At 31.3% G+C, this 71145-nt stretch overlaps 4 protein-coding genes and 1 long non-coding RNA gene across 10 annotated transcripts; 1 reads left to right on the forward strand and 4 right to left on the reverse strand.

Annotated features, from left to right (window-relative positions):
• Positions 1–9083: 9083 nt before the first annotated feature.
• Positions 9084–11806, reverse strand: LOC131652759 (RING-H2 finger protein ATL46-like). The gene has a single exon (XM_058922714.1). The coding sequence runs from the start codon at positions 11232–11234 to the stop codon at positions 10038–10040; it is 1197 nt and encodes a 398-aa protein (XP_058778697.1). The 5' UTR covers positions 11235–11806; the 3' UTR covers positions 9084–10037.
• Positions 11807–24746: 12940 nt separating this feature from the next.
• LOC131647266 (WAT1-related protein At3g28050-like) lies at positions 24747–28548 on the forward strand. The gene is made up of 8 exons (XM_058917177.1): positions 24747–24960; positions 25361–25599; positions 25722–25787; positions 26323–26436; positions 26526–26757; positions 27178–27336; positions 27489–27640; positions 28214–28548. Exons 2-8 carry the CDS (start codon positions 25406–25408, stop codon positions 28392–28394), a joined length of 1098 nt encoding a protein of 365 aa, XP_058773160.1. The 5' UTR covers positions 24747–24960; positions 25361–25405; the 3' UTR covers positions 28395–28548.
• Positions 28549–31281: 2733 nt separating this feature from the next.
• On the reverse strand, positions 31282–33295 carry LOC131647267 (F-box/LRR-repeat protein 13-like). 2 transcript variants are annotated; one of them, XM_058917178.1, is made up of 3 exons: positions 32348–33295; positions 32068–32228; positions 31282–31642 (listed from the first exon to the last, which is right to left on the reverse strand). In XM_058917178.1, exons 1-3 carry the CDS (start codon positions 33287–33289, stop codon positions 31576–31578), a joined length of 1170 nt encoding a protein of 389 aa, XP_058773161.1. In that variant the 5' UTR covers positions 33290–33295; the 3' UTR covers positions 31282–31575. The 2 variants fall into 2 exon arrangements, with proteins under 2 accessions (XP_058773161.1, XP_058773162.1); XM_058917179.1 differs by lacking the exon at positions 32068–32228.
• A 5698-nt stretch (positions 33296–38993) lies between these two features.
• LOC131647268 (F-box/LRR-repeat protein 13-like) lies at positions 38994–41228 on the reverse strand. Its single transcript, XM_058917180.1, has 3 exons — positions 40151–41228; positions 39870–40030; positions 38994–39437 (listed from the first exon to the last, which is right to left on the reverse strand). Exons 1-3 carry the CDS (start codon positions 41084–41086, stop codon positions 39371–39373), a joined length of 1164 nt encoding a protein of 387 aa, XP_058773163.1. The 5' UTR covers positions 41087–41228; the 3' UTR covers positions 38994–39370.
• A 4762-nt stretch (positions 41229–45990) lies between these two features.
• Positions 45991–47922, reverse strand: LOC131647269 (uncharacterized). Of its 5 annotated transcripts, none has more exons than XR_009297767.1 (5): positions 47707–47922; positions 47036–47602; positions 46905–46934; positions 46523–46771; positions 45991–46381 (listed from the first exon to the last, which is right to left on the reverse strand). It is a non-coding gene; the product is annotated as an uncharacterized LOC131647269 (long non-coding RNA). The 5 variants fall into 5 exon arrangements; XR_009297766.1 differs by having other exon boundaries at positions 47036–47153; positions 47437–47922; XR_009297764.1 differs by having other exon boundaries at positions 46523–46639; positions 46723–46771; positions 47036–47922.
• Between the last annotated feature and the right edge of the window lie 23223 nt (positions 47923–71145).

A 71145-nucleotide genomic window follows, 5' to 3' on the forward strand; every position in this document is an offset into this window, starting at 1 on the left:
TTATCTTAAATTGGAAAAATTGGGTCTAGCGACACTAAAACAATAGGAGTTGTCTGGTTTTTATACTAGAAGCGTAATCAATTTTAATCATGTGTTGATCATCTTGTTTCACACATAACTTGAGTTTCGTAAGTCTGTTTGAGGTGTTGTCAGTTGCATTAGAAAGAGGATTCAAAGATATTTTGGACTAGATAGTTTCATAATTTTATCATAAATCTATAAGTTTTGGTGCTATTTTAAATTCACACGAAATATTTCGCCCGGTGCGACTACTCGTTCTTGTTGTTTGATTAAACTGAACCAATTGGGAATATTAAGTCCAAAATTAAAAATCATAATCTTATAAGAGACTCTCTAAGATTTCTGAAACATATTTATTTATTTGCTTTAGACTCTGCTTGATATTTTAAATAATTATTCGAATCCTCTGTCCAATTTGTTGAGTTTTGGGAAATTTTGAGTCCATTGAGTTTTTGGGCAATTTTGAGTCCAGTGAACTTTTGAGTGTTTGACATAATTAAGTTATTTTGATTGTGTTAGAATTATTTTAGAGTTTTCATATTTATATTTAAGGTGTTTTAGAGTTATTTTAATCATGGCAGAGTTGTCAATAGACTTGTTAGAGTTATCAGTAGAGTTGTTAGAATTGCCAAGAGAGTTGTTAAAATTGTTAGAGTTGTCAGAGTTGTTTAAAGTTAAATTTCATGAGCTTTTGAATTAAAATTTAAAGTATTTGACTCTTTAGAACTTTTTTGAGTTATATTATTACTTGAGTCAGGCCGCCAGCCAATAAAGTTCAATTTGAGTTATCATCAATCATGCAAGCGTTGTCAATTGAGTACTTTAGAGTACTTAGAGTAATTTGAGTACTTTAGATTTGTGGAGATTGTTATTGATTTGTTTAGAGTTTTCCTTAAGTACTCTGTTGAGTTAAAGACAAAGATTGTCACCCTTTTAACGAGTTGTGAGCAAATATAAATAATTATTACTATGTTGATGTGTTTTTTTTTTTGAGTTGATGAATAATTTGAGTTACTAAATAATAATGTTTTTTGCTCTGTTGTTATTATTAATATAAGTATTGAGATGTAATTTTGAGATGAGTAATTCATAGAGGAATTACAGTGTTAGCCTTACATTGACGAATTTTGGGTTCAGAGGGGAATTTTGATGAATACGAGATACGAGCATTATTTGTTGACTATGAGTTGTGAATAATAATTGTTAATGATTTTGAGTGTGAATGTTGTTGCCATGTTCATGCATTCATGTAAATCGGAGATAGGTAAACGAGGTCAAGTGTTAGAGAGAACCAATAACCGTCTCATTGTTCAGGGAGAATATTTTCTATAGAGAAATATGAGACGTGAATAACTCAGTAAAATAATTGATATCCAAAAATATGGTACCACATGCATTCACGAAGGAGGAGTACATTGTATTATACATTTGCATTGTGATTGTTGTTATTGTTGAATATGATTGCATGAGAATGATAAGTTATTTGAAAATTATCCTTGTTGTTTAATACACCAATAACATCTATGAAGTTATTCTCACCCCTTTTCTATTGTTGTGTGGTTTGTCGTGTCTATATTGCAGATACCAGGTAGGGAGAAGTAGCTACTATGTTAAGGAAAGGTGCTTATTGCCTTCTTCTTTATTTATTTTTCTGAGTTTTGCTTATTTCTACGGAGTCGCTCTGATATGTAACACTGGGATGAGATCGTTTGAATTTTTGTTTTGTTTCCTGAGATTTGTGGGACTAATTTTCTTATGTTTGAATTGAATTACTTTATTTTGAGATATTGAGTTAATCATGTTTTGAGATTATCCGCTGCTTATTTTTAAAAATGTTTTTGAGAAGCATGTTTGTTTGAAAGAGACGTGTCACACCCTTGTTGTTTAAATATGTATTATTTGCATGATTTTAAGTAAATAAGCGTCATGGAATTTTAGGGTGTTACACTTCACATTCTGATAATCTTTCTATTTTCTTTTTTCGCTTCCAAAATCGAACCCCTCATTGTTACTTCTAATTCGCGCAATTGTACACCTTGTTAAATTGTAATTCTCATGAAGACGATCTTTTAAATGTTACTTCGACACTATTGGTACACTTAACGAGTGGTCATCCGATATGTATGATGAGTTTGTGTTTCACAAAGCCCGCTATATACATACAACAAAGAGATCATCATGGTTTACAGAACTTCCATTTTAAAGCCATATGTTACCACAATGAGTCGACAAAACTCTATTATTTCAGATAAAAGTTTTTGAAATCGCTATAATATCTAACATAGTGGATGAAAGACTCATCTTATAAACCATAACTCTAGCACAAAGTTGAGGTGGCTAATGTATGATGGTTAAGAAAAGATAGATAATCACAATGTTGTGACAAGCGAGCCACATCAAAAACTTAATTTTTTTCTATGAGGTAGAGTTTTGAAATCTATTTGCAAGTTAGCGTTATCATTAACGCATCCATATTTTTTTAGAGGAGTCAAAAGTAGTCATTCTTAGTAGAGTAAGTGTCACTGGAATGTGTTAGGGCGATTCAGGATGTCAACACGAGGAAACATTTTAACTTGAGGCATTTACTTTAGGAACAACATATCTTGTGAGAGACACACCACATACTCTCCTAAAACTTTAAGGTGATAGGTGTGTGGATTCTCCCACTTATAAATGCTCAAGTCTCCAATTTTTTAACCAATTTGGGACTTCTCCACACTAATCACACTTGTAATTCTTTTTCAACACTCTCCCTCAAGTGTGAGTCTATCCACAATGCTCCCCCTCGAGAGGAAGCTCTTTTATCCACATACACTTGTACCGCCGTCGACACTTTTTAACGGGAAACGTCCTACGGGTATTTCGATACAAGTAAGTTTGTCCCTTCATTCGAACCAAAGGCTCGGATACCATTTGTTAGGGCAATTCGGGGGTCAACACAAGAGAGCATTTATAACTTGGGGCATTTTCTTTAGGAGCAACATACATTGTGAGAGACACATCACATCCTCACCTAAAATCTTAAGGTGATAGTTGTGTGGGTTCTCTCACTCATAAATATTTAAGTCTCCACATTCCTAACCAATGTGGAATTTCCCTACACTACTCACACTGATAATTCTTTTTCAACATAATGGTCAGACCAAACAAAAATAAAATATCTTTTGTGTTGAAGTTGAATCAAAGATTCTTGTTAGTGAGCCCTATAAGAATATTAAGAGAGAATTTAGTGTATATATGATTTATGTGGGGTGACATATTTAGTAGAATTCATTCACCGTTAGAGAAATGTCATGAATATGAACAAAAAAGAAAAGAGTTGTGAAAGGATCAAGTGATGTCCGGAGCTAGAAGGAAGATGGACATCACTAAATTAGTTATAAAATAAAAAATAATTTAATTGGATATATAGTTGTGATTGATTGACAATGTAAAATTATTTTATACTATCAGTGCATCACCCATTTTCTCTAACAATTAACCCCTAATAAATTCATTAAAAACAAATTGACATTTCTTTTCATTTAACTCTATAAAAATCTATTTTGTTGAAAGATAGTTTTATAAAAATAACATTAAATATGATTAAAAATATAATTGTTTTTATATAATTTAAAAGAGAAAAAAAGAAATGCAGGGTAAAATATTTTTACACTATCAACAAATAAGAGACGCGCATCACAATAAATTCTAATTTTATTTTTAAAATATAGATATAACTTGACAAATATAAGATTTTTTATTGATTTTATGTATAAAATTGTTTTACAAAAATAACGTGACAAATGTAAGAATTTAAAATATTAATCAATAATAATAGTAACACACGCGCTGGTAGAGCCTGTGCCTTAAATTCATAACCAAAACTCGTTGACAATCTCCAACAATGACAGTAGCCTGCACAGTTGTACTATGACCACAAAGCTTTGGGCCAACCAACAACAAATACAAACCCATGCCATCCACCATCATATTATATAAAAAAGGAATTTGATATTTATTCTATACGACTGTCCAAAACAATATTAAAAAGAATTATTTTAAATTTTAAAATATGGAATACATGATTATTAAAATAATATTTTATATTAATATCTTAAAGTATATCTTTAAAATTAAAACATTATTTCATATATTTTCCTATTGATTTATTTAGTACAATGATAATGATATCAATGCTTATTAATATTCAAAATATAAATTCATTTCAATTATAAACATAGTTGTTGGAAATGTACAAGGTATCTTAAAGTATACCTTGTGCATGTTCAATACTTGATTTAGAACGAATTATAAGTGCTAGTAAGTTACTATTAAGAGAAAAAAAAAGGAAATGTACTTAATATTTTTACACTGTCAATCAATCACAATCATCTATTCAATTAAAACACAATTTTAATTTAAAAAGACTAATATGATATGACAAATGTAAGAATTTTAATTGAATGTATGTGTAAAATTTGTTTGCACTGTCAATGCAATACCTTTAAACTCTACTATTAATTAGATAAACATAAATAAATATAGATGATTTATTTAATGACAACATTTCTAAAACCATTTTTAAATTTTCGTTTTTAAAATGACCTAATTTCTTAGTTTTTTTAGGAAAATTTAAGAGATTGACTATTTTCTTTATTGATATTAAACATATTAAATAAGATCAACTATTTTTTATATTATAATATAGTTCAACATTGTTTATATTTCATTTTAGAAGAAGTATTGTATTCCTTCTTTCTTTTTTAATTATTTTTCTAGGTTAGTATTGTATTCCTTCTTTCTTTTTTAATTATTTTTCTAGGTTATAGTGTTGATGACTTGATATTCAATTTAATTCAATTAATACACATTGAGATTGAAGACATTATGATTTCATAAATGAGAGTACTAAACTCTTGGATTCTTTTTCTTTGTATATTATTTTTGTCTCTACTCATATGGAAGTTTGTACTAACATGCTATCAATAGATTCCAATACCTAACCACCTCTTCACAAGTTAAATTTAAGCTAAAAGAACAATGATGCCACCACAACATGCAACCAAAACATAAAAGTGCATTACTTATTATTATAATTACAAATGGAATAAATCCCATGTTCTTTGAGTTGATCCAAACTTGCTTCTGTGTTGTTTTTTTATAACCTTTTTTTATGTATCCTTTCCTTGTGTTATTGATAATACCTTTCTTTTTAAGGTTTGATTTTTTACTATTCTTTGATAGATAAACGACCCTTAAGTACTATTTTAAAACCTCTTCATTCGTTTCATATTAAATTTCGCTAAAAGAATTGCACAATATTTTAAAATAGAACTTAGTAAATTACTATTTAGTGTAGTAATCTCTATGACTATAGCAATGCTTTCATTGTGTCATTGAAAGTGAACTTATAGAATAATAACAAATATATTTAAAGTGTGAAAAAAACAAATATTTTTAAACTTTTATTAAATTACACTTTAAATATATTTGTTATTATTCTGTTTTATTCAAAATTAACTTTTAAAATTTAATGTCTAAAACCGATTTTTTAGTCCCCTATTTTATCATTTTTGAAATTTTATTAATCTCTCGCCATTTTTTACAATGTGGCATTAAGAAATATTCTTTTTGCTAAATTGAATTTCTCTAGCTATGAGATCTCAAAACTTCATATAGAGTATTAGAGATACATTGTAGAGTGATGGAAGGTTGTGCCACATCACTATTGAATTTTAATGTTGATGTTGCTTTATAAAAAATGATTAGGGATAAAAAAAACTCTCAAATGATATAAAATAAGAGAATAAAAATTTAATTTAAAATTAACAACAATTAACAATCGATCTTTGTCGCATGGAGTTAACTCCATGAATCAATTTTTGTTATAATATTCTATTTGAAATCATATTTTTTTCAAATCGTTAATCTTGAAATCTTTCTTAATAACTTTTCTTATATTTTTTCTAGGTCTTCCTCTCTCTCTAGTTGTTTGACTTCTATTTACCTTATTTACTCTCCTTACTGCAGAATTTACAGGTCTTCTCTCTACATGTTCAAACCACCTAAGTTTGTTTTTCATCATATTCTCTATTATATGTGATTCTCCAACACTCCCTCTATTATTTTCATTTACAATCCTATCTTTTCAGTCTTACCACACATCCAATGCAACATCTTCATCTCTACTACACTTACTTTATTTGCGTGTTTATTCTTAAATGTCTAACATTTTGTCTCGTACAACATCGCAGGTCTTACTGAAGTTTGATAAAAAAAAATCCTCCAGCTTTAGTGGTACTTTTGCGTCACATAAAATCTTGAAACCCTCCTCCATTTCAATCATCTATCTTGAATTTAATTGTTTACACCCCCTTTCTATTTCTCTATCACTTTGTATTACACACCCAAGATATTTAAATTATGTGACTTGAATGATGATATGGTCTCCAACTTTCACATCTATTTTAGAAACAATTCTTCTTTTGTTACATTCTATATACTTCAGGCGAAAACCATGTGTTTCTAAAACTCGTCTTCAACGTCTCATTTAAATCCCCATTTGCCTTTCCAAGTAGGACTACGTCATTTGTAAAAAGAGTGCATCTCAGTGTAAGCTCTTGGATGTGTTCTGTGAGTACATCCAAAATTAAAATAAAAAGGTAGGGACTTATTGTTGTACCTTGATGCAAACCTATTGTAATGGGGAAACCATTTGTCTCTCCATCTTGTATTTGAACACTAGTCGATACCTCTTCACACATATTTTGGATAGCTCAAATATATGAAATCCCACCCCTTTTCTACTCTAGGACTTTCCACAAAATCTCTTTATGCATTCTATCACACTCCTTTTCCAAGTCAATAAAAATTAAGTGCAAGTCTTGTTGATCCATTTGATACTACTCCATCACATGTTTTAGAAAATTGATCACTTCTGTAGTCAACCCTCCAAACATAAAACCAAATTGAATCTCAGTGACTTGAGTCTTTTTTTTAAACTTCATTCAATCAGTCTTTCCTATCACTTCATAATATGACTCATAAGTTTAATTTATTTATAATTTGCACAATTTTGTATATCACTCATATTCTTATAGACTTGAACTAAATTGTTTCCTCTCCAATAATTTGACATTTTATTTAACCGTTTCATTAAAGAGTTTACTGAGCCACTCGATACCTCTCTCCAAGAATTTTTCATGCTTCAATAGGTATATTGTTTGGCACAGCCGCATTATTGTTACTCATCGTTTTCAAAGCTTCCTTTATCTCTTGTTTTTTAATCTGACAATAGTAATTATAGTTTTGGTCCTTTTCTCTAATGTCGAGTCTGCTAGAGTCTGGTGAGATATCATATTCTTCATTGAAAAAATTGTAGAAATACGTCTTCCATATATCCTTTATATTTTTTTCCTACACCAAAACTTTTCCTTCTTCGTCTTTAGTACATTTCACTTTATCCAAATCTCTTGTCTTTATTTCTCTTTCCTCAGTAAGCATATATATATATAGATTTTTCTCCCTCCTTAATTCCTAAAGATTGGCATAATCCGTCAAAATCTTGGATTCTTGCTTCACTTACCATCTTTTTAGTCTCGTTCTTAACTTTCTTATACTTTTCCCAAATCTCGGTATTTTACAACTAGAACATTCTTTAAAACAATTTTTTTACTTTAACTTTACTTTGAACACTTTCATTCCACCACCATGATTCTTTACCCCTAGGTTCAAAACCTCTTGGTTCTCTCAACTTCTCTTTAGCCATTTTTCTAATCTCTCGAGTTATCTTATACCACATATCATTTGCACTTCCTTGTGGTTGTCCAAATCCTTCCTCCAAGACCTTGTGTTAGAAACTTTCTTGTCTTTCATTACTCTTCAAATGTCACCACTTAATTTGTGACATTCCCGTGTTACTTCTTTCTACTCTCCTCTTTATTATTGCATCCATAAGCAATACTCTATATTGGATAGTCAAGCTCTCTCCCAGAATAAATTTACAATCATAATAAGTATTCCTATTTCACTTCCTAATAAGAAAGAAAATTATTTGAGAAGATGTCACCCCAATTTTATATGTGATTAAATGTTCATCTCTTTTCCTAAACTAGGTATTTACTATACTAAGATCTAAAGCTGACAAATTCTAAGATGGATTTACCTCTGCATTCACCTCTCTTAGACCATACCCTCCACGCACGCTCTCAAAATATCTTCCTATGCTCCATACACGTCCATTTAAATCTTCTCTCCTTAGAGATATCCTAAAGTAAGCCTTCTAAGTCCTTCCAAAATTTTAATATTAAAAGTGACTTGTTCCACTAAAAATTTCAAGACTATGATTTGAGTTTCTACTCCTTTCACATCCATAATATCCTTCTTCCACTCCTAACCCACAATAATCTCCACTTCTTTTTCAATTTAACTTTTTCAACACACCTAAGCTTAAATTTCAAGTTGTCTAATTCTTTTACTTTTTTACCTGTCCACTTCATTAAATTCAATTTAAATTTTAATCAAGAGTTTGCACGTTAGTCATACCATCCCAAATTTTCCTTGCATAAATTCAGTTTTGGTGTTTAGATACGCAATTTCCTTACATAGTTTGCAAGTTAAGTAATCTCAAAAGTGAAAAATCTTAGATCATTTTCCTATAGGGACTAATTGATACTACCTCCGTTCCTTTTTATAAGAGACAAGTCACTTTTTAGGTTCATTGAATAACCAATGTATTTGGTCTGTTTATAGACCAGATACATTGATTATTCAATGAACCTAAAAACTGAATTGTCTCTTATAAAAAGGAACAGAGGTAGTATTAATTATGATCAACATTAAAGAAAATTTGTCTTTAATTTCAACATGGACAGATAAAAGTGGCCCCATAAAAAAGCATCTACAACCAATTTTTTGAATCAAAATTCATCAAAAAAGAAAATTAGATTCTTCTATCACACCAACTTTATGGGTCCCACCATCACTTCCCAACTGTCCAAAAACTAAAAGTATCATTAAGCATAAAAAAGATTTGTATTCACACTCTCCTAGAAAGTATGTGGAATAATTAAGAAAAGAGATCAAACAAAATCAAAAGCTTTATAAAGCAAATGTAATTGTCACTCACAATGATCTAGTAAACAACTTGACATAGTGATGGTGAGTTAACATTGACATAGAAAGAGACAAGTCTTGCTTTGAATCAGTTTAGGCTCCAAGCCTTATTCAACCTTGGATCTCTCCATTATAATCTTTGCTTTTTGCGCATGTTTGGATTTGCGGTGAGATTGACAGAATCACAATGAATCGGGATTGACAGAGTCACAATTAAACACATTAATTTAAACTATGCGTGATTGGAAAACTTAAAAATCATAGTCAGAAGCTACACATACCAATTATTCAAAATGAATCACGGTAGCAAACTCTGTGATTGGAAAACTTGAAAATCATAGTGGGACAGAAGCTATCCATACCGACTTATCAAAATCAAAGGACCTTAAACGTGCAACAGCAATGGCCCAACGTGTTACCAAACATAGGCTACATATATATTTGGATTGACATTGAAACTCGCATAATCAAAATGAGTCACCGTGATTTTGGCATAAGCTTCGCAAAACCATCGTGGCTTTGTGATTTGGCCAAATTCACTTTTAATCCAAAACAATCACGTACTTTGAATCAAGATTCAACATAATCCAATCGTGATTCAATATAAGATTCATGTCCAAATAGATACACACTAAAGATTCATATTGACTAGATTCAATTTTGTATCGAATTAATAATCGACTCGCATATATGGTAAGATCATATCAACATTTACAACCACAAATCCAATTTCATCATACAATTAAGTCAAAAGATTTTTTCCAAGAAAGAAAGGAACTGTATTTCTTATATTTTTCTCTCTAACAATACATCAAAATATCATGTCACAATCTCAAAATTAGCACACCGAATCAATGGATTGAAATGAATATTCAAGTGAATGAAGAAACAAAGTTAATATAAGATACCTTTCATTACTTTCATACACCATCTGTTTCCCTCATTCCATGATGCTGCAAATCTTTGTTAAGATAAGATGGCAATGCCATACCATTATGAGCTTCTAAAGAACTTGAAGAAAATTTCCCCTTCCTTGGCCACAACCAAATCTTCGAAATCGAAAAACTTTCACCTTTACTAACATTACTAATCTTCTTTCCTTCCAAATCACTTTCCACACAAAGATTCTCACCATTCTCGATTCCTTTGTTCATTCTTCTATCTTGATGAACTTTACTTTCGTGGTTTAATGCATCCAAAGTTACCCTTAACTCAGAATTTCCAACCACATATTGATAAGATCCCATTGAGTAACATCTTCTTGCATCCAATTTACTACTACTCGTTTCACCGACTTCTTCGTTCTCTCGACCCACTTCCACATTCATCTTCTTGAATTTCCCGAGCCGAACTGGCAAAACCCCTTTATCAACAACATCTTCAACAACAATTTCCTTTTGTCTATTACCAAATCTGTTTTCTCCGTTACAAGGACAACCATCGTCTTCTCTAAGATCATCGAAATCGAACATCGGGTTTTCAATAGAAAACCCATTAGTTTGAAGTGTTCCTCTACAAAGAGGACAAGTTGAATTCGAAAGCAACCAAGTATCTATACAACTTATATGAAAAGCATGGCTACACATAGGCAACAATCTCAGCTTATCTTTCTCCGAAAACTCGCACAAACAAACAGCACAATCAAAAGGCTCATTCAAACCAACAATTTCCTTGAATTGAAAAACAGGAAGTGCATCAATGAAAGCTTGATCTAAACCAGAATCATGAAGATGGAAAAGCTGTTGAAGCTGTCTTTGAAGTGCATCAGAAGTTGAAATCTCGTTATGGTGTTGTTGTCTATTAGATTGATTAGAAGAGGATGAAGATGGATGCTTTATGAGAAATCTAACAAGTAAATGAAGTAAACCAGATATGAAAAAAAGAACAGCAAGAACAACTATGATGAAAAGAACAGCTGGACTAATCTTAGTACTAGAAGATGAAGAAGATGTTGGTGGTGTTATTGTTGAAGAACTTGGTGAAGATTGTGTTGGTAATGATGGTGGTGGTGGTGGTGGTGGTAAAGGTGGTGGAAAATTCATAAAGTATTCATCTTTTTGATGAATCCTTAAATGGGTATGTTCAAATAACAATTTAGGATACATAGTTTCTGACATCAATCTAGTAACAAAACATAAGAAAATATTCTCCTCCAACCAAACAAGATCCTAGTCACATCTATGTTACAAGAACCAAAGTCCTAAAAATCTAAACTTTATACAAATTTCAAACAAGTAAAACAAAGTACAGGACTAGGATGTTTACTTCTAACATATCTATTGGCTTAAAAAATCACTTCAAATGAAAATAGTGATGGAAGTGGAAAAGAAAGTTTTTTTTTTCTTTTTTCTTATTTGGGTTTTTGGGAAAGTAACTTGAAGTTAACAACTCACTTAAGTGGAACACCATTTAAGGTGGTTTTTTCTCATGTTGTTCTTCAAGTTTTGAAACTAAGAAACAATGGTTTTTTTTTTTCTTCTTCAAAAAAAGGTTTGAACTTTGGGGAGAGAGAGAGAGAGAGATTGGAAAGTGAAGAGTGAAATGTATTGTGTTGGAAGTGTGTGATGGATCCAAAATTGTGAGAAGGAAAGAATCCAAAAACTGTGAAAGTAGGAAGGAAGCAGTTCCCAAAGTGAGAGGTAAGGGATGACAAAAAGAAACAAAAACAGTTTCAATCTAATCTCACTCTCTATACGAGAGTGGTAACCACGCATGTGTTTATTTATTTTTATTATTATTAATATTATTAAATTTTAATTTTTATATTTAAATTTATTGATAAATAATAAATTTACTTTGGAAATTTCTTTGTCCACCTCTTCCTATTAGGGATGATCATGGACGGTTTTTATCCATAACCAATCCATATCCATATATTATCCATTTGGTATAACCGGATTTTAAAACCAATTTTCATAACCGGATTTATTTTTTCAAAACCGGTTATAAACCGGTTATATCCATGACCAAATTTTATAACCGATTTTAAATTTAAAAATTTCATTTTTAAAATTTAATTTTAAATTAAGTTATTAAAATAATATTTTTTTTGGAAAATCGACTTTTCATATTTTTTAAAGACACGATTTTTCAAAAAAACTCGAATTTTTCGTTTTTTCAAAATACTCGATTTTTTGTTTTTACGAAAAAAAATCGATTTTTTCGTGTTTCCGAAAAAAACTCAATTTTTTTGTGTTTCCGAAAAAACTAGATTATTTTTTATTTTTCAAAAAAACTCGATTATTTCGTTTTTTCAAAAAAAACCCGATTTTTCATTTTTTCAGAAAAAACTCGTTCTTTCATATTTCTGAAAAACTCAATTATTCGTGTTTCCGAAAACTCAATTATTCGTGTTTCCGAAAACTCAATTTTTCATTTTTTTCGAAAAATACTCGATTTTTTTCGTATTTCCAAACAACTCGATTTTTTCGTATTTCCGAAAAACTCGATTTTTCAAAAAAACTCGATTTTTTTCGTATTTCCGAAAAACTCGTTTTTTTGGTATTTTCAGAAAATTCGATTTTTCCAAACTTTCGAAAAACTCGATTTTTCACTTTTATGTTTTTTTTTCTTTCTGCAAAATATTTTAAAAATTTATATTTTTTTGTGATTTAAAAATAATAGACCAATTAAATTTTTATGTTGGATATGGATATCCAAAATATGGATTTGGTTAAAACCATATTAATAATATATCCAAAATATGGATTTGGTTAAAACCATATTGATAATTAACCGGTTTTTAATAACCGGATATGGATATGGATATGGATAAATCCAATAACCGGTTTATTTGAACATCCCTACTTCCTATGGGGTCACCCCCAGCGAAGACTCCAATTTACTCCTGTTTCGGAGATGCATCTCCGAAGTATTTTTTTTCTAAATTTTTCAAATTTCGGAAGTACATTTCCGAAAATACCAAATAGGGGTGTTTTCAGAGATACACTTTCGAAAACACCTTTTTTATATATTTTTTCAGACTTCGGAGATGTATCTCCGAAAAATGGGATTTTGATTAATTCGGAGATGCATCTCCGAAAAAACCTCCCAAAATTAAAAATTTTGAGATATTAATTAATTCACATATCATAAATTTGATATAATATAATTTATGAGTTATGAATAATAATAATTATATATTTTGCTATAATTTGGGAGTTATGAATAATAATAATTATATATTTCTATTTTGATTCATATTTTAAAATTTATCATTTAGTTTTGCTAAATTGATATTAAATTTATATAAATCCGTTAATGATATATTATTGGCTAAGACATGTACTAAAAGCAAGAAAACATGTCTTTTTAATATTAAAGAGTTTTGTTTTATTATATCCTTAAATTGTATATTCGTATAAGTTAGATGATGCTATTTAATGCAATTGATTCATATTAATATCAATTAACTAAATTCTAATATTATTTACTATATTCGAGTTAAGATTGTGGAGTTAAGAAATATTTTGTTATAAACAAAATTTTTTGGATTATATAATATATTGATATTGATATGTTCCTTTTTAATTTGCTTGAAATATATTTTAATGTGGGGGCATATAATAATATATTATATTAGAAGAATTTAATTTGATGTGTGCATATAAGTATGAATAAAATGATTTGAGATATTTCATTTTAGTATAAAATATTATTATTTTATTAGTAACAAATTAAGTAATTATCGAAAATAGGCATATGATATGAATGAGAGAAATACGTGAAATAGAAATTTGGTTATTTAAAAATAATTTTAACTTATTTATTTAATGAAAAAAAGATTTTCATTTAGTTTAAAAATACTTTGTTTAACGAAATTAAAAAAAGATTTTACCTTATTTAAAAATATTTAACAAAAATGCCAATAATATAATTTTTCATTTAGTTTAAAAAAATGTAAAAAAGATTTTGTCTAAATTTTATTTAATGAATAAATTTTATATTTAATTTTATATAATTCAAAATTTAATTATGAAATTAGAATGTTTTTAATTTATATAAGTTAGTAAAATAATTTTTAACTTTAAAATTGTTTAGGAAATTTTGATTTGATTTTAATGATTCACATTATTTTATTGATTCATCTTGATTTTATACTCTATTAATTGTATTGATTCACCTTGATTTTAATTTTTTAATAATTACTGTATTTTTTCGGAAGTGTATATCCGAAACATTCCAAGACCAAAAATTGTAATATTTCAGATATGCATCACTGAAGACACCCCTCAAGGGGTGTTTTCGGAAGTGCATCTCCGAAAACACCTTTTTTTTCGTGTTTTCGGAAGTACATTTCCGAAATCACCTTTTTTCTCATAAAATAATAAGTGATTTCGGAAATGCATTTCCGAAACAGGAGACATTTTGGGAATTTCGCCAGAGGTGATCAAGAAAGTAGGGAGGTGGGTAAAGAAATTTGCTTTACTTTTATATATTTTTTAATTTTAATTTTTTTAATTAAAATTAATTTTTAATTAATGTAAAGGCTTAAATACACTTTTGGTCTCTGTAAGTTAGCGAGTTTTTTATTTTTGTTCCTGTAATTTTTTTTGCTTGAGTCCTTACATCTTACTTTTTGCTTGAGAATTAGTCCCTAAAGCCAAAATGCGTAGAAAAATTTGAAGGTTTATTGCAGATTTTGATTTTAGGGACTAAAACGAACACGAAAGTGAAATACAGGGATTCAGGCAAAAAAAAAAAAAACTTAGAGAGACAGAAATAAAAAATTTGCTAATTTAGAAAGATCAAAAGTACATTTAAGCCTAATATAAAACTAAAATATATTAGATTTGAATTTATTCTATTGATTTTTTTAGTCTTAAACTTATTAAAATATATTACATTTGAATTTATTCTATTGATTTTTTTTAGTCTTAAACTTATTTTGATGTGTGTTACTTTTGACAATATATATGACATCAACTTGTGTTTTTAAGTGAAAACAATATCGTCTTACAAATTGATTTTATTGGATTTGAATTAGTCACAATCACTTTTTTTTAACAAGGTATTAGAGATATGAATAATTTCTAATCACCTCCTTGTTTCCTTTCATTTTTTTTCATTTCATTATATTTTTTTCCTTCTGATCACCAACCCTTTATCGACTTCCACAATAATAATTTAGTTTGTAATATTATATATTTGTTGAAGTTTGTCATTAAACTTAATTATTTTGACAATATGGTTATTTAATTCCTATTTACGCATTCATGATTTACTTTAATGTTTTATATTCAATGGTAGTTATCGTTTTTCTCTATAATATAGTAGTTAAACATCTTTCATTTTTTATGTGCTTCTACCCATCTATAGCTTATTAATTTTCATTCTTTATATACATACTCAATGATAATTAACATTTGATGTAGAAAAACTGATTGCGTATATTAAAGAAGAAATCGCGCGTCAAAAAGGTTTGGCATGACTTGTGTAAATTTGACATTCGATGTCATAATAACTATTATTATACTTTTTGAGATAGAGAATTGGCCCACGAGTCCAACTCACGAATTTGCTGTGAGTTATGGGCTTAAAAAGCCATCCGAGTTTGTTTCAAGCCCAAAAACAATATTTTACTATTTTATGCAATTTTTTGTTTTAATTATTTATTTCAGTTTTCGATTAAAATTTCATTAGGGTTTATTTTCTTCTGTATTTAAACATCTTTGGCATGGCTGCTGGATTATCTTTGATATAATAAAATTTAGCATTTTCTTTATCTAGAGGATTTCGGCATTTATTTGACAGATTTTGTGCTTGCAATCATGTATTCTCATTCTAGGTTTAGTGCTTGCTAATCTATAGTGTTTCGGATTACGTCAATATTTTATATTCTCTATATGCTTCCATCATAGGATGATTAAACTTTGTCAGCCAAATTATGACTTTTGAAGACGTTTATTGACTCTATTGGAATGTGAGTCGAGGAGACATCATGAGATTTTTAAAGAGCCGAAAATAGGTCAAAAACTTCTTTGAGTTAGACATCTCTCTCACTACTACTATAAACATTAACTTTTGTTTTTAGTTTTGATGTGATTTCGACTTGTATTTTTTTTTTAATTTTCTTTAATGAGTTCATTGTATTTTCTTTTTCTTTGGATTGTATAATTATTTTTGAAGTTGGAAATGTTAATCCATATTTTAACTTGAAATATGGTGTTAGATTTATTTGTTATATATGGTTACTAATTAGTTAGTTTTATTACAAGTTAGTAAAAATTTGTTAGTTGGTTTGATCACTATATAAAGTGTATCATGTATCCATTGTAATGAAGATCTTATCATTTAAATCAATATTAGAGGATCCTTTCATCTCTTAATTTATTTTTCTCTTCTCATGGGCCCAACTATGCTACTCAACATGGTACTACGAGTCAATCGATTTGGACCACCCATTATTTATATGTGTTTTAAGCCAATAGTGTTTGGCACAATGAGGTGTATTAAAAAAATCAAGTCTCACATATTGATATTTCAGGTTATCCATTATTTGTTTCACACACCAAGGTTAATATTATTGGGCGTGAGGGGTGTATTAAGAAAAACTCAAGTCCCACATTGGTTAAAGATAAAGCCCAAAAAGAGTTTATATTTAGTTACACCCCTCACTTTACAAGTCAGCTTTGTAAGGACAGATATGTCAAACTCTAGTTTAGGAATGGCAAATGAGCATGTTTGTTCCGTTTAGACCCGCCTTGTAAGTTGGATCGGGCATAATTGAGGGTGCGGACTTAAAATCTCGGTCTCCCTCACACTAAAGGTGAGGGCGGGACGAGCCTACTGACTTTATATTTTTTAAGCTTAAAAATACAAAAAAATTATGTTAATGCACGTGCCCACAAAAGCCCACATAAAAAACGAGGTGAGGTGTAGCTGACACATTAGAGAGTCAGGGCCTAAACCCTTTCCATGTCCCGCACTAAAGTGCTGGTAAAACGAGCATGCCCAACGGACCGAACTCATTTTGCACCCATATTCTAATTATATGGAATAAATCGAAAAAATTCAAATCTCGCATTGATTAAAAATAAGTCCCACAAAGTTTATATAGAGTGAGACACCTTACCTTACAAGTCAGTTTTGTAAGTTATGTCAAACTTTAAATATAATCATGATATTAGAGTCTACTTTAAGACCTGTTGGACTACCTGTTATCTGATTTTCACTATAAACTCACCCTCTATTTATTTTCACGCCCCAAATGTCCAATCTAGACGTGAGATAGGCTCTGTTTGGTAAAACTAGCTGGTAGCTGATAGCTGGTGACTGGTAGCTGGTAGCTGGTGACTGATAGTTGGTAGCTGGTGACTGATAGCTGATAAGGTAATTTGAGTGTTTGATAAATTAGATGTTATATTAAGCTGATAAATACAAAATGACACAAAAGGACATTCTTATTAAGAAATTTGTGATTTATTTATCTTATTATATTATTATTATTAAATTAATTTATATTTGATAAAAATAAATATATTAATACAAACTTACAAAGCAATTTTAATATATGTAAAAAATTTAAAAAAAATCAAAATATTTTAAATTTTTATATAAATATATAAATAAATTTAACGAAATACATGAAATTTGAATTCAGTTAAATTAATCAAAAGTAATGATAAAAATAAGTTTATTATTTAATATTATACCATTAAAATATAACAAAAATTTTAATTTTCTTCATCTTGGTTAATCTCATTGATTCTTCGATTACATTTCACTAACTTGAGAATTATCAACACTATTTCAAAATTTATTGTATACTTTAGATGTTATTAAAAATATTAAAGATTAAAAAAAACATTAAACATTGAATCATAATATATATCAATGGGTAAAAATAGATTTTTGTTAAAATAATATGGGTATAAATGGAAGGAAAAGTCACAAGCTAAAAGCTATAAGCTCAAAAGCTACTTCAAATAGCTTTTCAAAAAAAAAAAAGACAAAAGCTAGTAAAAAAGCTAAAAGTTAAAAACTAAAAACAGTTACAAATAGAGCTTTTTTATTTATATGAGCTGAAAAGCTAAAAGCTAAAAGCTCTTTTTATGGTCTTACCAAACAGACTCATAGTGTGATAAAAATTTCACACAAAATAATATATGATCTGAACATTAGTTTATAAGTTGGGTCAATCCTCACATTATAGATCAACTTTATAAAATTGAGATCAACCATGTTTCTTTAACGATAAGTTATCTCGTCAAAGTTTTATTCAATCTATTACAATATAAAAATATAAAAATGTTGATTTTGAAAATAAAAATTGAACAAATATAATATGTTATAAATTATATGTTTAAATACTATTTTAATTAATATATCAAAAACATTATAAATTTCTTTAACAGCTTTTTAAAGTTTTATAAATATAATAGAATGATATTTTAAAATAAATAACTTTTTATTCTATTTAAAGATAAAAAAACTAAAATGAAGAAAATTTACCAAGAGTATTTGAATAGTCAAATAAAACAAAAATTAGAAATAAATGAATTTTAACTTTTCTACAAATTTTCAATTAAATGTCACGAAATTGAATTCAAAATATGCACCGATACCACTTGAGGTTAACCAATGAATGATCAAAAGGTTTTGAATTGGTGGTACTTTTATTAATGATATTTTCTGTAGTAGGTTACACGTTATGTAGCTGTAAACCCAAATTTAAGGACTGTTGCATATCAATTATTAATGCCAACCGTATTAATATTAACCTATTAGTCAAAAAAGAAAGAGAAAACAAAAGAAAAAAAAGATACATTTTTTAAGAGCCTTAGGTCAAGTTTGGTAGGAAGTACTAGTTCTAGTATACAAACGTGTATTACTATGCTTTTCTCTAACTAAGGGTTAGAATCAAAATCTTTTATTAGATTTATTAAATGCTTCTATTTAGGATGTTACTTACAAAAATGGATTATTTTTTTAACTTAGGAATTAAGTGTGGGAAAAAGTTTTGAATACAATTAGAATTAGAACAAAATTTCTTTTTTGGACCAAACAAGTACTACAAATTTAGATGTTTGGTTATTGTCATTAGTAAATAGAAGGAAAATGCTCAATTGAAGGTTTTATGCATTGCATATGGTCCACTAAAGCCTTTTTAAGTCTCTCTCCTATATAAGTGATTTCTTTAAGCAAGTACTAACCTCCATTGAGGTCATTGTCTATGTACAATGGAGTGAACAATTAAAGTAAGGCAACTAGATATTTAATTTCTTCTTTTTCATTCATTACTTGTAAGATACTTCCTACTTAAATATAAAACTTTAGACTAATTACTACCATAAATTATATATTATTTTAGTAAAATAATATATTTAATTTGTCAATTCACACATTTAGTTCTAATTGGCCAATCACATTTTATATGTCATTTTTTATTTTATTAAATCAAATTAAAAATATTTAAAAACCTAATTAAAACAAATAAAACTAGCTTCTTTCTTACTAAATTCAAAAATACAATTTTGTTTATCATTTGCTACATCACTCCCTTCATCAATTTCAAATGGATGAAGCCTCTTGATTATTATCCAAGTCTCACATGGTCTTTAATATCATCGTTGATTCTCGACACCAGAATCTAGATAAGATTATCAAGTTTGTTCGATGAAAGTCTCTCTTTTTTCATGTTGTCGTCTTTCTTGAAAGGAATGTGCAAAACCACATTTGATTTTTCTTCTTTTTCATATAATAACAAAATTATCGGGACAAAATCTTATTACAATGACTACAAAACTTATCTTCAAATATGCATGAAATTTTTGAATTGAAATCTCATAATTATACGAAAGGTTGTGGAACATGTATAACTTCAACTAGTACAAATTTGAAATCTCAAGTAAAATACTATTGGAACTTTGAAACTTTACCCAGCTTCAGGCTTTAAATCTTTCATATAATAATTTCTTTTGTTGATTCCACCTTCATAGAGTCAATTGAATAGTCACAAGTACATATGAATATTCATTATTTCCTTGTTTTCTTTTACTTCCTTTTATGAATCAAAAATCTTCTTATATAACATATAAAATAAATTGTATTATTAAAGTTGAACAACAATTGTTTGCAAAAAGGATAAGATTCATATCTAGTTAAAAAAGTGGGGATAGAAAGGCATACTATGTGATGATGCTTATGAGAAATGAAAACAAATAAAGGTCAATGTTCCAGCGAAATTTTCAATAGATTTGCTTAGACAAATTAATTTAAGGTTTATTAAAACTTTAAATATTTTAATTTAATTTAATAAGTATAATAAAAAAAATAACATGTAAAATGTGATTGATAACGGGCACTATTCACATTAGCTAACAAAAGTCACATATTAAAAAATAACACATCAACACGTTGAGTATGTTGAAGGTAACTAACAATGTGTTAGAAGAGTTTAAAGAATGACAGAAGTTGGATTTACATTAATTGAATCGGTTGGCACTAATAAGTCAAGGAAAAGAAATGGATTTTAAAGTAGTTGATAATGGGATTATGAGGTTTCGGGATAAGATTTCTGTGCCAGATATATTAGTGTAGCGGAGAAAAATTGATACCAAAGCCATTAGATTGACTTGACTCATTATTTTAGTGAAAATCGCCGTCGCGCTTTATTGTTTCTAAAGGAATTGGGAAAAGAACGAAGTAAAACTCAAAGAAGTTTTTAAATCAAAACTAATTAAACAAAGCATAGATCTTAGGTACGGGGGTTGATTATGCAAGAGGAAGGTGTTAGCATAATCTGTGTAAAAGAAATTGTGTGCAAAATAAAGTTTGTTTTTTTTATTTTTAAATTATGCTCGGTAAGACTTAACATCTTGTGCCTACATACCTCCTAAGTACAATGAAAAATTCAGAGCATTTGCAGTTCCACTAAAAAGGGAAACACAAGTTAGTTTAAAATTGAGTAGACACTTTATCATCATAGGAGAGAAAACTCAGCTAATCATTCTTGAACATGAGAACAAATGGATTCTTTGAATCACAAATGAAAGAAGGGCTCCAACTTGGATAAATTAACAAGTATGCCACTAACTCTTTCAAGTGGAAAAAAATCAATCATTTCAATCAGTATCAAGATAGTAAGGGATTACATCTCCACCATAATGATCTTTCATGTCTAAACTTTAAAAGGGATCTTTAGAAGAAAAGTCACCATGGGTAAAAGTTTCAAAAGAAAGTTTTATCAAACGAGAGTTTAAAAGTTTGCAAACATAAGAAGATTTTGAAAGAGAGGGAGAAGTTTTGAAAATTTGAGAAAGGGGAGGAGATGAACGGACTATCCTAAAGCATAAAGTAAAAGTTAAGGTAAATAAAGATCTAACCAAGAAGAAGCCAACACTTGACATAAAGAAGTCAATGTAGAATTCTCATCCTTTGAATTAACCAACCAAGCAAGCATAATACCAAGTACCAGATAAAATAAACCTCAGATGAATTATGAATCAAGCAAAGTCTTTGTTATCTCAACTCTTCAATGAACCACATGAACTTTCTTGAGTTCAACATAACATCTTCATATGAATAATTTGCAAACCAAAGCCTTAGAAATGAACCACAAGAACTTAAGACAACAATTGGCCAGAGTAACAGCTGTATAGAGAAGAATTCTCAATTACAATGCCTTGGAGTAAACCCCAAAGACTTCAGACAAAGTATGAAATTCAAGATAACCTGCACACAAAGAAAATCAAACCAATGCCTTGGATTAAACTCCAAGAACTCCAGAATATCAGCAGAATAAAGTCAAAGTACAAGATCTTAGTCCAATAGTTCATCCTCCTAGCATAGGGTATAGTAATCAAAGTCCAAGTCCTCATTAAGTTTTTTATAGTTTAGCCTTTTATTAATATTTTAAGGACAAAATAAAAGTCCAAATGGACAAAGGAAAAATACAAGAAAAAGTAAATATGAGAATGGATGCTAAAGATGTAAAATAAAGCATAAAAATAAAGCAAAGCAACGGAGGAAACAAAAAGTAAAAATTAGAAGTTAGTGATTAGAAGTTGATTATTGAAGTGAATGATCAATAATTGTTGAATAATGAACTTAGGTAAAGTTAATGAAAACTCATTAGAGGAATGATAATATCAAAGCCACCTAGCAACAAGTTTCATAGGAATTGAACCAATTGTTAAATAATCAACCATCCTTGGGCTTTCAAACATAGGTTTGGGCCACGAATGATCATTTTACGACATGGGACAAATTTAGCGCTATGTTAAGCAATCGCCAGGTAACTTATATAGAAGTCACCCTACAGCAAGGCCGACCGATAACAATTTATGTGTTTAATAACAAGTTAGAGAAATGATATATGAGATCATTCTCTTACAACTTGAAACACATGTAAAATAACAAACAAAAACAACATCAACCATAGAGTTTGGAGGGCTGAATTACTACTTTTTATCTTGTAAACTATATTTGCAAAGGTTAATTTTTCATTATCTTAATTTCTTTGAAATTAGGGGCAAACGTACCCATAGTGAGGCCAATTAGGGAATTGCCTAAACAAATTCTTATCTCTCTCTCTCTCTCTCTCTCTCTCTCTCTCTCTCTCTCTCTCTCTCTCTCTCTCTCTCTCTCTCTCTCTCTCTCTCTCTCTCTCTCTTTCTCTCTTATATTTACGTGTAAATTATTAAACAGTTGGTTTTTTGATTGATACATAGAGATTATTTCTTTGTCTAATACTTCAAACAATTTTGTTGAGTTGATCACAATCTATGTGATTGTAATTGGTTTCTCATATCAACAAAATTCAAAGAAAAACATGGTTTGAATCGATTGCACATAAAGTGTTTGACAAATTGCTTGAGTCAATTTTTGTGTATTATTTGATTAGAAATAGGTTACTACTGTGTGATTTATATTCAAACGCAAATTGTTAAAAATATATTGGTTGTCTTTCTCATCTTACGTACTCGTTCTATCGGTTAACGCATATTCGATCTTTTCGTTAATAGTTTGTGATAAACGATAATCGATTCAAGATTGTTTCTACACTCCATAGATAAATCATTTTTAAAATATAATTTTATTAAGAAACTTTAATTTGCGATCTATTCACCCCTCTCTAGATCGTAGTCTATCGTCTAACATGATAGACACAATTGCTCTAAAATACAATAGTGTATGTTTGATTTCAAAAATTTGAACGTAGAATTATTAAAAAGTAGTTTCTAGAAGTGTAGCGTTATTTTAAATGAGTGGAATTTCAATCATTGAACTAAAACGAGTATGATAGATGTGTTTGGTCCAATCAAAAAATATGATAATGCACTTTTGAAAACATCATAAGCATTTATATTATTCATAAAAGGGACACACCCATATTTTTTAAATTAAAATCATCTTGTTTAATACAAAACAAAAGGTTTTTTTGTGACTTTTCTTTTAACTATTGTCGCGGTCTCAATTGTCGTTAATTCTCACAACAATGAGATCTACCTATAGACTATACAATGTTAACCATCAACAACGATTATCTCCACAGAACTTGACACATATCCTCTTCAGTGGTGATTGACTTCAATATTCTAGTTTGCTTCCACGCATCTTCAATGTTTAAACGACTCAAATCACCCATCACACTGATAACTGCCTTTGAACCCCATAAACGCCTCTGTCGAGAGTCTCTGGTCAACTCATATAGTGTCGTCAAAACATCACTAGTTTGGCTAAATCGTGGACTAAAAACACACTAAGTCCCCAATATCTAATGATTTGTGCAAATTTTTTCGAAATTCTAGACATGTTTTGAGGAGAGAGTGATCTTAATCTTGTGGATTTGTTCCCGAGACTCTTTCAAATCAAGTCTAGTAAATTTAGTCGAACCATCTTGGTTAACGTGACTAGTGTATCCAAGATTGGTCACTTCATGCTTAGTTATTTTCATATGTGTTTATTATGATTCTCTATCGAATCTTTCAGCTAAAATTTTCACACTAATAACATTCCATCCAATTTCATTACTCACCTTCCTTTTTTTTCTATTGAATTGGGACGGAATAACATTTTTTATTACATTCCATCTTAAAATATCTAAATAATAAAATGAAATATTTATCATACTCCATTATTCTATTTCACTCGACTCATGTGATTTTGATATATCAAAACATAGCCTTAATAAGGTCGAAGTGAGTTTAGGATGAGAGTTTGACACCTCTATTAGGAAAATCCTAAAGTCCCACATTAATTGGAGATAGAATATTTAAAAAGTTTATATAGAGTGGCACTCCTCACCTTACCAATCGATTTTGTAAGGATGAGTTAGGTCAAACTCTAATAAGATATCAAAGTACATCGATCAGACCATGGGCCGCCCACCGTTAATATTCACACACCAAGTCCAAAAAAAATGCTGAACGTGAGAGACTGTATTAGTAAGATCCTAAAGTCTCACATTAATTAGAGATAGAGCAATGATATTTTTTATATAGAGTGACACTCATTACCTTATCAACTAATTTTGTAAGGATAAGTTAAGTCAAACTCTAATAACTTTATTGTTAAAATAAAACAAAACAGTAAAATTAAAATCGCCCCGATCTTATTGGTTTAGATTATTTGCATTTGAGATGTGAAATATTACTCACCAATCTTATTCCATTATGATATGAGCAGCACACAAGTGTGAAACCTTTCACCTCCACAAACTCAATGCCGCCACCTCACCAATTTTTCTCCTCACTCTTCCACCTTCACTTCGTCCGTTTGAACCAGTCACCGCAACCAGCTTGAAAAAAATGAGATTTCAACAACAACAATCTCACCGATCGTATCCTGCGAAATTGAACCAATCGCATTGTTGCTTTGCCATCACATTCATTACTAATGGTAAGTTATGGTAATTTAATTACTATCGTTTTTTATCTTCATCAAATAAATTAATATCAATTCTTTTTTTTGCCACCTTCAATTGAATAATGTATAATGGTTTTAAATTAGAGTAGTACAACTAGAAATAATTAAATTTACATTTAACAGTCAAAATAATATTTATTTATTTTAAAATCAAGTTCCTATAAATACAAATAATATTTTATGTTCTAACCAAATTAGGATATTGACGGTGAAAAAATAATTTCTATGAAAAGATTTTTATGAAAAGTTTTTTATCATTATTATTATGCAGCACATGTTTTATATAATATGATATCAATTAGATTAAAAGTTTCAATTTCAATTTTGGGAATTTGGTCAAAATCTAAACCTCATCCTCGTTAACATCTCACAGAAATTCTGAATTTCTACACGGTTTGTGATAGAAATCACAATAAAGATGAGAAAAAGATGGTCTTTTTACATGGATTTTCTACCAGTTATTGTGATTATAAGCTTTGAATGTGTTGACATGGCTTTACTCGCTTTATTCAAAGCAGCAACACTTCAAGGGATGAACAATCATGTCTTTATTGCCTATGCTTATGTTGTTGGTACTTGTGTTCTCTTACCTGTCACTCTTTTCACCAGAAGGTTCAATGAAATTAATATGTCACTGTGATTTCGTCAATTTGACTGTCATTTGAAACACACACTTGTCTCATATTTCATTTGACTAATTACTTCATGTGTTTTCTTCTCATGTCCTTTTGCAGAGCAAGAGTGGTTCCTCCACTTACTTTCTCCATAATATGGAAAAGTATGCTTCTTGGAGCATTAGGGTAATGTCAAACTGACCTTATACTTCACTACAATATTTGATTATAATGTTGTTGTGATATGAATCGATATTTACTGCAATATTTTTGGAGACATTGTGTAGGTTAATTACTGTTCAACTATGACAAAATAATTAGTGATCCTATATAACCACGTTTTAACAGTGATAAAATTTTTATAAGACCCTATTTAAATACAGTTTAACCGTGACAGATTTTAGGTCCTGTGCGGTAGCCCGTATTGCACGGCGGCCTCAGAAACGACCATGATAATTATGAATACATATCAATTGATAATTATGAATTTTAGTTTACTAGTAATTTTTTCTCCGGTTGGCATAATCTTTTATCTTTTGGTGAAATTTTACTTACCTTTGAGTTGATTTTCAGATTAACAAGATTCCTTTCTTTTTTGAAAACTGAAGGGTTAAGTTAAGGCCAAAAAGTATTATTAGTTTTGGTTAAAGTGGTCTGATTAATTTTATGCTTGTGATGACTTGTGTTTGATGTTTTGGAATTGTATGGTGCTGTTATGCAGAAGTGGATCTCAAATTCTGGGTTATATTGGTATTAATTATAGTTCTCCAACACTTTCTTCAGCAATTGCTAATCTGGTACCTGCTTTCACTTTCATGCTGGCTGTCACTTTCAGGTTTGATCATTAATATATTAAAATTTTTCAGATTCTTACTTTGTCTATTGCCCACTTATTTTGTTTCCTCTTATCATTTTGCAATTAAGGATGGAAAAGTTAGCTTTGAAGAGTAGAAGTAGTAATGCTAAAGTAGTGGGAAGCATAATATCAATAGCAGGTGCTTTTGTATTGACTTTTTACAAAGGAAAATCCATCTTGAATTCCTCACCACTTCATCAACCAATTGGCTTTCTCAACTCAGTGGATTCAAGTTGGGCCATTGCTGGCATTATTCTAACAGTTGACTACTTTCTGCTTTCACTATGGTATATATTACAGGTAGGATTTTGCAAAATGAGAGATCAATAATTGACTACTATTTGTCCGTGAAGCCTTTACACAAACATAAACACCAGACACCACACTAACATGTAAATATATCGATAATGGTTTGAAAGAAATGGAAGTGATTGACTGCAACTACACGTGTCATTGAAAGACACCAACACATGTCAGACACCAAATATGTTTTTAATATGAAGTGTTGGTTATTTATTAGAATGTGTGACAATTGACTTTTTAAATTTTCTCATTGGCCTAAACACATGTTGTTAGTATTACTCTTCTCTAAATTATGCTTACTCGTTTTTCTGAAAATGCATTTCCTTTACAAAGAAATATTTCTTCATTTCTTGTTATTTAATGAGAGCTTCAAATATTTAGCTTTAACAAGTTTCCGTTCCTATATCTATTTGACAGGTACATATCTTGAAAGAGTTCCCAGATGAACTAACTTTAGTCTTGTTATATTCAACAACTGCAACCATCATATCAATAGTTGTAGCTTTGTTATCAGTTCCAAATGCAAGTGCTTGGAAAATAGGACTAAATCTCTCACTCATCTCCATTGTTTCTTCTGTAAGATACACTGCAAACTACTGCTACACTTTGACCAAAAATTTGATTTGTGTTATTTTGACACCCATATTTGATATCAACTTAGATCATAACTAAAAAAAATTTACTCCTCTCAAGCTTGTGCAGTTTATCGATGACATTTTTTTTCCCAGGGAATATTTGGAAAGTTAGTAGGCAATCTAATTTACGCCTGGTCAGTTCACTTAAAGGGGGCTGTCTATGTAACATCATTCATGCCACTCCAAATTGCTATTTCTGTTATCTTGGGAGTTATATTCCTTGGTGATACACTTCATATTGGAAGGTATGGTCATTTCTCTATTCTTTCTTAAAACATGGGGAACAAATATATTAGGTTCCCACCAAATAGGATTGTTCATGGTTCGGTTTAAGAAGAATTATCAAATCAAACTTAAATGAACTATTACTCAATTGGTATAAGGTTTATGTACTAGTTCTGAGGTTCTGAACCTAACCGAACCAAAAATACATTTCAAAAAACCGGAACTGATTTTTTGTGAAACTGTACCAAATTGTTTTATTAACTGATAATTAACACTTTTGAAACCAAATAAAAAACCAAACCAAAAAGAATATTAAGACTGTTTTAGAAAACCAAACTGCACTGAAAATAACTGAATTGTGATGGATATTTCATGAACTAAACCAAAATCACATTTCTGTTTTATTCTGCATGATTTTGTTTGGTTTTTCAGTTCAGCTTTTGGTTTTTCTGCTAAGCCGTACTACTAGGGGAAGAAGCATGGGAAAATAGATTTACAGTCATATATTTACTACCAGAGACTGTTCATAGCATAAATGCTTATCATACGGTTGTTGAAGTGCTCGTTTGTGTAATTTCTTTTGCATTTTGCAGTATAATTGGAGCCATAATCATCTCAATTGGCCTTTATGGTGTATTATGGGGCAAAGCAACAGAAGAGATAGAGGAAGATGTTGATAGTCTGCAGTCACCATCTACATCTACTGAGAATGCACCTCTGTTGCTAAATTATGGAACTCAAACTTTTGAAAAGAAAATAGATGGAAATGTATAAAAACATGATTATTAAATCAGAGATTCAATTAAACACTAGAATTCTTATTAGTCTAGTCATGAATCAAATTTTTCTATGAATAGCAAGATTTGTGCACAATAAAATATGACATTTTAAGTAAAAACTAGTTTTGGTCCTAAAGTCTCTTTATAAGCTTGTTGCCAAAGTAATTGTAATTAGGTTGTCTCAGGTTATGGACAATCTCATCTCTTCAAATTAATCGAATTTTTTTAAGGGTAGATTGTTAGTGGATAGGTTGGTGGATTTTGAAAAACTGAAAAAGCTTTTCTCATTTTAAAGGTGGATTTTGAAAAACGCATGTTTCAGTTAGTTAGAGCTTTACTGATTATATACTTGTCAAGTTTGGTTTTAATGTTATGTTAAGATCTTGGATCTGTGCCCGTGTCTTTTTTGGCAGTCTCGCATTTTTGTTCAACGGTTGTCTGATCCAAAAAATTAGCGTCTATAGGGGGTTGAAACAAGGTCACCCCTTGACTCCTTTCCTTTTTCCTGCTTGTGGTTGAAGGGTTGAATGATTTTTTTACTAGAGTTGTGGACTTCGATCTTTTCTCTAGGTTTAGAGTTGGCTCCTTAGATTTGCGAGTCTCCCATCTCCAATATACAGATGATACCGTCATCTTGACAAATGCTTTGTTTGATAATTTTTGGTCGATTAACTATATTCTTTGGGGTCTTTTGAGCTGACTTTGGAACTTCGTTTTAATATTGAAAAGAGTAGTCTTATAGGGGTTAATGTGGATCCTGTGGAGGGTGAGAGGTTCTAGGATCCTGTGGAGGGAGAGAAGTGGAACTGATATTTGTAGTTTTGAAAAAAATTAAACGTAAAAAAACATATGAATTCTTTACTTTCTCTTTAATCAAGATTATAAGAATAAAATAACCCTCTCACCCTAAAATAGGATTTGCAATATGCAATGATGAGAGATTAGTATGTTATTTATAATAAACCTAATATACTAAACTCATGAACTATTTTACAAATATCCATTACAAGCTAACTTAAACAATTTGACATAACAAATAGACCCAATTAGCCATGCTAACAAACCTAACATTTTCGGAAATTGCATGCTTGAACATACTTCGACTACAACATACGCTAGAATTCGATCCAATATCTCACATTTGCATTAAACATCCACCCGTGGAAGTTGTCGTTAAATTTGTCTCTTGGACTACTGGAAGTTTGAATTTCGAATTCAAAATGTTATTTCATCAAATGGATCAAGACTCGAATCGTGAACGGAATCACTTTTCTTATAAGTATTTTAAGCACTCTCAGATACGCTTAAGGTATTTTAATTTGGTTTTTGCTTGAAATTTAGAGCTTTCATATTTTTTTTGGCTTTATACCAGCGGTTTAGTCCGGTTCGGGGGCGAGTTCTGGCATCAAGTGGTTCCATCCCCCTCCCGATCGCAGTTGCGGGGGATCGAACCGTGGTTTTCCCTACCAAGCCCAGCGTCAATCACCACTGGACCAACTAACGATTGGTTTAGAGCTTTCATTTTTGTGTAATATACTTGCATTATTTTTTATTGACTAGTCTTAAATGATCATAATTCACTTTCATTACTCATTGCTTAGATTCTCAACTTAACTCCGGATTCATGGAAGATTGATTCCCTTATTTACACCGTCTGAAGTTCCTGAAAATAGAAACACATGAATTTTCATCTCTACCTGATGGAACAAAAGATTTTTTGCTTCAAAACGCACCTCACCAAAGAAAGTCATTTTCCAATGTAAATGTGCATTCAACTTTTAAATACAATTGTTTAATTTAGCTCTTCTTTTTTTTTGTTTCCCTTACTCTCTCTTGTTATAACTTATAGTATAAGCGAATTAATTACCAGTTGTTTTTGCATTCAATAATATTTGATGACACAAAAAATATATCTAATCAAACCAATTCAACAAATATAGACAATTGAGGAAAAGTAAAATTTTAGTTTAAAAGAATGGTAGTTGACAACATGGACTGTGTGAATTATTTTTCAAAGTAGAGGAATCAATTTCCCTCTAATCTTAAATGATTCCAAACACACAACATTGTCCTTTTGTTTTAATCCTTTCCAGCTCCATTTGTTCAAACTGAACTACCTTGGACAATTTTTCCTTGAACCATATATACCTCAATTTGCAATTCTATGCTTTCAGGCAACATGAGTTAATAGACAAAACACTTATTTTTTCCTATAAATTCATAACAACTTTCATAAGTAATAAAGTAGACAAAAAGTATTCAAAGAACACAATTATAAGTTCTCTTTACTGTTAATTTTGTGTAAGATTTAAAAATAAATCATCTCGTTGCAACAATGCATTGAAAAGAAGAACATAATCACTACCTTCAAGGATTATGTTTCTTGCATCCAGAGGATCACTGTGAAAAACTCTATGACTTTTAACCTTTCCATAAGTCATGCATTTCACTGAGTCAACTAATTTTGTACTTCGGTAGCATCTTTGGGAGCCAAATAAAATAAAATATTAAATAAAACAAATGAATGTGGATTATGTTAAGGAACATATACATCTTGAAAAGTATAAAACATACAAAAGTTAATGTGTGCCCCAAAAACATAAGTTAATAAATTATTTGTAGAAATATTCTCTTAGAATGTGTGCATTTAATTTTTTAAAATTTTAAATATGATTTTATTACACTTCTTTTTTATTTTTCCTTCTAATTATAATATCATTAACATGTTAGTTGTTAATTCGTTTGAAAAAACAACAATCTCCTATTATGGTAGGATCATGTAGCGTAACATAATCACTACAACACATAGGTGTACGGTCCAAATTCAACATAGAAGGATCAAACACATGACACAAATGTTGAAATGTACAAATCCTCTTGACAAAGAAAATAAAAAATGTTGAAATATATAAATCCTGTTGACAAACAAAATAAAAACCATAATTCAATAAGTTGTAAAGAAAATAAATAAGTTTTAATAATGCTATCTAGCTATGAAAAGATGTCTCTCTTGGAAAAATTGCCTTAGTCACTGCATACACGCATATTTTGATCTCTTGGACATAAAATCCTATGTAGCATCGACAGTGTCTAAATCAGACACCTGCACCCTGCACCGACATTTGTCATTACTTTATTTTTATTCATTTTCTTAAATTGTTACTGGTGTCGGTTTGTCAGTATCTGTATCGGAATTGCTTTATACGTCTCCGATCTTCTTTGGCTAAATCCTTCAAACTAGGTCTATAAAATATAGAGGCAATATATGTTACATGATGCAAAAAAATAGTGAGAATGATATCAATCAAAACTAATAAGGTGTACTGAAAGAAAAATGAATAAAAATAAATAAAATAAAACACAAACTAGACAACAAATATAATAGTTTAAAATCCAAAATAAAAAAAAAATCAACAAGGTATTAAGTATGACTCATGTTATTAAGAGTAGAGAATTCGGGAGTGCAATGGCTTAAGAGGTATTATTGTAAATTGAGCCCCAAATAACCCAAATAGTTTAAGTTGAGATTAGATCAAGTCATGTCTAAAACCCATATAACTTGTAATTTATCCATTTATACTAAGTTATAATAAGAGAGAATAAGGGAAACAAAAACAAAGAAAAAGCTAAATTAAACAATTGTATTTAAAAGTTGAATGCAAATTTACCCTGGGAAAATGACTTTCTTTGCTGACGGTGCATTTTGAAGCAAAAAGTCTTCTCTTCCATTGGGTAGAGATAAAAACTCATGTGTTTCTATTTTCAATAACTTCAAGTTATGTAAATAAGGGAAATCAATCTTCCATGACTTTGGAAATAAGTTGAGAATCTAAACAATGAGAAATGAAGTTGAATTAAGGTCATTTAAGTCAAGTCAATAAAAAAAATGCAAATATATTAAAAAATAATGAAAACAGTAAATTTTAAGCAAACACAAAATTAAAATACCTTAAGAGTGTTTGAAGTGACTGTGAATGATTCCATAAGGGCAAGCTCAAGAAGCCAATTTGATAGAATTGAAGGAAATTTTGCGACTTTTTTAGAAGTTAAACCTATCCTTACATGTTTAATATAAGAGAAATTGGTATTGCTAATGTTATTGTGCCCAGATAGATTTTGAAAAGGATTACCAGTAAAATTAAAGCTACAAAGATTTGGGGTAGATAATTTAAATTTGTAAGACTCGTAACTGAGAGGCAATACTATTGTTAAATTAACAAGCGTGACGCTTGATATAAAGAGGCTGTCTTCAACATTGGTTATATGATTATAAAGTGGGCAATCTTTAATGATCAAAGTATTCAAACTTTGAAATACCGAGAAGGGGTCAGCATAGCCATCATCTGTAGTGCAGAGTAAGGTGAAGAATCCTAAATACAAGTAGGTTAATGCAGGAAATTGAAGAGAATTTGGAAATACTGGTCCTTGTCTACCCCAATGATTAATTTCTTGGCATGCAATAAGTTTAAGAGAGGTTAGAGAATGATATGAAAAGTTAGTGCAAAGTGGAAAGTGTTCGAGACTACAAGGCACGGACATATCTAACCGTTGGATATTGTGTGAAAATAAGTATTTTATGATCCTTTTGAGCAGCTCAGCATCAAAATAGCGGAAGCATTCAAAATTGAGAGCTTGCAGAGAGGATTTACCAGTGCGAAAAGAGAAAAATTGAGAAACGAAAGTAGCAAAACTTTCGATAGATTCAAAGTTTCTGTGATGCAAAGTAACAACGGACATATGTTTCCAGATATTCTTCCATCTTGTGGAGAGGATGGATAATTGAACAGCTCGATAGACTTCCAAATTAGACAAAATTTGAAGCAAAAGACAGTCAGGTAAAGCACTGATTCTGTCTTTACCATGATAACGTCTCCTTGTTTTCATTCTCATGCAACTCAAAAACTGATAAATAAATATAAACCTTTGCCTTTGCAAAAATCTTACTATCACCAACCTTGCAGGCTGACGGAACACCACGGATCGACAGCGGCGCTAGGAATGACGGCTGGAATCTAACGATCAACAGAGAGGCGGAGCTAAGGACGACGGCAGAAACTGGAGCGAGACAAAGGCTTATGCTTTTTGAGATTGATAAGTGTTAAAATAAAAAGCAAACTCAAATATAATTTTAGACCTAATTCACTGTCACTATAAAAGTTCTTTATATTCTCATAAAATTATAATTATAAGTTTAAGAGAGAAATGTATATCATAACTCATTATTTGATACATTATTTATTCTATTAACCACTGTTAACTTGTGTATTTTTTGTTTGTATCTCAAATTCTCAATCACCATGTTCTTGGCATCCTTACTATCATCCACCAATTTTTTGTTTATGTTTTATTTCTATTAAGCTTTATTTCTATTAAGCGTGACAAATTCAAAACCACAAATGTGTCTAAATAATTCATCAACAAACACTTAGTCTCTTGGAATTTTTTTTCAAATACATAATTTGTAGTTTATGAGCCGCTTGACTATGGAAGACCATTAATAAAAGGATAAATATAAACAAAAATAATTTGTCATCATACATTCTAAACAAAATAAAATATTTTTGATTTTTCTTGTGTGGAAAATGAGTAACCTATTCTTTTCCCTCTACTATGATTTAAATAGGAAAAAAAATGATTTTTTAACTATTCAATAATAAAAAATTGAAAAAAAAAATTTATTTAAATTATTTTATTATTTTATTGAAAAGTGTCCACTAAAACCATAACTGTATACTCCATATCTACTTTCTACCAGGTATTTTAAAAACCATACAAATGGGGAATAATTAGTATAATGGATAATGTATTACTATTTACATAGTCATTCATTTTTAAATACTATTCTTAAATTTTTATAGGAATGCCAATTTTATTTTATTACTAATAAAGTAACAAGAGGTTGATAGTAGTGTTTTTTTTTAATAATTTTTACGTATGTGTATAAAATAAATAAATAAATAAAAGAGTAATCAAACAAATATTTATATGTAAACACAAAGCGCATATGAGGTTTATGATATGTAAAAAAAAAATGAAAAATTACAAAATATTATTTCAACAGTTTTAATAAAAGGAAGTACTTATTTGATTGAAAGTAGATATAGAATTATAATAGAGTTTAAAATTTACAATCACTTTATATTTCAGACGTATATAATATTCATTCTCATATTATCTTAATGACTTCAATAATCATATTTAAAATATGAGAAATGGAGAAAAATAAATTATTTTACAAGATATATTGATGCTATCATTGTTCTAGGTGGTGGTGTGGATGACTTGCATACATGACTCTAAAATTCATATTTATTATATGAGAGTGGATGAAAATGAGAACTAATCAATTGTGTATGATTAAATTAATATTTATTTTTAAAGCATTAACTGTATTTGATAATTTATTTAATTAAAATTTTGAAATATTTAAAATTTTAATTAAAATTAAAATTTAGAATGTTAGATTAAATTCAAAATTAAATTATCAATCAAGAGTGTGCAAAGTTTACATCTAAGATATTTAACTTACTTCATGATTGGATTTCTTGATACAAAAACATCACTTACTTCATGATTAGATTTCATGATACAAAACTACAGACTGATGCGACAATGTAACTTATGTGTAATTATTACTATTTTAAGAGAATATGGTTTCAAGATTATTATGCGAGTTGTTTGATAAACAAAAAACCAATAAAATGTAAAAGATGGAAATATCTGAGCTAGAGAGTTGTTGAAGTTAGATTGCAATAGCTATACTTGTCTTGTTAAAAGTACAAATGTGTGACAACTTCTTGTGGTTAAGGGTTGTCAAAGGCTTTAAGGTTGGTTGTGAGGTTGAAATCTAGCTCACACAAGGGTGAGAAGCCCTGTCTGCGTGTATTTTAGTATTAGCGTTTGGTTTTTTTCTCTATCGCGATATTGAGGTATTTATAGCAACACATGGCTTGGATCCAAGACCTCTTAGGATATACCAATACCTCTGGGGATGAGTAGTTGATTCCCCAAAATTCAGGGAGCGTAGTTGATTTTGCTGACTCCTTTTATATCGTTGTTGACTAAATATACTTTATCCACACGATCACGCGTTATGGCCAATGACATGAAGGATTCATACACCCTATCCAAAAGAGGGGCACTTAAACCAAAAAGGGGTGATCTAAAAGGAATGATAGGAAAAGTGTATGCTTCCTCCATGCCCCCAAGGTCCTTTCCAATTACACCACTTCAATATTTTAGTTATCAATTCATATCAACGCCTATTGCTCAAAAACATTTCCCATGTCTGAAATAACGCCGTGATAATTTCATATTGTTTATTCAATCATCTACCAACCTAATAAACAATATAATAACATTAAGATTCAACGGTATATGTGAATACCAAATCTAAATTTATCTCTAGAGTTTACCTTTTGATAGATGATTACCTAGGTCTAAACCCAAAGAGCACTTCTTAGGAATGGTCTAAGTTTACATATTGTGTTAGAAATGATCAAGTTAGGTTTAAGAATAATGAATATCTTTGATCTAAACCTAAGAGTGTTTCTCATTATCAAATAGATTTACAACCATTTTACACATGTAATAAATATTAAATGAAAGTGCAAAGATCAAGTATGATTGAATAATTAAAACAGGTATAGTGCCATGATCACAATAATACAAAATAATGTAAGTGAACTATAACTAAACTAAAAAACTAAAAAAATACAAAACCTCGCTCTCACTTGTATTGCAAGTGAACTATAACTAAACTAAAAAAATATAAAAAATCGCTTCTAAAATCTTTATCGTTGGCCTTATTTATAGAACTCTAAATATGTGTTCATTCACAAAGTGAAGGATAACTCGCTTAGTGAATTAAGCTTTTCTGCTTTCTTCACGCAAAGTAATGTTTGACCCTGCCTTTGAACCACCTTTAATTTGTTAGGTGGGATGAGATTCGCCTAGTGAATTTGCTTTGGTTTGCAAGCCAATATTTTTTCTTGGATTCGTTGGCCAAGGATAAATTTTCCTAGTTAATTGAGTATGACTTTGAACTTCAAGTTCTTCGGTTCCTTGTTCCATTTGGCTATACTTTTAATCCTTTTTTCTTGACTTTGCATCCATTAAAATGGTTATAACTAAAACTATTTATCATTTATAGGCTAGTCAATAAGAAAAAATAACTTAGAGACTCCCCCCCCCCCCTTAAAAATCATGAAATCATTTAGTCAAGCCCTATCCAATGTGTGTGGTCTAGGCTCGGTCCTGTGCAGGAGCAGTAGGCTCTACAGCACAAGCCCCCAAATTTTGAAGGGCTCCAAAATTTTAAAAAGTCTAAATTTTTACATTAATATTAATAAATATAAAAATTAATAAATTAAAAAAGTGTTATGGTAATAACTCAATATATTAAAAAATGAGATTGATCAAAAGTCAAAATAATTATAATTATATTTTTTTATTAATATATAATTATATTTATGATGTGTTATTTTTAATTATTATAATTATATTTTTCTTATAAAAAATTGGACTACTTTTTTAATTAGAACGAAGCCTCCAGTTTAATTGGACCGACCAAAGTTTGGTCAAGCCCTATCTCAAAGACGACCAAGTGGATATTGAAATACCTGAAGATTTATAAATAACTAGGTTGGAAGCTTGTAAACATAATTTATATGGATGGATTTTTGGCCTATGGATAGTATGCCTTTGACGGTGGTTTCCTTGAAGAACAAGTTAGTGTCGTTGTGGAAGAGTCTCTCTATATGGGATAACTTCCTCAGGGAAATATTTTTACGAGTTTTCTTTCTCTTCACTTGAGGATGTGAGGGTATTCAGGTCTTCCCCTTTGTGGAACTTGGATCTGGGATACCTGAAACTCTTTGATTGGACAAGGGACTTCTACCCTAATTTACAAAATAGTACCTCAACTTAAGTTAGGGATGGACAAATTTCAACCAAACGATTCAAACCGACCGACCTATTATGATTTTGTGCAAATGGTTTGGATTGAATCGGATGTCGGGTTGATTTAGTTGCTTAATTTGGATAGTATAAGGTTGATTCGGTCGAGCTCGGATGATTATTTTGAATCCGTCAAAAATCGAACCTGACCGAACTCAACTAATATTTAATTTATTATTATTTTTATTTTTATTATAATATATTAATCCATTTTAAAAATGAAGTTCAATAATGTTATGATATTTACATTTTATAATCTAATAATGACATTGTTTATTCACAAGAATACAAGAAAATGCAATACAAAATTTTAATTGTTATTTACTTTGTGATAAAAATATGACAATGATCAAATTAATGTCAAATGATGTTGAAAATATTATCACGTAATAATAACTTTTTCAATTATAAAAATATAATCTTATTTTATGCTATTCTAAAATTTTGATAACTTTTTTTTTTAAATTAAAAAATAAATGTTACTGAATTTTATAAGAATTAATTTTTATGGATTTAATTTAATAAATATTAAACGGATTAAATCCACCTGATTTATCAGATAAACTGATCTAACCAGATCCGACAAAATCAAAATTTTATCGGTCAGAATTAGAGTTTTAAAGTGAAACCGCAATTTGCGTCAGATTTAAGTTTTGGACTTGATATCGACCCAAACCAACCGATTGTCCAGCCCCAGCTCAGATTTGAGTGAGATTTCATGTTCTCTCTCAAGTGTATTGAAAGTATCACATTTTATTTTCCATACCAGTCGATGTTGGAACTATAATATGTACATATGATATTACTTCTAAGCCTATGTTTGACAATACCTGTGGACATTTTGTTAGAGTGTTAGTTGAAATAGATCATACTCAAACCTTAAGACACAAGGTGTTTGGTTGAAAATTTTTCAAAGTAGAGGAATCAATTTCCCTCTAATCTTAAATGATTCTAAACACACAACATTTTCCTTTTGTTTTAATCCTTTCCAGCTCCATTTGTTCAAACTGAACTACCTTGGACAATTTTTCCTTGAACCATATACCTCAATTTGCAATTCTATGCTTTCCGGCAACATCAAGTTAATAGACAAAACACTTATTTTTTCCTATAAATTCATAACAACTTTCATAAGTAATAAGTAGACAAAAAGTATTCAAAGAACACAATACTTATAAGTTCTCTTTACTGTTAATTTTGTGTAAGATTTAAAAATAAATCATCTAGTTGCAACAATGCATTGAAAAGAAGAACATAATCTACCTTCAAGGATTATGTTTCTTGCATCCAGAGGATCACTGTGAAAAACTCTATGGCTTTTAACCTTTCCATAACTCATGCATTTCACTGAGTCAACTAATTTTTTGTACTTCAGTAGCATCTTTGGGAGCCAAATAAAATAAAATACTAAACAAAACAAATGAATGTGGATTATGTTAAGGAACATACATCTTGAAAAGTCTAAAACATACAAAAGTTAATGCTTGTCCCAGAAACACAAGTTAATAAATTATTTGTAGAAATATTTTCTTAGAATGTGTACATTTAATTTTTTTTAATTTTATATATGACTTTATTACCCTTTCTTTTTTTTTCTTCTAATTATAGTATCCTTAACATATTAGTTGCTAACTCGTTTGAAAAAACAACAATATCCTATTATGATAGGATCATGCGGCGTAACATAATCACTACAACACATAGGTGTACGGTCCAAATTCAACATGGAAGGATCAAACACATGACACAAATGTTGAAATAGACAAATCCTCTTGACAACAAAATAAAAGATGTTGAAATATATAAATCCTCTTGACAAACAAAATAAAAACCATAATTCAATAAGTTGTAAGGAAAATAAATAAGTTTTAATAATGCTATCTAGCTATGGAAAGATGTCTTTTGGACATAAAATCCTATGTAGCACCGACAGTGTCACCTGCACCCTGCACCGACATTTGTCATTACTTTTAATTTTACTCATTTTCTTAAATTGTTACTGGTGTCGGTTTGTCAGTATCTGTATCGGAATTGCTTTATACGTCTCCGATCTTCTTTGGCTAAATCCTTCAAACTAAATCTGTAAAATATAGAGGCAATATATGTTACAGGATGCAAAAAAATTAGCGAGACTATATCAATCAAAACTAATAAGGTGTACTGAAAGAAAAATGAATAAAAATAAATAAAATAAAACACAAACTAGACAACAAATATAATAGTTTAAAATCCAAAATAAAAATAAAAATAAAAATCAACAAGTATGACTCATATTATTGAGTTATTAAAAGTAGAGAATTCGGGAGTGCAATGGCTTAAGAGGTATTATTGTAAATTGAGCCCCAAATAACCCAAATAGTTTAAGTTGAGATTGGATCAAGTCATGTCTAAAACCCATATAACTTGTAATTTATCCACTTATACTAAGTTATAACAAGAGAGAATAAGGGAAACAAAAACAAAGAAAAAACTAAATTAAATAATTGTATTTAAAAGTTGAATGCACATTTACCCTGGGAAAATGACTTTCTTAGCTGACGGTGCATTTTGAAGCAAAAAGTCTTCTCTTCCATCGGGTAGAGATGAAAACTCATGTGTTTCTATTTTCAATAACTTCAAGTTATGTAAATAAGGGAAATCAATCTTCCATGACTTTGGAAATAAGTTGAGAATCTAAACAATGAGAAATGAAGTTGAATTAAGATCATTTAAGTCAAGTTAATAAAAAAAAATGCAAATATATTAAAAAATAATGAAAGCAGTAAATTTTAAGCAAAAACAAAATTAAAATACCTTAAGAGTCTTTGAAGTGACTGTGAATGATTCCATAAGGGCAAGAAGCCAATTTGATAGAATTGAAGGAAATTTTGCGACTTTGTTAGATATTAAACTAATCCTTACATGTTTAATATAAGAGAAATTGGTATTGCTAATGTTATTGTGCCCAGATAGATTTTGAAAAGGATTACCAGTAAAATTAAAGCTACAAAGATTTGGGGTAGATAATTTAAATTTGTAAGACTTGTAACTGTCAGGCAATACTATTGTTAAATTAACAAGCGTAACGCTTGATATGAAGAGGCTGTCTTCAACATTGGTTATATAATTATAAAGTGGACAATGTTTAATGATCAAAGTATTCAAACTTTGAAATACCGAAAAGGGGTCAGCATAGCCATCATCTGTAGTGCAGAGTAAGGTGAAGAATCCTAAATACAAGTAGGTTAATGCAGGAAATTGAAGAGAATTTGGAAATACTGGTCCTTGTCTACCCCAATGATAAATTTCTTGGCATGCAATAAGTTTAAGAGAGGTTAGAGAATGATATGAAAAGTTGGTGCAAAGTGGAAAGTGTTCGAGACTACAAGGCACGGACATATCTAACAGTTGGATATTGTGTGAAAATAAGTATTTTATAATCCTTTTGAGCAGGTCAGGATCAAAATAGTGGAAGCATTCAAAATTGAGAGCTTGCAGAGAGGATTTACCAGTCCGAAAAGAGAAAAATTGAGAAACGAAAGTAGCAAAACTTTCGATAGATTCAAAGTTTCTGTGATGCAAAGTAACAACGGACATATGTTTCCAGATATTCTTCCATCTTGTGGAGAGGATGGATAATTGAACAGCTCGATAGACTTCCAAATTAGACAAAATTTGAAGCAAAAGACAGTCAGGTAAAGCACTGATTCTGTCTTTACCATGATATCGTCTTCGTCTCCTTGTTTTCATTCTCCAAACTGATAAACCTTTGCCTTTGCAAAAACCTTACGATCACCAACCTTGCAGGCTGACGGAACACCACAGTTTGACGGCGGCGCTAGGGATGACGTCTGGAATCTAACGATCACCGACCTATGGTTAGCAATTTGATGGATAAAAGCAAACAATATAATTTTAGACCTAATTCACTGTCACTATAAAAGTTCTTTATATTCTCGTAAAGTTATAAAAAAAAATAATCGACATATCCAAATATATGGATATATAGTTAATAAATAATATTTATTTGATTTTTGGAGATTAAATAGTATAGTATAAGTAGATTGTATGATAAAATAAAAAATAATGGAGATATGCAAAACAAAATATGACATATGAATATATAGTTAATAAATAATATAGATGAGTAATTTATCTGATTTGGAATAAATTAAATAGTGTAGTATAAGTAAATTGAATGATAAAATAAAAACATTAATTGAAAATATGAATTGTTAAAGTATTAAAATATTTTACATTTTAAAGATACTAGCGGAATACGCGTGCTATCGCACGGGGCCGTTTGGATTTAATATTACGTGGATAAGATCTATCTTATAAAGTTATTCCGTATATTATTTAAACAATACACATTTTAATTGGATGACTATCGGAAAAAAAATTAAACATGTAGTATGTTAAATAAAATATATGAATAAAATATATATACATATATATTGTTTACAATTATAAATTTAACGTGTATGAATTTGGTCATTAAAAATAATGCATATAAGAATTATAATAATTGATAAATAAATAAATAAAATAGATAGTTTTGTTATGGAAAAAAATAATTAAAAACAATAATTGGAAGATACTCTTTTTAATTAAATGCAAATTTACTATCAACATCTTTTACAATTAAACATAATAATTGGAAAATTTTAAAATTAAATTAATGTATTATCTAATTGTAAGATTTTAATTAGTAAACACAATAATTAAAAATATAAATACGTTCACATCTACCCGTGAATCCAGATTAGTTAACAAACCTCAGTTAATTTTTCTATCATAATTGTCTCATGTTCTTTTATAAAAAAACAAATATTTATAAAATTTTATAGCATAAATGATAACATTTTATCATAAAAAACATTAACATTTTTTGATGAATTAATATTTTTATACAATTTACTATATTTAAATAATACTTTTAATTATATTTAGTATATTACTATAATTTTAAAAAGAAAAATAAATGTAATCGTAAATTTTGAATACTAAATTTAAAATTATATTTAAAAAATTAAATACTTAAACATTAAAGTAAAATTTTGAATATCAATTTCAGAATACAAAATATATAAATTTATTATGTATAATTCCTTTTTAAGTTATAAATATAGAAATAAATGATGAATAAAAAGTTATAAATATGGATTAAAAAGGTATGTATAGATTAAAAAAATAAAATAAAAATCTATGTTAAATTAATTCGAAAATAAAAAATTATGAAAATTTCATAATCTACATTTTATTCTCATTTATACAAATGATTGTATAAATAGATAAATTTATTACTTTCATAAAATTATTTGTAACTTTTACCCGTTTATAAAAAAAAATTTATAGCTTATTCAGTTTATAAAATTAACTATATTAATAAATTTTTATCTTTTATTATTATTTTTCATGATTACCATTTATCATATGACCATTATTATTGTAGTTATCATTTGACAACCTTTAAGATTTTAGAAAAATTAAATATTTGAATTCAAAGTCCACTTTTCATCTCCCGTACGACCTTTTCAAATTAGTTACATTGAGCACTAAAAATTTTGTTTTAATAGTTATCCTAAATTGCATTTTTATTGTTAATATTAATTGTATGATGAATAAAATAAATAACTTAAAAATATTAATTCCCCCAATATAACATACTTCAAAAAAAACTAAAACTCAACTTTAATATTGAAATAAAATCAAAAATACATCTTTTCCCATATTGTAAAAGAATGTCGTTTTAAAAAAATTGGATAAACAATATACATTAAAAAATAAAGTAACACTTACTTTTAATTTATGATAAAATAATTTTTTAACTTCTATATTATAAAAAACTTTAGTTTAAAATTTTTATTTAGTTTTAGTATTTTTATAACTTAGAAGATTAAAAAATGTTAAATTTTATAATTTAATATTTGAATGTGGGCACCAACTATAATTTATAAATTGGTTCACTAATTGAGGCCAAACTTTTTAAAATAGATGGTAATGTTTTTAATTTAAACGTGTTTCATATTCTTATTAATTTTCTCATAAAAATCCTCACATTAAAAAAATATATTTTATTTCGAAAAAAGAATCTCTAATTTTAAATTTGTATAAATGATTAAAACAAAACTAATTTGTAGTATTAAGAACCTAAGGACCAATATATGTTATAAAAATATCACATTAAAATAAATAATTAATAAATTGTAATTACAATATTAAATGATATTTTAACCTTTATCATAGATGTTATAATTTAATTGCATTTAAGATCTAAACTATTAAAAATTGAAATTTAAACTTAAAAAACTACATTAAAAATTTGCATTTATTAAATGATAATTTGACCATTATTATATTATTAATTATTTGAATTTGCATTGAAAATTAATTGAATTATTCATCAATATGGTAATTTACATTTATTATTTTTTTAAAAATGCTATATGGAAAAATTTAAATTTCCTCAATAAATGAATAAAATATTTATTGTAGTAATAAGGGATATGTACAAATATCATAAAATGATTGATTTATAAAAATATTTATTGATAACTTATTTCCGTTTATAAAAATAATTATATCAATAATAGACTTTTTCCAATTTAAAAAAATATTTGTAACTTATTTTCGTTTATTAATATAATTGTATCAACAATAGTATTTTCCGTTTTATAAAAATATTTATAACTTATTTCTGTTTATAAAAAAAATTATTATTAAAAATTATTAAAGGATTTTCATTAATTTTTTTAAAAATATTTATTCTTCATACAAAAACATGTTGTGGCTTTTAGTTGATTATTAACAAAGAAATAAATAAAATAATAATAAATGTATATATAAATATATAAATAAAAATAACATTTTCAAATTGAGATCAGGTAAACAAAATCATTACATTAACTCATTATTTAATCATATTTTTTGTATTTATTAAATTTCAACTTATTAATTAATAACTAATTCTTATTTATCATGAATACAATGTTTAAAAAAATAATTGATGAATGATAAAACATAGAAAACCACTAATACGCGCGTATAAAAACATGTTAAATGTGTAAATTTTGGAATACAAAACATATAAATTTATTATGTATATTACTTTTATAAATTTAAAAACAAATGATGAGTAAAAAGTGGCAAATATTGATTAAAAATGTATGTATAGATTATAAAAAAAATACAAAATCCTTTTATGGCATAAATTTATTCAATAATTATATCTTGTAATTATAAATTATTTTATGGCATTTTATGACATAAATTTATTCTATAATTATATCATGTAATTATAAAACAAATTAATTATAATTACTAAAGAAGATTTTATGGATAAATTGTCATAATAGGACTTCTATAATATATATGGAAGAAACTGATTCAAAATAGATGGTAATTTTTTTAATTAAAATGTGTTTTATATTCTTATTAATTTTCTCATAAAAATCTAAAACTTAATAAATTAATTAAATATTAATTTGACAATTATTATTGTAGTTAATATTTAATTGGGTTTAAGATATAAAAAAATTAAAAACTGAAATTAAAACCTAAAAAAATGCATTGAAATGAGTGAGAATTTGAATTTGGATTTAAAAATAAGTTGACTATTCATAAATATGGTAATTTATATTTATTATTGTTGCAAAAATGATATAATATTAATAATTTTATAAAAATTTAATGATATACATTTTTTTCTATTTTAAAGTAAATAATCTTTAATATTTTTATACGTATTTAGAAATAGAGTATGTAATATTACAAATTATAAATTAGTTTTTGCATTTTCACAAAATATTTTTTTTAAAAGTTTAAAATAAATAAAAATTTATATTTAGAGTGATAACATTTTAAAAAATATTTTTAGTTAAGATGTTTTAAGCATATCTACACATACAAAAGAACAAAATAAATAAATCAAAGACTGCTTTTATAAAACAATTATTTATAAGAGTTTCATTCTCACTTTATAGCATTTTAGATTTATTTACATTTTGTCACTTTCTAGAATTTTATTTAAATTTACTTTCCATTTTAATATTTTACATAACTCTAGATTATTAGGATTTTTTTTCACTTTTTAGGATTTGATTTTATTAATTTTAGATTTATATTTTAATAGTACCATTATAAGCATTGTTAGAAAAACACTAAAAAAATATAAATTCAGACGCGTCGTTATGCTTTTCATAAATTTGTTGGTCCAAACCTCATTATCATTATTATCATGCCATGGTACCAGGTAGAAAATAAACATTCTAAGTAATAAAATCATATATTCATCAATCAAATTTCAAACCTTCCAAAAATCAATTTTCTCAATCACAAGCAATCTCTAAATTCATTGTTGATTTAAGCTGTAATATTTCCTTTCCAAAACTTACAAAATTTGATCCCCAAGAGTGAGTTGAATCAAATCTGATCAAATCTTCAAAAACTAAATCAAATCTCAAAACCATCTCTTTATTATTCATTTGCCAATTATGTTAAGGATTGAAATTACAAAAAAAAAAATAGTGGACCAAATACATCAAGCTGAGAGGCTGTTAAGATTTTGATTCCAATCAAACAAAATCATTTCAGAATAAATTAATTAATCAACATTTAGACCTATAAATTTTTTCTATAAAAAGGATTTGGAATTATCAATAGGGAGAGGATAAAATTAATTGAAAGATATACACTCTGAAACAAAATAAACCTTATTCAAACCTCACCATCCCACCTTCAAAGTAACATAAACTTCACAGCCTGTCTCTACAAACATAACCTATTACACTAAACTCATCACGATCCCTTCAAAAACACACTGCATATCGTTTACAACATAATAATTACATTTCTCAACAATATTCATCCTCCATATTTCATAATCCCTACATAATTTCGTCAACACTTGGTGGACATACTTGAAATAGCTTGTGTGTGCTGTTCCTTCAAAAAGTCGTCTGCTTTCTTTAAAGAGTTCCGAAAATGTGCCGAACACAACCATCACCAGCAGAATCGAAACAACCATAATCAACACATTTTTTACTGAAATCATACATATAATTTTCATGTAAATACTTGAGAGTATAACAAAAAATTATGCAGACATGAAAATAATTTGAGAAGCGAAAACAAATTTACAATTTGAAACAAATCAATTGTAAGAAGAATAAAACAAAATCTTACCTTTTGAACTTTATTTGATCCTCTTCTGACTAAGAAGCAGAGAAATTGGGAGTTAGGGTTCAAGAACATGCTCTTAAGACAATAGTGATGGATTCAAATCCTTTGCGTTAAGGTAAGCTTGTTAGAACGAAATGAAAATGTCATAAGAAACTACACGTCTTGAGCGAACTTGCAGCATAGAAATAACCAAATTTCAATACCTCAAACCATGCAATTCAACATATAAATCAGCTACACGTCTTGAGCGAACTTGCAACATAGAAAACATATTGATCAAAATGATATAATTGAGCAGCAGGATTATAAGAAAACATAATAATCTGCAGTATGTCCTAATATGATTTGATAAGAAAATGGCAAAAACTGTTTTGAGAAAAACTACCTTCTCACACTCACTGGATCCTTCAACTATCTTCCAACATGCAAAATCAAACCAAACCAAATTCAACCATACTCACATTCAGTTCAATTTATTCAAAACCATGTCGAGTAAAAACAGGGCATACACATTACCTTAAACCATTCGAAGCAAACTTCAGCCCTGCATCGCTGCCTGTAATTGAATCTACACCGAAAAAACGTAGATGGTCCAAGTCGAGCTTATGAGTCCAAATACACATTCAAACCGGACCTGCACCAGTAAAAAAACTAAATCCGTATCAGCTCGAAAAACCTAAATGAAGAGTACTTTGTGGAGAAAATATATGAAAGCGAAAATGCAAAGCCAAATCATGTCATCCCAACTCTTCGATTCCTTGGTGAATGAGGTCTGGTAATCTTCAATCCCTAACTAACAGAAGTTACAACTTAAAAAGAAGAATGAAAGAGTTATGAGTTTACGTCAACATCAAGATATTCGAGAACAATAGCTAAGTAAACAGGAGCATCGATACCATCATATTGAGCATATCTACCTTTCTTAAAGTAACAACCAATTTTTCCGACGGGAAATTGAAGTCCGGATCTGACGGATCTGGTCATAGCTTTCTTCGTTGGTCCTCCTCCTTTCCTTCCCCTCAGACACGCTTTCTCAAACTTCATACTCTTCCTTCTTCATCTTCCTGTTCTCACAAATAGATTCTGTCATTTTATTGAAAACAAATGAGTCAAAGAAAATACTTGAGAAAGCAACATAAAACAAAAATTAAAACCATTATTGTTCAGATCTGAAAAATTAAACCAACAATAGTGGTTCCAATCATTAAATAAAATGGGGATTTGAGACCCTTCTTTTCAAGCATATCATTTCTTCTATGGAGGAAACAGTCTGAACAAACAAAATATGTGGAAAAAGGAAAATGATGGAGGAAAACGAAATCTGGAGGGATAAGAGAGTGAATGAGGGAAAACATAAAGAGGGAGAAGAAAAAGAGAGACGTGAGAGAGAGAAAGAAAAATTGTTATTAGTGACACTGCATTTGTAATTGTTTGGAATAAATAAAGTTGGGATAATGATAGCAATAATAACTTAGGTAATGACAAAAAATTTGAAAAACGTGTGGGAAGTTGTGTGCATGTCTTTGAATACTGTGTGGAACAGTTTTTCACGCTAATATTTATTGGTCTGCAGAGTAATGAGTGTTTTTTGCCCCAAAACCTTGATTATTTTGTGGGATAATGGATGTAATTAAAATAAATTAAAAAGGTATTAAAAAAGCAACAAAAAATATTATCTCGACATGTCAGCAAATTTTGAATTACAATCAACCATGTTTCAGTATTTAACAAAAAGACTAAGCCGCCCTTAATTTTTATATTAGTTTAAGTTAAACTCAGTTTGGGTAAACTTGGTAATTCCAGGTACTTTAACTTTTATATATTGTTAATAGAGATATTGATGAGTCAGTTGATTTAATTTTTAATTTTTTGATAATGCTAAATTATTAATAATAAAAATAATATTTTATTTTATTATAATTCAAAAGTAATAATTTAGTATATAATTGTATTAAATAAAATTATATAAATAGAATAAAAATTGGATTAAATCTACTATAATATTGTTTGACCCACTGAATATACTGAAATATGGTATATTGGTGCAACATAGTTTATATAACACGATATTTATATATATAGAAATTAGGTTTTTTTTGTTGTAAAAATAAGATTTGGTTCTGAAATTTTGGTACTGGCAACACATACAAACAAAATTGTCTCGTATGATGTTGAAACAGATGTTACAACATCTGGTAACAAACCAGACATATCTGACTCAAATTAGCACAGTAAATTAAACTATAGAATGATAAATAACACAGAGTTGTTAACCCAATTCGGTGCAACATCACCTACTCTGGACAACCAAATCAAGAAGGAAATCCATTATTAGTAGCATCAATTCAAAGCTAAACAATCCCATTTTACAACTTTTCACTTAATCACTACCCATTGCAACTTCTACCTATAAATCGTTATCTAGATACGAGAAACACATCTCACTCCCTAAATCACCTCAGTGATATCTAACAGTCCCAATCCAAGTGACTGTATTGGTTTCAACCAAATATAGAAGATTACACTTCAAATACAATAACTCAAACTCTTGCTTAAAAGCTTCGAGTGAGAAACAATAACTTGACAACTGTCAAGTAACAATCAGTCAACCACATGGTATCCGAAAATACATGGGTGACTTAAAAAACTACACAAGAGACTCTCAAAACCTAAGACTTACGCTTCCCCTAATTTTACAACTGTTGAAAACATAAATTACATTAGGTTAGGATTCCTCTTTAAATACACCTCTACAATTCATGTACTTCGATATTCTGAGTCCAGAAGTTTCTTGATCCATAAGCTGAGTGATGCACCTATTATGTAGCCAATCTCCTTAAATCTTGGAACAAACGAAACAAAGTTACTAAATTGTCTTCAGGGCCCAATTTAGTAACTCATGTACAACTAAAGATATAAAACTTGTTCCAAAACAAATCTTCTTGACCTGTGAAAATCTCTAAAATATATCCAAAGGAAATATAACAGAATCAAATCAAATCTGTCGAGATTTAAAAAACAGTAGCGCCTGCCTACTGCATAACAGAACAAGATGTCACAACATATTGTCCGACATCTGGTCAAAACCATGTTTTTAGCAAAATATTGCCAATCCACAAAATCATGGTACTAACAATCTTTCCCTTTAACAAATTTTGGCTAAAACAACCGAAAACCAAATATATGGAGAAGAGGAATAAAACCACAGAAAGCCAACACAAGCTACATGTTGATCATGTAAATTTTGTATGTGAGGAAGAAGATAATAAGCATCACTTCTCCTCAAACACAGTACACGAGGAAGACACTCTCCCTCAAACACAGTCCCCACTGGACCAGATTCCAAACCTGAATAACTCAGAGCACATGACACACTGCGTAAACTTGAGGGAAAGATAAAACAAAGTCATCGCAACTGTAACACCCCATTTCTACCCAACGAATATTATTAAAATCAAAGTTACAAAATTTCCAACAAAACATGGGATGCCACAAATTTGATATTTAGGGCCATTTTTCCATCCAATCTGTCCATGGCCACAAGTACTTCCTTACAATTCTTGATGACCATAGCAGATTCACATGGATTATATGCCTCAAATTCAAAGCTGATGTTGTTTCACATGTCAAAGACTTCATTACCATGATTGAAACCCAACACCATGTCACACCCAAGATAGTCGGGTTTAACAATGAACCTGAGTTCATCATGAACCAATTCTATAATTCCAAAGGCATCCAACATTAAAGATCTTGTTTTGGAACACCATAACAAAATGACTGTGTTGAGAGAAAACACCAACACATACTCAATATAGGAAGAGATTTTCTTTACCAATCCTAACTTTCAAAACAAGGCTAAATTCTTCCCAGGATCCTTTAAGTTATTTAATTGTAATAGTTTGGTCCTTCATGTTATTTTCACTACAATTAGGTCCTTTATGTTATCAAATGTGTGCACTATTATTCTTTTTTAACAAAGAAAATGTGCTAATTGTGGATGCAATTATTTTGAGTGGTATAAAAATGACGAAGTGCAACCAAAAATATAACAATCAACATTTCTAAATGTTTAAAATGAGAGAAAAAGGAGGCAAAAATTATCCAAAAGGACCAAGTTGTTACAAAAAAAACTTAAAGGACCAACATGTTACAATTAAATAACTTAAAGGACCCTGGGAATAATTTAGCCTCCAAAACAATTATGGTCATATGCTCTTTAACATGTTGTTTTTATAATGAATAATATTATGTCACTTTTACTCAACAATAAATCACCTTATCACATTTTATATGACAACATTCCTGACATTCAAGACTTCAAGGTTTTTGGATGTCTGGCTTATGCCACTACCCTACAATCTCACAGGTCAAAACTAGATCCAAAAGCTAGAAAAACTATTTTCTTAGGGTACAAGGCATGTATTAAAGGAAGCATTTTACTTGACCTCCACACAAATGAAATTTTTGTGTCAAGACACCTAACCTTTCATGATCACACTATCCCTTATGCCACCCACCAATCATCACCCACTTCCAATTGACATATATACCAGATCCACAAACCTGGCCATAATTTCCACACAATATCCATCAAACATATCACTACAACAACTGACTTAACTATCACTAACACACCATCATCCATTCCTAATCCTGAAGGATAGAAAAACACTTAGAAAGGGGGGGGGGGTTTGAATAAGTGTAGTCTAAAAACTTGAACGATAAAAACAATTTGCACAGTTATTTTTATCCTGGTTCGTTGTTAACTAAACTACTCCAGTCCACCCCCACGGAGTGATTTACCTCACCTGAGGATTTAATCCACTAATCGCAACAGATTACAATGGTTTTCCACTTAGTCCGCGACTAAGTCTTCTAGAGTATCCTGATTACAACCTGATCACTCTAAGAACAAATGCTTAGACACAAGCTAAGACTTTCTTATACTATCCTGACCACCACGTGATCACTCTAATTACAACTGCTTAGACACAAGCTAAGACTTCCTAGAGTATCTTGATCAACACTTGATCACTCTAGTTACTTACAAATTAATGTAATCAAATAAGAGTATTACAATTGCTTCTGAAAAGCTATAATCACAACAGTGATATTTCTCTTAAAGTTTAAGCTTAATCTCACTAATATATTACAACAGCAATGTAGTGAGCTTTGATGAAGATGAAGTTTCTGAGCTTTGAGTTGAACAGCGTTTCAGCAAGTTAATCAGAATAAGTTCGTTCAGAATTCGTAACCTTGCTTCTCATCAGAACTTCATATTTATAGGCACTTGAGAAGATGACCGTTGGGAGCATTTAATGCTTTGCGTATTTCGTACAAAATTGCATTTAATGTTTCACTCTTTTGTCAACTACCTCGAGCCTTGTTTACGCTGTGTCTACTGACGTTGCCTTTAATAGCTTCTAACGTTCCTTTTGTCAGTCAGCGTAGCCTGCCATCTTGTACTTGCTTCTGATCTGATGTTTGTGTATACAACGTTTGAATATCATCAGAGTCAAACAGCTTGGTGCAGAGCATCTTCTTGTCTTCTGACCTTGAAGTGCTTCTGAGCGTGATACCATGAGAACTTCAGTGCTTCTGCTTCTGATCTCAAGTTCTTCTGATGCTTCCATAGACCCATGTTCTGATTCTGCTTTGACCATCTTCTGATGTCTTGCCAGACCATGTTCTGATGTTGCATGTTGAACCTTCTGAGACAAAGCTTCTGAGCGCTGATTTGTGCATACTCTTTATATATCTCCTGAAATGGAAATTGCAATGTATTAGAGTACCACATTATCTCACACAAAATTCATATCCTTGTTATCATCAAAACTAAGAATATTGATCAGAACAAATCTTGTTCTAACAATCTCCCCCTTTTTGATGATGACAAAAACATATATAAATGATATGAATTTGCGATCAGAAAGAGCAGACGGCTAAAGACAATTACACAGCTAAAATATAAGCATGTGAATATGTCTCCCCCTGAGATTTATAATCTCCCCCTGAGATAGATAATCTCCCCCTGAAATAAATACTAGAAGAATTTTAATAATAAAAGACTTCCCTGAGTATTTCAGTAGAGACGTTCACAGTGCTTGATCTTCAGAAGATTCACAGCTTCTGATTCCTGCTTCCATCGGACAGCTTCAGAACTTGAATTTCTTTGATCTTCAGAACATTCACAGCTTCTGATTCTTGCTTCCATCGGACAGCTTCAGAACTTGAATTTCTTTGATCTTCAGAACATTCACAGCTTCTGATTCTTGCTTCCATCGGACAGCTTCAGAACTTGAATTTCTTTGATCTTCAGAACATTCGCAGCTTCTGATTCTTGCTTCCATTAGGACATCTTCAGAGCTTGAATTTCTTCTTACATCACTTCATGCTAGATTGTATCAGAACATTGTTGAATGTATCAGAGCATCATCAGAGCATCTCTACATCCTGAAATGTTACAAAACAAAACTAAACGATAAGAGTCAGCATGAATGAGTCAAAACATAGAATATGTTTCAGAACACATAATATGTATCAGAGCCATATAAAATGTATCAGAACAAATAGACATAATGTTTTAGATCATATTCTATCATCAGAATATCTGAACATTCTTCCTTCATGCTTCTGATCCTGAAGCTTCATAGCACTCAGCTTGCTTCAAAAATCCAAGAGCTTGATTCATCTTGTTGCTTCTCATGTTGATCTTGAATCTTCAATTCCTGCAACAACACAACTTAAAGCATAGAACTTCGCAAGTTCTGTTAGTAATGTGGGGCCTTTTACCCGGTAACTGATATTATTAATCAGATCATTTATCACATTTTCTCCCCCTTTTTGTCATAACATCAAAAAGAAAATAAAAGATTCAGATGCAGAAAACGTCAAAGGAAAGAAACCGAATAATTTTTCATTGATTAAACAAACAGGATTACAAAAAAGATATGCAAACAAGAAATATGCTGCAAGTAAAGGAAACTACAAGGACTCAAGGACTACAACCCTATCTTAGACATAATCTTAGCTAACATATCATGAATCCCTGCATCGTTCTCAGTTTGTCTAGCCATAAGAGCTTGAGACACTGCATGCCTGTCCAGACGAGAAGCTCTACGGGAAGAGAATACATGAATCCAAGGAGGAAGTCAAGTACATGATGCTTAACTTCATCCAATATTTCAAGAAAGTCTTCTTCCTTTGGATAAATGTTGATAACAGCATCACAGAAGAGATCTGGCCCGAGATTTGTTTCTCAACCTGGAACCACTCAACCCTTCCAACCATTCTATTCAAATAGATCGACCACCCTTGAGCCTTCGCCTTCGCATCTTGGTTGAAACCATAAGCACCCAAATCATCAGCGTCCACATGAGATTTACACAAAACTTCCATTACTGGTGGAGGAATGGAGCAAGTTTTCAGTGGAGAAACCTCTTGAGAGGAACTTGAAGACGGATTCATGGTGAATGCTAGGTTGAAGATGAATAAACTAGGGTTTATGCAAAATGCAGATAAAGAGAGAGAGAGAGAGAGAGAGAGAGAGAGAGAGAGAGAGAGAGAGAGAGAGAGAAATAAATAGAGGGAAAAGAAACGTTTGAAGAGTATAAGAAGAAAAAAAATAAACTGAAATGATGAATGGCATTTAATGTTACGTGACATGAGGAGAGAGACTTATGACAAATGAAGTGATTAGCACAGTTACCTAAGTAGGCGTCCCCTCAACTGCACGCATGCTTTTCCAGAGATAGTGAACATGTGTTTACCATCTGGAAAGCCAGTTACAGCTGTTTTACTTTTAAAGAGATTCTGAGTCAACTTAGACAATGAAACGTTAGTAATAACAGAATCACTACTTCTAATTGATTACAATCAGAACTTCTTATAAAAAAAATCCAATCATATTTCAAAAGATACTCATACATAAGATCTTCTCATCTTATCATTCTGGGCATAAATCCATACTGATATTCTTCAGAATGAACTTAAACCTATCTTCAGCAAGGGGTTTTGTAAAGATATCAGGCCATTGATGGTCTGTATCCACAAAGTTTAAAGATATAACACCCTTCTGAACATAGTCCCTTATGAAATGATGTTTAATCTCAATATGTTTAGCTTTTGAATGTAAGATAGGATTCTTAGATAAACATATAGCAGAAGTATTATCACAGAAAATAGGAATGTTACTCTCATATATCTGATAATCTTCCAGCTGACTTCTCATCCAGAGCATTTGTGTGCTACAACCAGCAGCAGCAACATATTCTGTTTCTGTTGTTGAGAGGGCAATAGTAGCTTGCTTCTTGCTGTACCATGAGATCAGATGACTTCCAAGAAATTGACAACTTCCAGAAGTGCTCTTCCTTTCAATTCTATCCCCAGCATAGTCAGCATCACAGAATCCTACTAAGTTGTATTCTTTGGATCTTCTGTAAACTAAACCAACATTAGTAGTACCTTTCAGATACCTCAGAATTCTCTTAACCGCAGTTAAATGAGATTCTCTCGGATCTGATTGGAATCTAGCACACAAACAAACACTGAAGAGAATGTCAGGTCTAGAAGCAGTTAGGTATAGAAGAGATCCAATCATACCTCTGTACAACTTCTGATCTACCTTCTTACTTACCTCATCCTTACCTAGGACACATGTTGGATGCATAGGAGTTTTGGCTTCTTTACTTTCATAAAGATTAAACTTCTTCAGAAGTTCTTTCACATACTTCGTTTGATGAACATAGGTTCCATCAGAAGTTTGGTTGATTTGAATCCCAAGGAAATACTTGATTTCTCCCATCATGCTCATTTCAAATTCAGCCTGCATAGACTCAGCAAACTCCTTTCCAAGTGTAGCATTAGATGTTCCAAAGATGATATCATCAACATATATTTGACATATTAAAATATCCTTTTTAAAGGTTTTACAAAAGAGAGTAGTGTCCACTTTTCCTCTAGTGAAACCATTTTCCAGAAGGAAAGAACTTAAACGTTCATACCAAGCTCTCGGAGCTTGCTTCAATCCGTATAATGATTTCTTTAATTTAAAAACATGATTTGGAGACTTGGAGTCTTCAAAACCAGGAGGTTGATGGACATAAACTTCTTCATCTATATAACCATTTAAGAAGGCACTCTTGACATCCATCTGATAAAGAGTGATGTTATGTTGAGTGGCAAAAGAAATTAATAGACGAATAGATTCTAACCTGGCCACTGGTGCAAAGGTTTCTGTGTAGTCAATCCCTTCTTGCTGACTATAACCTTGAGCAGCCAGTCTGGCTTTGTTTCTTACCACTTCTCCCTTCTCGCTTAGCTTGTTTCTGAATACCCACTTAGTGCCGATGATGTTAAATCCTTTTGGTCTAGGAACCAAGTCCCATACATCATTCCTTGTAAACTGATTGAGTTCTTCTTGCATGGCAATTATCCAGTCTGGATCTTCTAGAGCTTGATCAACAGAAGTTGGCTCGATCAAAGAAACAAGACCTAATTGTCAGTCTGCATTGTTCTTAAGGAATGCCCTTGTTCTGATGGGATCGTCTTTCTTCCCAAGGATCACATCTTCTGAATGAGCTGAAGCAAGTCTAGGTGATCTTCTGACTGTTGGCTCTTCAGAAATCCTGAGATTCTCTAAAGATGCAGCAACTTGATCTTCTGATCCATTGCTTCTGAGACTATCAGCTTCTGAAGCTTTGCTTCTTGGTTCCACTGCTTCTGATATATCAATATCAAAATCTGCAAAATTCTCAAACTGCTTTGGTTTTTCAAGACCAAGCTTATCATCAAACCTGATATTGATTGATTCTTCTACAATCAATGTTTCAGTATTGTATACTCTGTAGCCTTTAGAGCGTTCAGAATATCCAAGAAGGAAACACTTTTGTGCTTTAGAATCAAACTTGCCAAGATGATCTTTAGTATTCAGAGTAAAACATACACATCCAAAAGGATGGAAATAAGAAATGTTGGGCTTTCTGTTCTTCCACAATTCATAAGGAGTCTTATTTAGAATAGGTCTGATAGAGATTCTATTCTGAATATAACACATAGTGTTTATTGCTTCTGCCCAGAAATGCTTAGCCATATTGGTTTCATTGATCATGGTTCTGGCCATTTCTTGTAGAGTCCTATTCTTTCGCTCTACAACTCCATTTTGCTGTGGAGTTCTAGGACAAGAGAAATCATGAGCAATACCATTTTCTTTGAAGAACTCCTCAAAGAATTTGTTCTCAAATTCACCACCATGATCACTTCTGACCTTTATGATTTTGCACTCCTTCTCAGATTGGATCTGAGTGCAGAATTCAAAGAACACTGAATGAGACTCATCCTTGTGTTTTAAGAACTTTACCCATGTCCAGCGGCTATAATCATCTACGATGAATAATCCATATTTCTTCCCTCTGACAGATGGTGTTTTGACTGGGCCAAACAGATCAATGTGCAAGAGTTCTAACGGCCTTGAGGTAGACACAACATTCTTAGACTTGAATGCAGGTTTGGAGAACTTGCCCTTCTAACATGCTTCAAAAAGAGCATCTGATTTGTATTTCAGATTTGGGAGTCCTCTGACCAGATTTAGTTTGTTAATCTGAGAAATCTTTCTCAAACTAGCATGTCCTAATCTTCTGTGCCAGACCCATTGCTCCTCAGAAACAGACATAAGGCAAGTCACCTTCTGCTTCTCAAGATCTGAAAGATCAATCTTATAAATGTTGTTCTTTCTCTTGCCTGTAAATAGGATTGAGCCATCCTTCTGACTTACAGCCTTGCAAGACTTTTGATTGAAGATTATATCATAACCATTGTCACTTAATTGACTTATGGACAATAAGTTATGCGTTAATCCTTCTACAAGAAGTACATTAGTTATGGAAGGAGAGTTACCAAGACTTATGGTTCCAGAGCCAATGATTTTGCCCTTCTAATCTCCTCCAAACTTGACTTCTCCACCTGGTTTAAGCACCAGGTCTTGGAATGTAGACCTTCTTCCCGTCATGTGTCGCGAGCACCCAGAGTCCAGGTACCATGACATTTTGCTTTTTGTCCTCTTTGCCGCCAAGGATATCTGCAACAGAAATTATCTTCTCCTTAGGTACCCACAATTTCTTGGGTCCTTTCTTGTTAGTTCTCCTCAAGTTCTGATTGAACTTGGGTTTAGCAAAATATTTAACAGGAGGAACAACATGATATTCTTTAGGTTTGTCAGCATGATATTTCTTAGGATGTGTCACATGCTTCTTGGTGTGAACAGTGTTAAAACTCTGTGCATGTGAAGTGAGCCTAATATCATGTGCATGGCCATATTTGAACTGATCATACAATGGCTTGTATGTGATCTTCAGATCATCAATAGGTTCAAATTTATGTGAGGTATCACCCTCATAGCCAAAGCTAAACCTTCTGTTTCCTGAAACACCATATATCATAGAAGCAAGATGACTTCTGCCAATACTCCTAGATAAGAACTTTCTGAAGCTCGAGTCATATTCTTTCAGAATATGATTCATGCTAGGAATGAATTTTTATGTTTCAGAAGGAGATCCACTATCTTTGGATAGATTTAAAACTTTTTCCTTCAGTTCAGAATTTTCCAATTCCAGCTTCTTAGTTTCAAATTCAAACTGCTTTTTCAGCTTTTTGTATTTGATGCTAAGATGAGCCTTGAGTTCCAGAAGTTCTGTTAAACTGGAAACTAACTCTTCTCTAGATAGTTCAGAAAATACCTCTTCAGAATCTGATTCTGATGTAGATTCTGATCCATCATCTTCTGTAGCCATCATCGCGAAGTTGGCTTGCTCTCCTTCAGAGTCTGATTCTGATTCTGATTCAGAATCATCCCATGTTGCCATAAAACCTTTCTTCTTATGAAACTTCTTCTTGGGATTCTCCTTCTGAAGTTTTGGACACTCGTTCTTGTAATGTCCAGGCTCATTGCACTCATAGCAGACAGCCTTCTTCTTGTCAGATCTTCTGTCACCAGAAGATTCTCCTCGTTCAAATCTCTTTGAACTTCTGAAGCCTCTGAATTTCCTTTGCTTGCTCTTCCAGAGTTGGTTTAGCCTTCTGGAGATCATGGACAGTTCATCTTCTTCTTCACATTCTGATTCTTCAGGATCTTCTTCTCTAGCCTGAAAAGCGTTAGTACATTTTTTAACATTTGATTTTAACGCAATAGACTTACCTTTATTCTGAGGCTCGTTTGCATCCAGCTCTATTTCATGGCTTCTCAAGGCACTGATAAGCTCTTCCAAAGAAACTTCATTCAGATTCTTTGCAATCTTGAATGCTGTTACCATTGGACCCCATCTTCTGGGTAAGCTTCTGATAATCTTCTTTACATGATCAGCCTTGGTGTAGTCTTTATCCAGAACTCTTAATCCAGCAGTTAGCGTTTGAAATCTTGAGAACATCTTCTCAATGTTTTCACCATCCTCCATTTTGAAGGCTTCATATTTCTGGATTAGAGCAAGAGCTTTAGTCTCCTTGACTTGAGCATTTCCCTCATGGGTCATTTTCAATGACTCATATATATCATAGGCCGTTTCCCTGTTAGATATCTTCTCATACTCAGCATGAGAGATAGCATTCAACAAAACAGTTCTACATTTATGATGATTCTTGAAAAGCTTCTTCTGATCATCATTCATTTCTTGCCTTGTAAGCCTTACGCCACTAGCTTTCACTGGATGTTTGTAACCATCCATCAGAAGATCCCATAGTTCACCATCTAGACCAAGAAAGTAACTTTCCAGTTTATCTTTCCAGTATTCAAAGTTTTCACCATCAAATACTGGTGGTCTAGTATAACCATTGTTTTGCTCAGTAGAGCCAAATGTAGATGCAGGTGGATTTTTTGGAATTTCACCAGCCATCTTTTACTGAAGCGTTTTTCTCTTCCTGAATCTTTTCTAAACACGGTTAAGTGCTTGCACCTTAGAACCGGCGCTCTGATGCCAATTGAAGGATAGAAAAACACTTAGAAAGGGGGGGTTTGAATAAGTGTAGTCTAAAAACTTGAAAGATAAAAACAATTTGCACAGTTATTTTTATCCTGGTTCGTTGTTAACTAAACTACTCCAGTCCACCCCCACGGAGTGATTTACCTCACCTGAGGATTTAATCCACTAATCGCAACAGATTACAATGGTTTTCCACTTAGTCTGCGACTAAGTCTTCTAGAGTATCCTGATCACAACCTGATCACTCCAGGAACAAATGCTTAGACACAAGCTAAGACTTTCTTAGAGTATCCTGACCACCACGTGATCACTCTAATTACAACTGCTTAGACACAAGCTAAGACTTCCTAGAGTATCCTGATCAACACTTGATCACTCTAGTTACTTACAAATTAATGTAATCAAATAAGAGTATTACAATTGCTTCTGAAAAGCTATAATCACAACAGTGATATTTCTCTTAAAGTTTAAGCTTAATCTCACTAATATATTACAACAGCAATGTAGTGAGCTTTGATGAAGATGAAGTTTCTGAGCTTTGAGTTGAACAGCGTTTCAGCAAGTTAATCAGAATAAGTTCGTTCAGAATTCGTAACCTTGCTTCTCATCAGAACTTCATATTTATAGGCACTTGAGAAGATGACCGTTGGGAGCATTTAATGCTTTGCGTATTCCGTACAGCATTGCATTTAATGTTTCACTCTTTTGTCAACTACCTCGAGCCTTGTTTACGCTGTGTCTACTGACGTTGCCTTTAATAGCTTCTAACGTTCCTTTTGTCAGTCAGCGTAGCCTGCCATCTTGTACTTGCTTCTGATCTGATGTTTGTGTATACAACGTTTGAATATCATCAGAGTCAAACAGCTTGGTGCAGAGCATCTTCTTGTCTTCTGACCTTGAAGTGCTTCTGAGCGTGATACCATGAGAACTTCAGTGCTTCTGCTTCTGATCTCAAGTTCTTCTGATGCTTCCATAGACCCATGTTCTGATTCTGCTTTGACCATCTTCTGATGTCTTGCCAGACCATGTTCTGATGTTGCATGCTGAACCTTCTGAGACAAAGCTTCTGAGCGCTGATTTGTGCATACTCTTTATATATCTCCTGAAAGGGAAATTGCAATGTATTAGAGTACCACATTATCTCACACAAAATTCATATCCTTGTTATCATCAAAACTAAGAATATTGATCAGAACAAATCTTGTTCTAACAAACCCAACCTCCCCTCAACAACCTACCAATTCATCAACACCTCACTTGCTTGACAATGAAGAAACCATTCCTGATGCACAGTAGACTTGAAGACTCAATGAATTTGGAAATGTAATTACTCTAGAAAACTTAAAGTGCATCATTTCTAATCGCTATGACATAATCTTATTAAATCACTGATGATTATCCAAGGGCTAAAAAAATTAAGGTCGATTTTACCAATGGTTGAGGATAAATGTGTAAGAAGTCAAATACCATTAAAGTAACTAGTGCATCTAGAATAAGGATATGAAAATAGTCATTGTTGGTCCGGAAGACAGAAAACTTCGAACTCCCCACCACTGGCGGAGCCAAACCACATATATGTTGTGATCACTAAATTAAATACTTATATTATAATGTATATAAAATATTTAAATAATAATAAATATACAGTTGAACAAACATCAAATAATCAAAGAGTATTATTTTAAAATAATGCTCTACAACTTTTAAATAGCTTAAAATAATTCTCCTTTAATGTTAATATAATGATATCTCTTAAAAATCAGCTTTTATTTTACTTCTCAACCTTGTCTTCATAATTTTTATTGCTGAAAAATCTTTTAATATTGTTACAGGAAGAATCATGACAAAGCAAATCAGTCTATTAATCAAATAATAAATTTTTTCTTTTTAATTACAATCAAAGATGAACATTGTAATATCCCATTTTGATCTAAGCATGTTTATATTATATTAAAAGTCTTAAGAAGAAGTAATGGAATTAGTTGGAATTGAACTAAGTGGCATTGTTGTAAATACTACTTAGTTGAAGGGCATAATGGACTTTGACCTCTAATTGCATGGACTTGAGGCTTGTTTGGTAGAGACACTACCATTCTAAATCAGATTTTTAGGGAGTGAGAAGCTTGGAAGCAAATAAGGAGAAAGAAGAACTCATGAACAAAAACCCATTTTCGTATTCTTGGAGCAACCTTCATTCATCAAGCCATAACTTTTTACTCGTAGCTTCGATTCAGGTAATTCTTAAAGTTCTAAAATCTAAACGAAATTTCCTTTGATTTGATATATGATTTCATACTTATAACTTCTTTATTGATGGAGAAAAACGAGTTTGAAGATTGACAATTGATGCTGAAAGTGGACAAAAAAGGGTTACGGGTTTGATGATGTTGGAAGTGAAATATTGATCAAGATGGAAGCTCAAGTGCATCAGGGTTATCGATTATATCTCCATTGATGCAAGGTGAGTTCCATAAATAGGAACTTGGGTAGGAATTTGGTGGAGAAGATTGCATGATAAGGGCTTAGTGTGATCATTGTGTTACATGTTGTTCCAATAATGGAAAATATGTCTCTTGATGCTTGATTTCTTTTGGGATGTGGTTGCATGTTGATAGCATGTAGTTATCTTGGTTTTTTTGTGTTAGAATTATGTGAATGCATAATTTCGGGTTGTTGTGACATGTTGGATTGGAAAAGAATGGATTTAGTAGCTTAAAAATGCAATAAATTGCTTCTGCTGCAGTGTAACCCGTTACCGTAACCGGTTACACTACTAATAAGTGCATAAAATTGCTTCTGTTGCAGTGTAACCCGTTACAGTAACCGGTTACACTGATTAAAAAATGCAAGAATTTGCTTCTGTTACAGTGTAACCCATTACACTGAGTCAGAAGGGAAAAATGAGAAATTTCAAAAATTCATAACTTTTGTTCCGTATGTCCGTTTGATGCGCAGTACATATCGTTGGAAAGCTAGTGATATGTATTATCTAGGAAAATTATCCCCGGTATCAAAATGCCATTCTTCGACACATTTGACGCTCATTTAGATAAAAGGTTGTAAATGGAGTTTTGTGCAACTATTCCTTGAGAGCAGTTCAATTCTGTATAGGGAACCGAATGCCTCCTTAGTCGTGTGAGACTTGTTTAACTAGTATTTGAACATGCTATATGGTATATGATCATGGATGTGTTGATTCTCAATATGTGGATTATTGATTGATGCATTATATTAATATGCTATGTGATGATCATATTATATTGATCGCGACTTTATGTATCTATTAATCTGAGGACTGCAAGTGCACAGTCGTGTCGTGTAGTTTTAAAAGATATCGAATCCACAGGGACTATGAATCGATCTACCGTTATCTAAGGTTACTATGTAATTCTAAGGCTAGTAATATTTGAATTTTTTGTAAGGGGGAAACTAAAATATTAAATCTAGATAAAATATTAATGCGCGGATACCGGTATGTTATTCGTCTAACTTAGGTGATCCGAAGTTCTATTGGCCAGGTTCTTTATCAAATCAAAAATCTTTATTAAATACGTTCGTTTAAAAGTCCTCCTCTCAAACTCTCGCTCTATTAATTTAGACTACGATCCTAACTCATAATGTACGCTCTCGCTGTCCCATCGGATTTAGAAACACTTTTTGAAAACAACATAATTAATAAAATGCACTTTTCATGTAAATATTATTTAATTAAAAACCCTTGTCTCAAACTCTCGCTCTATTGACTTAGATTATGCTAATATTCCATAACGTACGCTCTCGCTGTCCCGCCGAGTTTAAAAACACTTTTTGAAAATAAATAAATATCTAATCAGTTTTAATACGCTCTCACTATCCTTAAAACTAATATCCACTGTCTACTATCCGGTTAAATATCTCAAACTCTCGCTCTGTTGATTTCTAACCGTAGTCCAGTTTTAAAATCTCAAACTTCCGCTCTGTTGATTTTATAGACTTTTAATAAATTCAATTAGACACTAAAACTAGAAAAAGGTGATTTTCAATAAAACATTTTTTAGGCCAATTTATTTCGGATCTCTTTGGTTAGATTAATTTACATACCGATATTTGATTAATGGGTTATTACCATTTTTGCCCCCTGCCATATAGGCGACTTTTGGTTTACCCCCCTGTAAATTTTTTTTTTGTAAAACTAACCTTGCCAAATGAAGATTCTGTCATTTTAGACCTCGCCAGCAAATGGCACATGCCATTTGCATATGTGGCATGCTGATTGTGTAATTCTTTTATTTTTTTAATTTTTTAAAATTCAAATATGCTGACATGTAATTATATTTTTTATTTTTTATTATTTTTAATTCCACTTCATATTTATTTTTTTAAATTTTTTTTTAAAAAAAAAAATTAAATTTTTTTTATTTTTATTTAACATAATATTTTATTTTATTTTTTATTTATTTTAACGTAATATATATATATATATATATATATATTATTTATTTTAATATTATTCAAATTCAAAACACATAAATATTGATAAAAAATACCTGCGGATTTACCTACGGATTTTAAAATACCTGCGGATTTACCTACGGATTTTAAAATACCTGCAGATTTACCTGCGGATTTTAAAATACCTGCGGATTTACCTACGGATTTTAAAATACCTGCAGATTTACCTGCGGATTTACCTACGGATTTTAAAATACCTGCGGATTTACCTACGGATTTTAAAATACCTGCGGATTTACCTACGGAATTTAAAATACCTGCGGTATTTAGAAATACCTACGGATTTTAAAATACCGGCGGATTTACCTACGGGTTTTAAAATACTTGCGGATTTACTTACAAATTTTTTAAAATAAAATAAAATAAAAAAGTAAAAAAAATTATATAATTTTTTTTTAAAAAATTATTTAAAAAAAAAATTTTTTTGAAAAAAAATTAAAAAAAAAAGAAAATCCACGTGGAAATAAAAAAAAATCAAAATAAAAAAAGATAATTCCACGTCAGCTTAGCTGAAATTAAAAAAAAGAAAAAAGAAAAAAAATGCCACTAAGCACGCCACATAGGCTTTGGGTGGTGCCATTTTCCTCCAAGGTCTAAAAAAACAGAATCTTGAAATGGCAAGGTTACTTTTACAAAAAAAAAATTTACAGGGGGGTAAACCAAAAGTCGCCTATATGGCAGGGGGCAAAAATGGTAATAACCCTTGATTAATTTAGTTAAACATACTTATTAAATTAAACATGCATAAACAATAATAATTCATATATTTAGGCATATTCAATAATTTATAAACGAGAAACATAAAACTATAAATTAAATAAATGATAGAAATAAAAACCTGAAAAATATAACTTGAATTAATTCTTGAACTTAAAATAGAGAACACTCCACCACAAGCCGATTGGATCTCTTCTTAAAATTCTTCGATCAAATAATAAAAACAAGGAATCAAAATACTATGATGTAACATAACGTGAGATCCAGTAAAAATTACACAATAGTTTCCGGTGTAGAAACTATTGTGAGAAAATAAAATATATGCCTAGAACTATGAAAAGAAGAAGGAAATAATAACTTGAATGCTGGAAAATATTGCTGGAATCGAAAATAGGAAAAACTGAACGAGAGAAATTATGGCTGGGACTAAAAATGGTCCAACCCCTTTTACATGAATACTCCGTTCTTTATATAGTGAGAAATGTGGGAAGTTATCATGTGAGAGGTAGTGGAGATAGTGGAGATCATGGTTGGAGAAGTTGAGAAAATATAGGACACGAATGAAGACTTGGAATTGTCCACGAAAATAGTGGAGAAAATGGTTAAGTGGCGGGTCCCACATGCTTTTGGAGACGGGCGTCTCTTAGTGGTGTGGGCTTGGAGACGTGGCAAGTGGACTGGAGACGTGCGTCTCCCATATATTGGAGACGTGGGCCTCACATGGTGTGGGCCTTGGAGGCGGGCGCCTCCACTTGTGAGGTGGGCTTCCGCTTCGTTCTTGGGCCTTCATCTCTTTTGCTATTTATACCTCCTTTCATTTCTTTGGACTTTTGAACGATTTCTTCTCTATTTTTTATCTTTTCTCAATCGATCTTCGAATAACCTAATTAATCTGAAACAATGAAAATACCAGCATAATACTAAAATAAAATAAAATAATTAAAAGAAAATACAAACATTATTTATGTAAATTAAATCAAATATACTATATGATTTCATGTTATCATATGTTTATGCGTCCATTCCGGTTGAACGTTCGGAGATTGTTTCTTGTGTGGCTTGATGATATGGTATGCTATGTTGCATGCCTTGTTTTCAGATTGTATTGTGTTGTGAAATACTTACAGGGCAAACCTGATATGAAAACCAATTTAGGCGAATCTTGTGTGCGAGTGAGAGTACTCACAGAGCAAACCAGTCATGGTCACCCAATTTAGGCAAATCCTATGTACTTCAGAGAAGCACTGACAGGGCAAACCTGGCATGACACCAGTTTAGGCGAATCTTGTGTACTAGTTAGAGTACTGATAGAGAAAATATGACATGTCCCCCAGTTTAGGCGAATCATGTGTGCTACTCATTGTATGCTTGAATCGGAGCAGACCTAGCTACTAGGCATATACTTGAGCTACCTTTGCGATGTCCTGGAGAGGGTCCGAAAGGGCGTTTCCACGCTGGCATTATGAAATCATCAAAGTTCTTAGTATATTGTACACACCTGAGCTACCATTGCGATGTCCTGGCGAGGGTCTGTAAGGGCGTTTCCACGTTGGCATTATGAAAGCATCGGCGTGCTTGGTATGGTGGGGTTGCGATGCCACCTAGGCGATATCGTAGTGGATTAACTCACCTCTAGTGGTGCCACGTAGGCAGTGCCGCTAGGCTTTCGTCCGATGGGCCCATGTAGTCTTGATGGCGTATTTGCCACTGTGGAGATCACATCTGCGTATGGTGATTGACGGGGCCATGACGCCACATAGGCAATGTCACTGCTGTAACTCGTCACAAATGAATTTCCATGTAGGACTTATCCGACTCCATTGCGGTGCGTGTGCAAGTCTCTTGATGTTAGGCATGGGAGATAACCCACCAAGGGTGTGATTATATGACCGACAAATAAGCATTAACGTGCTCCTAGATTCCTCGTACATGGGTACGGGTCCTCATACTTATGTGTTTGATTGTGTACTTGTTGCTATCACAATGGTTAGTTATGGGACTTCCAATGGTGATATTGTCGTATTGTGTATTTGTACCTGACCGTGAGGAAAACCCCGGGTCCACGGCGAATCCGTTTGTTTGCATGTACCTTGTAGAACCGAGTGAACCCGTAAGATAGGGGAACTCACTGAGATTTAGTAATCTCACCCAATCCTCTTATTATTTTTCAAGAACAAGTTAGAAGTAGAAGAATTGCTAGATGGTTCATATTGAAGACTGTAGACGAGCAGATGGCAGGATGACCTCATCAGATCTTATCTTTCCGCTGTGTATCATTTTTGACAAGCTAATTGTATACATGATTTGCTAAAGATTGCAATTGTATATGATTTTTAATTCTTGTCAGTTTTTCGCTTATGCATGTTTCTTGTACCATTTTAGCATCACTACACATTATTCTAGACATATATGTACGAGATGTTACAAACATAAATTTTGGGTAGATGATAAATTGTTCAAAGTAGGGGTGACAAACGGTCATACACGCCCCGTTGCCAAAAAAATGGGCGGAGTGGTCATAGTTGAGGATGCGGAACTAAAATCTTGGTCCGTCCTGCGAAAAAGCCCGCTGGTACTGCACGTTTTAATCCTAAAAATGCAAAATTTATATTAATGCACATGGCCGCGTAAAAAAAAGGGCGGAGAGGGACGGTCACACCTGAGGGTGAGGGCTTAAAACCTTGGTCCGCACCGTACAAAAGTGCGGACATGCCTAACGGACCGGGCCTGTTTTTCCACTCCTAGTTCAAAGCCGCTTGACATGCGTCAACAATAATATTTTATTGTAATGAAATAATGAAGAAAGATTAAAAATTATTTTAAAAAAATTTAGAGAATTTCTTATTAGACCCATGGATCTCTCACGCACCTATGAATTGGCAAAATTGCCCCTGCTTTCGTAGATGTACCTCCGGAAGCACATTTTTTTACATTTGCGTGAAAATATTCTGTAGACACACATAAGGAACACTACGTAGGTACACCTGTAGAATAAATCCAAAATCCGGAACCAAAAAAACAACGAGAAAAGAAACATTCATTGATTAAAATCGGCATTACATCAAAATTTCAAACAAAAAATTAATTACTACATCTAATGTTGTTTTCCACTTCATCCCATCAACGTTCCGTTTATCCGGTCTCAAGTGAGGTCTTTGTCCGAAGCCTCTGAATCCTTCTGATGACTTCGCCAGGTTTGTACTCCCCCTCTAACCAAGACATCAGAGCTCTTTTTAGTTGGTCCAAGGAATAGATGTGCCAAAATTTCATCTGGATTAGGGGTTTGAGAAGAGAAAAAACAAAAATGCCCGTCCCTTTTAAAAATAATTTGTTCATGAGCGGGTCACTTGGATGATGATCGCTGCCATGATGATGGCCTAGGAGATGCCATGAACTAATTCTCTTGTGAAATTTTTGTGTTTGTGTGTAATACAACACTAGAAACCCTAACTTTATAGAAAACCTTGTTGAATTTGGACCATATATTCTCTGTCACAGAATGTTCCGTAGGTTTATCCACGGAAGTATCTTAGTTATTTTGCTTCCGTAGGTGTACCTACGAAAAAAACCCATAATTTTCAAAATTAGAGCCTTCCGTAGATACATCTAAGGAAGTTTCCCTGCTATTTTTTTAATAGAACAGAATAATACAACAGTAGCAGTTGAAGGAAAAACACATAAACACATAAACTAATACTTGACAAAAATGATTATATTGCAATGTTAAGGAGTGCATATATTACACTTTGAAACTAGAAAATACATCAAAAGAACTGTCGCCGGCTAAATCTATTGGTGGTTCCAATTTTGACTTTTCCTTATTGGCTTCCTTCTCGATGTTGTTCAATCTTTCAAATTCGTGCACCCTATCTACAAAAATATTTGGCCACGTCTCGACATCTTCGGTATAGTGAAGGTCCTATTCCGGTGACATATGTGGTATGGGGCATCCCATATTCAAGTAAACTTGCACAAAGTGATTCACTTTTGAAAGCCATCCCATACACATGATGTGAGCATTTGAATTTGTAGGCGGTGCAGTGCGGAGTGGGAAAAAGGTCTCCGAAAAACCATAATGCGTTAAGTCAATGCACACCATATTATAAGCGCATGCAATAAGATGTCCCATTTTCGGGAATTTCATCCATTTTGACACCGGTGCGTAAGGGCCCATCCAAGGCACAAGAGCTTCGTTAACCGCTTCAAATTTAGCTTCCTCTCCATATAACCGCGTGTACGATTCTTTATGCGTCTTCAACTCTTTGATGAGTTAATGACGGACAACCGTATGACTACCCTCTCCATTACCAAGAAACACCGAGATGGCTCGGTAACCACAATTACCGTCCCTCGCAACATCTACGATCCGCTCGATATAAGGGTGCATAAAAACTGACATCTGTTCGATGAATGGAATTTTCGATGGAATAGACATCTGTTCGATGATTGGAATTTTGAGTGGAATAGATTTCAGAGGCGGTTTGCTTATGCGAGCTCCTTTGTTTGAACTTTTTTGAGATTTTTGAGATTTAGGAGTCAGTGAGTTGGGAAAAAGTTTATCGACATGCTCATAATAAGAAGGAGAACATGTAGTTGAGTTGTTATTCGGTGTAGGCTTCAATTTCTTCGGAGCACCCTTTGTCTTAACCGGTTGAGACGGTGATTTCAAGTCGATTGTTTCGGGATATACAATCTTCCGCAATTGTTCTTTGATGTGGAATTTCATGTTGTCACCGGCCTTCGAAAACCTCTCTTGTATCGCTTCCACTTCAGAAGTAATGGAGATATTCTATTTTTCTCCTTCGACGCAACCCTCATCATCAAAACTAAGTCTTTTCTAATGAGGGATAACCTCGTCCATTCTTATTGGTTCACCTAGTCTCGCTTTTTTTAGCAATAACACATGCACACGGGAGACCATACGTTCTAGTAATAGTGCAACCACACTTTACGCTATTGGAACCGACAGTTTCACCTCGTTTGCCTTCGTGAAAAATATAATTTAACCCAGCCCGAGACACATTTTCGATCAATTGAGAATAAAGAATGTTGTCCCGAAATCGATGTTCCAACACCGTAATGCTCCGACCAAATGTGGTTTGTATCTCATTATGTTGGTTTTTGACAATGAGATTTACGGTGTCCCAATCTCGACACAAGTTACCCTTGCTATTAGCCAACCAATTTTTCAAAGTAGCATGTGCCGATTCAACTCTATTGGTGGTTGTATTCCCAAGGTGTCGGACATTATTGGTCCACGCACACACAAACTTCTCCTTCACATTATCATGAATGGTGCTTTCAATATATTTCAATAAATCAGGATACTTTTCACACACTTTCCAAAATTGAAAGACGGAATCGGCGTATAATTCTTTTGTCAAAGAATTTGCAATACGAGTCCATAGATCCGTTATTTTTTAAACAATCACACCGGCTTCACCGATTTTCCACCTTCGGTCTCTACTTATTTCGTCTCGACTGCGGGTTTAACCTTACTTCTCACATTACATGTCATGTGATATCGACAAAGTAATGCATTAGAAGAAGGAAATACCTTTTCCACCACATTCATCAAAACGGTATCGCGGTCTGTAACAATCGCCTTGGGCATCTCGACTTGTTCCTTCAAAAGTGATCGACACACCTCTAATGCCCACCTAAAATTATCCTATTTTTCACACTCCAAAAAAGCAAAACCAATGACGTATGACTTATCGGTGGATGTAACACCTACCATCTCAAATAACGGAAGTCGATACTTGTTGGTCTTGTAGGTAGAATCAAGAAGGAGCACTATCAAGAAAATGTTGAACAACTTTATCGAATCCGGATGAGTCCAAAAAATATTTCAGACCGTAACCCCATTGTCCCAAGTTCTGTACCGTGGCACATATTTGTTATCATCCAACATCTTCAACAGTTGTTGCATCTCACTTCTATCTCGCCTAATCGCCTTATTATTGCGGTACCAGATGTTATACACTTGCCTTATATTTGATACGTTGTCGGGTTCCTTCCGTTTCAATGTGGCAAGTATATTTTTTGGTTGGACAAGATTCAAGGACATGTCATTAATACATGTCTTCTCTTCCGGTTTGAACCGACATACACTAGGATGTCCTTGTAATTTCTCGCACATCTCATGGTAATGCAAACCACAAATAACACTAAATCTCCACTTCTTGCTAGCCACCATATAACCACGGATTTTAAATGGACACTCACATTTTGTTGTACCTGTGTCGTCTCTTTTGAACTTCCTTAGAGGAGGATGGTATTTTCTCTTCTTTCACACAACATTGTTACGAAAACGTCTCTTCTTGCCGTACCATTATCCGATTTTCCTATTACCGCACCAAAACCAATGTCAGTTGCATTCCTACGAATCCATGTGAGCATACTTTCCCGATCATCAAACTCTTGCTTGTTATTAAAGTCACCGTC

Source organism: Vicia villosa, linkage group LG2 (genome assembly GCF_029867415.1).
Source record: "Vicia villosa cultivar HV-30 ecotype Madison, WI linkage group LG2, Vvil1.0, whole genome shotgun sequence".
Taxonomy (NCBI): domain Eukaryota; kingdom Viridiplantae; phylum Streptophyta; class Magnoliopsida; order Fabales; family Fabaceae; genus Vicia; species Vicia villosa.

Coding starts and splice junctions, on each gene's coding strand:
- LOC131652759 (XM_058922714.1), bottom strand. CDS start 11,234: ATGTCAGAAACTATGTATCCTAAATTGTTATTTGAACATACCCATTTA.
- LOC131647266 (XM_058917177.1), top strand. CDS start 25,406: ATGAGAAAAAGATGGTCTTTTTACATGGATTTTCTACCAGTTATTGTG. Junction 25,600..25,721: donor GTCACTCTTTTCACCAGAAG/GTTCAATGAAAT, acceptor GTCCTTTTGCAG/AGCAAGAGTGGTTCCTCCAC. Junction 27,641..28,213: donor GATACACTTCATATTGGAAG/GTATGGTCATTT, acceptor TGCATTTTGCAG/TATAATTGGAGCCATAATCA.
- LOC131647267 (XM_058917178.1), bottom strand. CDS start 33,289: ATGAGAATGAAAACAAGGAGACGTTATCATGGTAAAGACAGAATCAGT. Junction 32,229..32,347: donor TCACTTCAAACACTCTTAAG/GTATTTTAATTT, acceptor CTCATTGTTTAG/ATTCTCAACTTATTTCCAAA. Junction 31,643..32,067: donor AAGAAAGTCATTTTCCCAGG/GTAAATTTGCAT, acceptor TATATTTTATAG/ACCTAGTTTGAAGGATTTAG.
- LOC131647268 (XM_058917180.1), bottom strand. CDS start 41,086: ATGAAAACAAGGAGACGAAGACGATATCATGGTAAAGACAGAATCAGT. Junction 40,031..40,150: donor TCACTTCAAAGACTCTTAAG/GTATTTTAATTT, acceptor CTCATTGTTTAG/ATTCTCAACTTATTTCCAAA. Junction 39,438..39,869: donor AAGAAAGTCATTTTCCCAGG/GTAAATGTGCAT, acceptor TATATTTTACAG/ATTTAGTTTGAAGGATTTAG.